The sequence below is a fragment of the Crocuta crocuta genome, unplaced genomic scaffold (genome assembly GCF_008692635.1).
Source record: "Crocuta crocuta isolate KB4526 unplaced genomic scaffold, BGI_CrCroc_1.0 scaffold179, whole genome shotgun sequence".
Classification (NCBI taxonomy): Eukaryota; Metazoa; Chordata; class Mammalia; order Carnivora; family Hyaenidae; genus Crocuta; species Crocuta crocuta.
The window spans coordinates 10166863-10238951 of NW_027551568.1; the positions used below are offsets into that span (position 1 = coordinate 10166863).

A 72089-nucleotide genomic window follows, 5' to 3' on the forward strand; every position below is an offset into this window, starting at 1 on the left:
TATGATTGAAGACTTTAGAAAGGAAGTATGAAGGACATACAGAAGGACGGAAGGAAGGGAAGGAGCGAGGAATGGGGGAAGAAAAGATGGTACGTAAAAAGGAAGGAACGTCTTGGGGGGTGGGGAGTCAAGTACTAGAATTAAGTAAGGTGATAAGATGCCTGGATTCAATATAAATATACAAAATTAATGTTTTCCTTTTATGCTAGTAATATCCAGGTAGTGAAGGAAATGAAAAAAATCCAATAAACATAACCTACAAACACCAAAGGATAAATTTAAAAGAGAAAACAACAAAATCTATATGAAAACAACCAAAATCTTTTTTGTTGGACATAAAGTAAGACTGATCTGATGGAAAGAAACTATTTGTTCCTGGATAAGGATAACTAATATCACATAAATATCAATCATTCTAAAAATTAATATGCATACATAATTTTGATTAGAATGTTTTAACTTGACTAAACCAAATTTGAAATTAATATAGCAATAAATATCTTGAATAACAACAACATAAAGACAAGATTAGTGAAGAAGGAAATATATTTTCTCAGATATTAGAAATTTGTATAAAGCCATATAATTAAAACCGTATAGATACCAACCAATAATAACCAAATCAATCACAGAAAAAGAATATATAAATCCAAGAGATCAATGACACCCTATTTTAAATGTATGTAAAAATGGCATTTTAATTCCATAAAATGTAATATTTTATTAATAAAGTCTGCAAACATAATAATTATTCATCTGGGAGGAAACAGTAAGAGTACAAAAACCACTTAATGATTAAAAAATCTAAAATATTAGAAGAAAAGTTAGTGTATGTTTTAAGTGTTTTTAAACTTTTTAAAAACGTTTATTTGTTTTTGAGAGAGATAGTGAGACAGAGCATGAACAAGGGAGGGTCAGAGAAAGGGAGACATAGAATCCGAAGCAGGCTCCAGGTTCTGAGCTGTCAGCACAGAGCCAGATGTGGGACTCGAAATCTGGAAGCTTGAGATCATGACCTGAGCTGAAGTCGCACACTTAACTGACTGAGTCACCCAAGTGCCACAGAGTGTAGTTATAAGTCTTTCAGTAACAAAAATGTCCTAAGAAATTAAAGAAATTCAGAAAACTTAAAAAAAACTGACTATAGTGTATTTGTATTTTTTAAAGGCTAAAGCTATCATAATATGTGAAGAATATTTGAAATATTCATAACAGACAAATATTTGTTACTCTTAATCTGTAAATAGTACCTTGAAACCAATAGGAAGTATACAAATCATCTAAAAGAAAGATGAGTAAGATATTTTAAAAGGCAATTCCCAAAAGATGAAAAGCAAATTTACTAATAAACATAAAAGGCTAGTCAACCTCTTCTTCAAGTCACAATAAGAAACTACTTAGCCTATGGGCTTTGCAATTTTTAAATGATGTAATTCAGAATTGTTGAGGATGTGAAGAAAGAGGCCTTTCTAAACATTGGCTAGACTGAGAGTTGATTATGTCAGAATGGAAGCTTCCCATAAATTTGAAAAGAGGCTCCTTTTAGAATTAATCCTTTCATACCAGACGAGTTTCTTATTCTGTTGAATTGTATAAAAGCCCTAATCAATAGTACATATATTTGTTCCTTATTTTTTTAAAAAAAAAGCAATCAAAGAAATATAGGTTTCAGATAAGCCTGAGGTACTGGTTTCCAATGCCTTGCAAGAATTATATCAACACCTGCTCTCAGTGGTTGCCATGATTAATACAAAAACTAACCTTAAGACTCCTCCTCAGAGGGCTGGGGTTGGGGGATGGGGGACCATGTCAGACTTGTCATGTGAAATTCAGCTTTGAACTTGTAGATGTATCTAAGATGAGCACATTGTTGCAGTCAGAAGAGACTAAATTTTAGACCCAGTTAGGCCTTCTCTATGGGAAATATAATAATTTCTATTTCACAGCAATATTTGAAGTTTGAGACAACAATATACAGAAATAAGATATGCACATTTATATACATTTAGATATAAATAGTCTTATGAATAATAAACATTTAACACATTATCTGAACACACAGTTTTGAGGGGTTCATGTATATTAACTTGTTTAATTCCTCACAATTGCCCTGTGTAGTAGTTACTTTTGTTATCTTTATAAATGAGGAAACTGAGGTGAAGGGTTACAAAGTAGCTTCCCTAAGGCCACAGAGGTACCAAGGTCCAAAGTTGGGATATGGTGCCAGACTTAGTGCCCTTCAACTCTAGGCTATCTGGACATGAATCTATATTTGTTTGCAGAAATTACAATCTGAAAAAAATTTGTGATTATATTGTATCATCTCCTTCCTGTCTACTAATTGAGATTTATTTTTTTTTCTATGATCTATCCCAGCTTTCATATTGAGAGTGGATTTNCATATACATATATATATATATATCTACACGCACACAATGGAACACACACACATACACACATATTCCTTATCCTTTCATAGTCAATGGACACTTAGGCTTTTTCCATAATTTGGCTATTGTTGATAGTGCTGCAATAAACACTGGGGTGCATGTGCTCCTTCAAATCAACATTTTTGTATCCTTTGGATAAATATCTAGTAGTACAATTATGCAGTTGCTTGGTCATGGGGTAGTTCTATTTTGTTTTTTGAGGAACTTCCATACTGTTTTAAAGAGGGGCTGTACAGTTTGAATTCCCGCCAACAGTGCAATAGGGTTCCCCTTTCTCCACATGGAAATTCCATACATTTTAAAATCTATCTTTTCCCAGACTATCTAGGCACACCTTGTTTTATTGAGTTTTGCTTTATTATGCTTCACCGATACTGCAGATTTTTTTTAACAAATTGAAGATTTGTGACCAACTGGCATCAAACAAGTCTATTTCCAACAATTTTTTTCTCACTTTGACTCTCTGTCACATTTAGGTAATTCTTATAAAATTTAAAACTCTTCCATTATTTTAATACTTGTTAGGGTCATCTATGATCAGTGATCATGAATCACTGAAAGCTCAGGTGATGCTTAGCATTTTTTGGCAATAAACCATTTTTTAATTAAGGTATGTACTTTTTTTAAAAAATGTAATGCTATCACACTTAATAGACTACAGTGTAGCGTTAACATAACTTTTATATATGCTGAGAAACCAGAAAGTTCCTTTCACTTGCTTTGTTGTGATATTCACTTTCTTATGGGGGTCTAGAACTGAACCCATAATATCTCTGAGGTGTGCCTCTACAAATTGCAAACTCTACCATCAAAGTTAAAGGCATCAAACTTTGAGCCATTCTGAGTGTTTCCACTTGTGTACATTTATTCTCTCTCTACTCTTTTCTCCAAGAGAAAGACATCCAGCTTTTTTTCCATTTAATGGAAAAGGAAAGTGATCTTCATGAGTGACTTCATAAAACAAGAGACAGAGTAGAGGGAGGCAGGCAAACATTCAATACAAGATTATTTTGTCATTATTTGTGGTTTGTTTTTGTTTTGTTTTGTTTTGATTTGATCTACCTCAACAATTCGCCATTGCATAGCACATATGATTTAGTTTACAGAAATTTGGTTTAGAGTCCTGCAGGAACATACCTTTGATAGCATGAGGCAAAGTTGTGGAGACACTTTCAGTACCTGAAGAAACAAATAACCAACTTACAGATCATGGATGCCTTTGCTTTTGTGTCTCCCTCCTCCATTTGGCAATTTTTCTGTTCATTAGTCCTTTCTTCCTGAGGATGAATTAGATCAGAAGGAAGATCAAGCCCAAATCAGTCAATTACATCTACTTGTCAGCAACCGAAAGAAAGGATGAAGGCCTGGTGTGCGAGGATTCAGAGACAACTTGAGGGATTATCTGTGGATTTCAATTACCCAGCACTTCCTCTTTCTATGAGCATGAAAAATTGAGAATCTAGTTTTCCTGGATTCTGGAGCTGGATCACACCTTAAGAAAATCTTGCCCAATCTTCATATTATATATGAGTAGACTCAGGACCAGAGAGAATCCTGGCTTGCTAATGGCAGATATGGTGACCCCCAGATATTCATGTTCTACTTTGTAGTTGCATGAAAAAAATTCTAATCCCATATTAGTCACAGGGCAATTTCACTTAAAATAACCTATGGGTTACTTTATTATAATATTCCCAAAATAGATAAAGTCTCAAAAGAAGGAGGGTATGATGGGAAAAACCTTAGGAACCAAAGGGCCTACCTCTAATTATGGCTTAATGCTGTGTATAGTTGTTCTGTTATATTGGGCAGATGCCCTAACTTCTCTGGGCTTTTGTTTTCTCATCTATCAAAAAGGGATAATTATCCCTGCCTTGTCTATCCTCACAGGGTTTTGGAGAGGTTCAAAGGATATAAAAATACTAATAATGGGAGTAGCTGGGGAGCTATCTATATGTTGGATAGAGTGCTACGTGCTCAACATGCACCATCTCTTAATCCTCATGACAGCTTTATGACTCAGGCAATGTTGAGGAATTGGAAACTAAAGTTCAGCAAGGTTAAATAATGTGTTCAAGGTCACATGGATAATCACATGGGAAACATTTTGTTAATTCCAAAGTAGATTATAATGTGTGTATGTGTGTGTGTTGGGGGGCTCCCTCAATTGGTGCAGAGACAGGTGATGTTCGCTCTTGTGATCCTGACATCTGCCCTGGATTCTAAATTCTAGTTCACCTGAAGTGGAGGCAGCACTTTGAGAAGCAGTTGAGGATATGTCTTCTCAAAATAAATGAGTCAGAGAAGAGTATGGAAGATCTGTGTGGGTAGGTGATCCTTTTAGACGTTAGCCTGGGAAAATAGCTAACCATGGACCAATTTAGGAAAGAAGGATGTTATCCAAAGTACCATTTATGAAATATCAATCAGAGATATGAACCTACATGTGTGTGTGTGTGCTGGGGGGAAGTATTTAAGTAAGGTAATGTATTTGAAAGCTTTGAACATCATGAGGATGCTTTGTATGATTCTTTGGTTGCTTTGAGTATATTTCAGGGTGAGTCACTAGAGAATAAAGGAAAGGGAACTGGGATGGGATTCTTCTCTTTGTTCAAATGCATATTTGTTAACAGCATTTTTCTAGATGATTCACCTGTGCTAGGTTGTCAGATTTGGAAAGACTTCAGAAAATAAAGCTCCATCATCCATCTTAATTGTGAGATAGAGTTTTACAATGGCTCTTCCCTCCTTTGCCCAGCCTTCTTCTTAAACCCCGAGCCATGAAGCATTTTCTGATAAGAACCCAGGCTTCTGTGAGGATTTAGACATTGCTCATATTGCCAACCTTATGTTCATTCACCGATGTGTTCTCCCAACAAATATTCATTGAGTACCAGTGGCATCAGCCACTGTGCTGGGCATGCAGCTACTAAGCTGATAACACAGATTCTCTGCCTTCAGGGAAGTTCCCACTAGTGTGGAGGTAGACATGTATATATACAATCAATCACTATCTAGTGTGGAAAATGCCCACCTGAAAGCTACATCTGGAATGCTGCCTGTTTTGCAAATAAATTTCACTGGAACACACCATGGCTATTTGTTTACATATTGTCTATGGCTGCTTTTAAACTATGATGTCAACGTTGAGTCGTTGTGACTGGGCATGACCTGCAGAGCCCCCTACAGAAAGTGTTTCCAGACCCCTGCTCTAGAGGACAGAATGCCTGTCACAGAATTGGGAAGAGGGGCAGTGGGGTCTGTATGTACTAGTAGCTCTTAAGCCCAGCTGCACAGTAGAATCATCTAAAAAGCTTTTCAAACATTGATTCTTGTCTCTTCAAAAAGATTTGAATTCAGTGGTATGACAAGGAATGGTATTTTTGTAAACATTCCTCTGGTGATACAATCTTAGGATGTCAGTATGCAATCAGAGTAGAGAAAAGCTCTTCTAGAGAAAGTGACATTTTGACCAATGGAGACCTAAAATATGAATAGTATGTACCAGGCCAGAGAAAAGGGGTGAGTGTTTTCTGGAGAGACAGAAGAACATGTTCAGAGTCCTTGGGCATAGAGTGTATAGCCCATCTGGGAAACCTCAATTAGATCTATAGAGGGGGAGCTGGCCCTGAGTAGGGGAGCTGGAGGAGACAGCAGGAAACAAATCATGAATGTTTTTATATATCCAGTTAAAGATGTTTGGAGTTCATCTTAAAGCAAAAAGCATGGAAAGTATATAACTAAAAAGTCAGGGAGGGAAATGTGGTTGAATTTGTATTAGAATAATGTCAGCAGCTGCAGGGGGTTGAGATGGCCTGTGTCAGGGAGGGCCACAGGTGTAGCGATGCTGTAAGGAATTGGAGGTGGGGAGGAAGTGGGAGGCCCATCTCAGATCCCATTGAGACCCTCCACCAATTGCCTGAGCCAGGATTGAGACGCAGTGTCCTGCCTGCAGGTGTGCTGTGTGCAGCAGTGATGGGAACCTGCTGTCACTCAGCAACTTCTGGCCTCAGCTCTCCTTTGCCCCTAATAGCAATCTGATCAAGTCTTATTCCCACACTCCACACTATGCTGCTTGAGGAGCAGACCATGTTCAGGCCACCTTGTACCTTCCTTTTTCTCCTTCTGTGCCCATAAGAGCCCTTTTGTACATAGGAAGTGCTGAAAAATAATCTATCACACAGCAAATCTCTCTTTTTTTGAGTAAGGAAAGTGATGGAACAAGACCACAAGGCCACCAGCCATAGAGCCAGGAGCAGCATCAGTGTGACCTGACATTTCCCAGCAAATAGTATCCTGGGAAGCTGTCTACCTTAGTTAACATGCAGGTCAGGATACCTGGCTTCTGCTGCCTACACACTGTACCACCAGAACTTACCTTGCCAGAGGTACCATGATAAAGTGCAATCAAACTGGACGGTGTCAATGCCTGTGCACTGTCAAGCAGACTGGTCCTCCGTGACGCTTGGCTTGCACTGGGAACAGTTTAGCAATAGGTCCCAGCAAATGCCTTCCATTCCTTCATTTTTTCTTCTTTATTTGCTAGTTCTTATTTTCCAATATTATTGTTTACTTTTGTGTCTCAACCCAAGATCCAAAGTGAACTCCTTGTCCTATCGAGAATTTCACACCCCTCCTTCTATTGGGGATAGATCTTACAGGGTAGTGTTTTAACAAGTAATTTTACTTACATCTTATGAGCTCTGCTCTCCTGGTACTGAAGCCTGCATGAAGGAAACAAAATAATTTATGCTATTTTTAAAGAAGATTTCCTGTCTTCTTTTTTTGTTGTTGGGGATATCTTAAGACACCATAAACTTTGGCTAGCTGGGTTGGGCCAAAGCATTCTCTCCTCCTGCTGGTACACACAGCCACTGCTTAATTTAGAGTGATTCCTAAGGCAGGGGGCATCATAATGCAGAATTCATGCTGTTAGGAACCATCACTCTGCTTGGAGACATATGTAGAAGAAGGCTGAACAGGTCACAGTAGCTTACGGTGCTGGAAGATAAAAGGGCTGGTTTTGCTGATAGGGACCCTAGAGAAGTCTCACCACCTGCACACACACCTGGAAGCTTTTAGTGCTCCCCCTTCCTTCCTCCCTCCCCCGCCCCTCCCTTTTCCCCTTTCTTTCCCCCTTTGATTTCCTCAGTAAAACTCACATGAATCAGGGACAGGAGAAGGAGATGGTGGATGAGAGAATGTATCAATCAGACCTCAATGTAGTTATCATTTCATATACCCATACATAAGGCTTGAAGTGAACGCATCCTATTCTTCTCCCTTCTTTCAGCATGGAAAATCCTAAAAACAAAATGCCTATGTGAAAGTGAGATGCTTTGTGGTTTAGGGTAAAGAACCAAGACCCTGAATCTACAGACAGACCTCGGTATAAAGACAGATTCCAACCCCTCTGTAGATCTGGATGTTGGATTAAGCTTTCTGCAGCCTTTAAGTAGTAATCTCTAACTTTGGGGATCCTTAAAAGATTAAATAGCATCAGAAAGATTTAATGCCAAGTGCCATTATTGGTACAAATGGAGGCTCACAAATCCTGCTGGCTTCTGGTTTTCATTTATAGTTGTGTGGTTTCAGGAAAGTCACTTGAGTACGTAGAGCCTCACTTTTAAAGGGGGGGTTAATGATGTGCACCTGACAAGACCTTAAAAACATTAAGTAAGGTATCATATTAACTCCTCTGTAATTTGTAATGTGCGGTATAAATGTGAGGCATATAATTATTAAGCACTGTGTTAGTATATATATAATTTACGTCAGCAGGCGGCAAACAAACACCCTCTGGGCAGAGAAGAATATGGCAGTCACTGTACTAGGAACTTTTAAAATACACACTCTCTAATTATTACAACCACTCTCTGCAGAACGTAGGATCATTTTTATTGGATGGATAGCAAAACTGGGTCATCAGCAAACGACTGCTAGCATTTATTCCGTACATATTCTGTCCTTGCCCCTGTTCTATGGGCTTTAGATACATTACTTCATTAATAGTAATGGTCTCATCAACTGCATAGTGTAAGAACAGTCATCCTCATTTTACAGATGAGAAAACGGGTACAGAGAAACAAAGTCACTTGTGAAATGTAGCTGGTATGTGATAAAATAAGATTTGAAGGCGAGCAGTCTGACTCTATAGCCTGAAGTCTTACCTATAATATTATATTGCAAGGTAACAACTTCGTTACAGGAGTTTATTTCCCTAGCTTATAATTGCTGTACTCACTTGAAATTAACTCATGAGACTATTTCAGGAGACACAATGACATTTACATTTATTGCGTTGTTTCGAGAGACAAGGAATATATTATTTACTTGAATAAATTCTTTTGAAATAAAGAGTACCATTAGCCCAGAGATCACTTACTTAACCACCTTTAATAAATATTATTCTTAAATTGGGTCTGTAACCTGGGTTTGTATGCTTATGCATCTATTTATTAATATATATGTACTCCCATAAAGCTGGGCTGTTGCTTGATGAATCCTCTGTGCAGGAGGCAACAGTTAGAAGACATATCAGTCTGCTATCTAGAAATAATTTTAAAATGATGTGAAATCATTATTGCCATAGGCTTGCATTCACAATCTCCAAAAGTCTCTAAAACTCTGAGAACCCAGATGACTAGAGCTTTCCTCTCCCCTCTTTATATTTTCTAAGACATTTTCTGCCTCTTCAGTGAGTATCCCCCAGATTTTAATAGAACAAATTACTATCAGATCCTTGTTTTTCTAGCCAGCATCCGATCGACAGGGCAACTGTTAAAGAATCAATATGGTAGAAACAAAGCATGAGCAAGAATAGTAAAAAGTTGTGAACACATAAGGAAATACTTAGCCCTGTGGTGTGTGTTTGTGTGGATGTGTGAACACAGACTATATATGTGTGCAACTTATATGCATATATATGAACACTCATTTACATACATGATGTAGAGTTACTGTCACTTGTAAGAGAGAAAAAGGCAATTAATACTTCTTTTCTAAAATACATCTAGGATATAGGATTTGTCACAAATATTAGCTTTTTAGTAAGTTTTTACACGATATTTTATACTATACAACCACAATGACCTGCCCGTTTGTTGAAATAACAATCAGTTTTACCAATTTTCTCCATCACATCTGGGTTGGAAGGCTCGAGGATCATTTCTGCGCATTCACTGACAGGCAGAGCTAACAGAAGGAAATAAGCCTTTCCCCCCGTTTGATGGCAGCCTCTGTCCTTCACCAGCAGTAAACCGGGAGGCCAGGGATGTCTGATTGAGAAATTGTGTGTCAGCAAAGGATTATATAAAGTCAGGGGGACATATTTCATTGCGCTTTTCACTTTTAGCTACCTCTCTCCCTTTTCCTAGAGCAGATTTTCCTCTGGCTTTGAAAGATGCTAATGGAGCGTTATTAGTCCAGGAAGAAAATTGCCCTGGAGAATCATAATGACTTTCACTGCTGTGGCGACATCAAACCAGACCATTTAAGAATAATGGGGTTTTAGTTCCTGTAGAGGGAGTTGGGTTGGGGAGATAAATAGCAAGTGAAAGTCCCATGACATATGAGACAGAAAAGGAGGACAGCTTTGGAGCGTCTTTGGTTGCTGAACTTAGGTGTGTGGTAGCCCCAAAGCTCTCCAGACATCTGAGATTTGAAGAAGGATATTAAATATTCAAGGCTGACTTTAGCTCTTTCCTACTCTTTTCCCGGCTTTAGGAGGTAAAAGACTCCATAGAGAAAACACAACACAACAAAACCAAAAACCTCCGCATCCTCTATAAATTTAAACACTTAAATCTCATATTTATAACCAGTTTTTCTAGAAATCTTTAAGAACCAATAGTTACATAGCTGGCTGGGCTTTGTAATTTGATAAAACACAAACAAAAATAGGAAGGTTAGAGATGGGTTGATTGGTGTCCAAAATGTGATTATTTTTATACCATTGGGAGACCCATTCTTGGAATTCTTAGCACTTTCTTTTTTTATATTTATTTTTAATTTTTAGTTTTGGAATTCTTAGGACTCTCTTAATCTGACCTACCAATCCACTAGAGAACCGACGTGTGCAGCTTTCAGGGCATAATAATGAAATGGGCACTGACACACATTTAAGGGTGTTTTGCTCACATGAATTCTAAGATGAAATTGATGCTGAGCCAATGTCTTAGCTCAGAGCAGGAGCAAGATAAAGATCTTCAGATCAACTGTTCAGGCCCTAGAGAAAAAGAGAGAGCCGTAGTGAGAGAGCCAGAGAGCCAGAGCCAGAGACATAGACAGAGATAAGAGAAACAAATGATAGTGACACAGTCACTGGGGTGACACAGACCCGGGTTTCTAAGACACTATCTCTTGTCCACATTTGACTGTGGATGAAAGGCTATTATCCACGTTGTGAGCTTTAGAGTTCCACAGACCAGCAAACTTGGAGTTTTTGGCTGGTGATGTATAAGCTGTAGGATTTTGGTCAAGTTACAGGACATTTCTGTGGTACCATTTTTTTAAAAAATTTTTTCAATGTTTTTATTTATTTCTAGGAGAGAGAGAGAGACAGCATGAGCAGGGGAGGGTCAGAGAGAGAGGGAATCACAGACTCTGAAACAGGCTCCAGGCTCTGAGCTGGCAGTCAGCACAGAGCCCGACGCGGGGCTCGAACCCATGAACCGCGAGATCATGACCCAAGCAAAAGTCGGACGCTTAACCGACTAAGCCACCCAGGCAACCCTGTGGTACCATTTTTTAATCTGTCAATCTCAGAAAATTCGTGAGTGAATTCAAAAGGATAATGTTTAATGCAGCACTTGGCACATAATCACAAGTAGTGATATCTGGCATAGGGACTCACTTTTTTATTGAAAAAAAAAAAGAAATTAAACCTTTTGATCTCCTTCCACACCTCCCATCCCCCGACAAGTGAAAGTTCATGAGGTCAAAATTCAATCTTAAGTCTGTTTGAATCAAAAGTTCAAGTTCTCACCACCTGTAGATGCTGTTTGGGTTCAGACCCACAATTTTCACTGTCTGACCTTTACAAGTATCTCAATTTTGTTGACTCAATTTATCTATAAATAAGAATAGTAAGAGGAAAATGTCTATCTTCATTGGGGAGTGCTTAATAAATCTGTCAGATTTTATTTTCTAACATCCTTCTGTTTTGCTAAGCTTCCATGTTGACCATCTCCCCTTTGGCAATACAGTTCACCTTAATGACCACAACAACAAAAAAATATATATAACATATAGAAAAGAAGAAGAAAATGCAGCAGACCTCTACATTATCAACATGCATATTTCACATATTAATTGACTCAACAAATATTAACATGCTTGAGCTGGGGTCCTGGGACATGGCTGCAACCAGACCAACCAATATCTCTGCTCTTGTAGAGTTTGTATTTGACTGACAAATCATGTGGTTGTATCTGTGTCAGGGAGTTTTAAAGAACTGATCAGTTACAGATATAGCTAGAGTCACCTACCCATCCCACATTCTCCCCCTGAGCCTCCTGAGGGAGATGAGCATCCCCAACCGACTGATTTTGAGTGAGAGTGTGGGTCAAGCCTCATCCTCTTTCACTAGACTTGGTAGGCATTCTTCCATTTATGATGACTTTCAGAGACATGTAACAACCAGGGGCGTTTCATATGAAGCTCTAGGAGTCCAGGAAGTGCAGAGTGGCCATCCTGAGGTGCCCCTCTGGATTAGTCCACCGGAAGTTGTAAAGATCAAAAGAGAAAACATGAAAAATTAACCTACTGTAAAATATCCCACAAATACTTTATATTGTTATTGCATTGGCCATCTGGTAGGTACAACCCCATGTTATCTGCACCGTATCAGTCTCCAGAGCCTCACTACTTTCTATACCACAGGGGCCATCTTGCCCAACCCTGGAAAGGCTCATGGAGACTTGTCCCACTGGTGCCCATGGCCAGAAGTCTTTGACTCCTCATATTGTATCTGGCCTCAAGTGGAGCATGTATCTCAGGGCAAGGTAGAGCATCTGACTTTCCAGAAGGTGCACAAAGGTGTCAGATGATGCAAGTCAGAGGTGTTAATGTGAGTCAGGGCTGGATTCTCTGAGAGGCAGATTTTATCACATGCGGCAGGAAACAGAAGGGTATCGGCAGGTCGATTCCTGTGTGATCCCTGTAGCTGGCATGTCAGTGCAGGGGCTCCTGCCTGCCTGTGTGAAAGTGCCCCTTCTTGCTGAGCACTGGCTGTGTGTCCTGGAGGGGGGCCAGCTGGCACTTGCTCCCCCTTTCACTCTGCCCCTCTTTCCTTTTCCTCTCATTCTGGGCACCCTGCCCTTACAGCTCCTAGGGAAATGTCAGCGAGCTAGGCTCACCTCAGGCTGAACCTCGGAAGTCTGGGCTAGTCATGCTTCTTCCTCTACCTCCTCTTTTTCATCTCCTTGATCCCAAATGTCCCCACAGTGGAAAAGAGTCAAGAAATGTCACCAAGCTGCCATAACAAGAGATTCAAATATTCTAAAATGCCCTCTCGTGCTTGGTGGTCTCAGCATGCCTGGTGGTCTCCATGGGCTGGTGTGTTCAAAAGTGCAATCAGTACACCTCCATCTGAAAGATAAGTAAACTGAGGCAGATAAGCGAAGGGAGAAGGAAGGATGACAGAGAGGAACTAAAACACCCTCACCTTTTTTTGCTCAGATTTTATTCAGAGGAAAGACAGTGTGACATGGGTTTAATAGATTGAAGGGCTGAAAGCCTTTTGGTTTGGGTCTGTAATAACATTTATCTTCCTCATTAATACACTGATGGATGTTTATAACTGTCCTTAGTGAACACCACTAAGGATTGTCCCTTTCACATTATCCCTGGTTTACAACTGCGATTGCCCTAATTCTGTCCATCAACATTTTTCTCCTGCAGCAATGTCCGTGTTGGCTTCCTCACTTCTCATCCTCATCCCTCAGTCTCGCTCCAGAGTGTGCAGCCAGAGTGTGTCAGTCCGCTCAGGCGGCCATACCAAAACACCATGGGCTGGGCTCAGACAACAGGTATACATTTCTCACATCTCTGGAGGTTGGAAGTCCAACATCAATGTGATGACTGTTTGGGTTCCTGGTGACAGCTCTCTTCCCAGCTTGTGGACAGCCGCCTTCTTGCTGTGTGCTCACATGGCCTTTCTTTGTGCACATTCAGAGGGAGAGGGAGTTTGTTAGTTTCTCTTGTTATAAGGACAGAAATCCTATTGATTCTTGCCCCACTGTTATGACATAATTTAATCTTTTTTTTTTTACAAAATGTTGATTTATTTTGAGAGAGAGAGAGTGAGGGAGACACAGAATCTGAAGCAGGGCTAAGGCCCTGAGTTGTCAGCACAGACCCAGATGTGTGTCTTAAACTCACAAACTGCAAGATGAAGACCCAAGCTGAAGTCGGATGCTTAATGAACTGAGCGACCCAGATGCTCCATTACCTAATTTAATCTTAAAGACTACTTTAGTTGCTTATCCCCAAAAGTCACATTGGGAGTTAAGGCTTCAACACATGAATTTCAGGGGGACACAGACACTCAGTCTATAACATTCTACCCTTTGCTCCTCAAAATTCATGCCCTTCTTATGTGCAAAATGCATGCATTCCATCTCAGCAGCCCTCAAGGTGTTAACTCATTTCCTTACCAGCTCTAAAGTCTAAAGGCCAAAGTTACATCTAAGGATCATTTAAATCAGATGTGGGTGAAATGCAGGATACAATTCATCCTGGGACAAAATTCCTTACCACCTGCGAACCTGTGAAATCAGACAAGTTACGTCCTTCCAAATTACAATGGTGACACAGGCATAGCATAGACATGATTTTTCCACAATGGAGAAATCAGAAGGAAAAAGGGGGTGATGGGTCCCAAGCAAGCAGACATCTAGCTATGCAAAGTCCATTAGATCTTAAGGCAGGAGAATAACCCTCTTTGTTTCAATGCTCTGCCATCCAGGCTCACTGGGGTGGCAGTGTCACCTCCCTTCCATAGCTCAGTGGGGTGGCTCCTACCACTATTGGCTTGGCAAGACAGTCCAGCCCATGTGGCGCTGGGCTTTGGCCTTGCCTTTTAGGCACTGGGTGGTGGCATTCTAGCCCCTGAAACTGAAGAGGAACTACACTTGTAAACCAAGAAGAAATCAGCCCTACTCACTAGGCCTTTGGTGGGGTGGTGGCCTTATAGGTCTTTGGATCACCCTCAGGGTCCTTCTTTCCTTTTCTGGAAGGATTATTCTCAGCTGAATAGCTATGTTGTCTGGTCCTGCAGAATCCCTGAAGTCAGACAGCTTTCTTTCATTTCATCCCCATATGTTGTGTTCCCTTTAGTTCCTGCTGGCAGTGTATCTGCTACTATAATCCTCTGTATCCTGTCTGTTCCTGTTTTGTGCTGAGATGGTTCATTAGTTGATTAAATGTGTGTTCCATATCCACATTAATCTCCCTATAAAACCGTTGTGCAGCCACACCCTTAATGTTCTCTTCAGAATAAGCTTTTCACTTTCTTTTTCTCTCTGTCTCTCTCCCTCTTTCTCACTCTCTCTTTCTCTCTCTCTTCTTTCTTTCTTTCCTTTTTTCTTTCCTCCTTCCTTTTCTTTCTTTCCTCCTTCCTTCCTTCTTTTCTTTCTTTCCTCCTTCCTTCCTTCCTTCCTTCCTTCCTTCCCTCCTTCCTTTCCTTTCTTTTTTGCACTAAGATAGGCTGAGAGTTTCCCAAATCTTTAAGTTCTAGTTCATTTTGCTTACCAGTTTTTAAAATTTATTTCTCTCATCTCACATTATGATAGGAAAATATAGGATTCAGTAGGGAGATAGGAAAAGACGGGACCTGAGGTCCGTGGGTGGGGGAAAACACATATTTTGGAACAATGCTAGTGTCTGAGTGTCTAACCACAGAAAGCCCCCTCAAGTGTAAGATTCTTCTTAAGAATGTAACAAACACCACCTACTCCCCCTCAGGTTTCCCTCAAGAATTTGATTAAAGACCTAACTAAAAATAAGTAAAATATAAGACTCACAAGAAACAATACAGCCATAGACCACCTCTCATACAATGGAAACAAGCCAATCAGGACAGGACAACCCAGCACAAAGAGCTATCAAGCCAATGAGGGTAGGACCTGAGAAGGAACAAGGGGAACGTTAAGGGAGGGCTGACCAAAACCTTATAAAACAAGGACCCTTTCCCATTGTCAGCAGGCATTCACTCTTGAACACCTCCTCTCTGTGAAGAGAGCTTTCATACTATTCTTCCTTTCTCATCTTATACTCTAATAAAGTTTCACCTGTTGCTCGTTTCGTATCCACCTCTTTATTCTTTAAAGTGGAGAGACAATGAACCCTGGTTATTGAGGTAAGAAATCCTGCAACATTTTACTATAATAACCAAAAGGAACCTCACCAATCCTTCAACACTTTGCTTACAAGTGTCCTTTGCTAAATTCCCAATTGCATGGCTGACAGGTTCTACCTTCCACAAAATGCTAGAGCACAATTCAGCCAAGGTTTTGCCACGTTGTAATAGGGATGGGCTTTTTTTTCATTTTCCAATAAGCTGTTCCATCTGAGACCTTACTAGAAGGGCTTTTAACGTTCATATTTCTACCAACAGTCTCTTAGCAGAAATCTAGGCTCTTTCTAGCATGCACTTCAGAACTCCTTCAGCCTCTGTTCATCACCCAGATCCAAAGCCACTTCCACATTTGTCACAGCAGCACTCCACTTCACTGTACCAAAATCTGTGTAAACTGGGGTTTGCTGGAGAAAAAAAACAGAATCAGTAGGAGACATACATACACATATGCACACAAACATACACACATATATAGTGATCCTTGAACAATGAGGGAGTTAGAGGTATAAACCCTACACATAGTCAAAATTCATGCACAACTTTTGACTCTTCAGAATTTAGCTATTGATAGCCTACTGTTGACCAGAACTCTTACTGATAGCATACATAGTCTATTAATACATATTTTGTAGGCTAAATGTATTACATAAAATATTCTTACAATAAAGTAAGCTAGATAAAAAATGGTATTAGAAATCATCAGGAAAAGAAAATTCATTTACAGTACCGTGCTGTCCTTATTTTAAAAATCTGTATGCAAGTGGACCCATGTAGCTCAAAACTGTGTTGTTCAAGGGTCAACTGATAAGTGTCATTTTTCTATAAAGAAAGAACTGGAGAATTGTCTCATGCAATATTATATAATATATTATGTTATTATAATATATTAGACTTATTATTTCATAATATATTAACATTATAAATATACAGTGTGTATAAATATAAATTACATAAGTATAAATTTGAAATACCATTATAATAATATATTACATACAGTATAATAAATAATTAGAGAACTGACTCATGTCATTATGGAAGCGGACAATTGACAATCTGATGACTTGCAATTGGTAATCTGGAGAAATGATAGTGTAGTTCCAGGCTGAGGGCTGGCAGTCTTGAGACTGAGAAAGGGCCAGTGTTTCAGTTCAAGGGCAAAGCAATAGAAGGCACAAACAAAAACAAAGACAAAACAATGTCCCAGCTGAAAGCATTAATTAACCATTAACTGAGTGACTTCTCAAACACAAATCCATGGTGTTATAGACTAAATTGTGTCCCTCACAAAAGACATGCTGGGGGTAGCTGGGTGGCTCAGTTGATTAAGCATCTGACTCATGGTTTCAGCTCAGGTCATGATCTCACAGTTTCATGAGTTCAAGCCCTGCATCAGGATTTGCATTGGCAGCCAGGAGTCTGCTTCAGATTCTCTCTCTCCCTCTCTCTCTGCCCCTCCCCTACTTATACTGTCTCTGTCTCTCTCAAAATAAATAAATAAACTTAAAAAAATGCATGCTGAAGTCTAGCCCCCAATACTTCAGAATGTGACTTTGTTTGGACTAGAGTAACTTCAGATGAAAATAACCAACAGGAAGTCATACTGTGGACAGTGGGCCCCAAACGAAGTGTGGTTTATTTCCTTATTAAAAACATAATAATACAATGCTATGCAAAGAGACAAAGGCACCAGAAAAGGCCATTTGAAGTTGGAAGATTGAAGGGTTCTAGATTGCATCTAGAAACCAAAGAACACCAGTGATTGTCAGTGCACCACCAGGAGCTAGGAAGAGGCAAAGAAGGATTCCTCTCCACTTTCAGAGGGAGCAGAGCCCTACTGACCCCTTCATGTCAGACTTCCAGCCTCTGAAACTGTGCAACAACACATTTCTGTTGTTTTAAGACACCCACCTGGTTTGTGGCACTTTGGTACAATAGCTCTGGGAAACTATTATACTCGCTTATAAACATTGAATGACCTTCCATGTTGAACAGTCAGGTCCACCCAATAGAACCTTCAAGGTCTCCTCACCATTGAGCGCTATCTTCCATGGGCAGTTTTCTCTCCTTACAACCAGTCAGCAGAGGCCACCTCATTGTTGCTGAAGTCGGCCCTGAATTGTCCCTGCTTCAGTCTTGATACCACCCTTCAGCTGGTGGGCAGTCTATTTTACCCCTCCTCCCACTGTCTTGACAGCTCACCATTCAGAATCTTATTCATTCTCCACAGCTGAGATTAAATAATCTCACCTCTAGGAAAAGTTCCCTGCTGCCTCTAATTTAGTAAGAATTAAATGCTCCATCCATTGGTAGTGCTATAGAAAATTTCCATTGCCTTTAATTAGTACTCATCTCTTCCTACTTTATTTGATTCTAGTATGTAGTTACTAGGGCGTCTAGCACAGAATCTAGTGCATAGTAAGTGCCCATGCATTTATTCAACAGATAATACCGAACACAATGTTCCAGGCATTGTTCCAAGACAGCAAAGTCTATGTTCTCATGGAACTTACTAGTGGAGGGTGGGGTTCAGGCAGTAAATAAGCAGATACATGAATACATTAAGTTTTGACATTGACAAGAATTACAAAAATATGAAAGAGACGTTTGTGACAGAAAGTGGATGATGTGTGGCTTGGGGACAGCGCTAGATCAGAAGTTCAAGGACTTCCACACTCAGGATGTGTTTCCAGGGGGAGACCCATGACAAGGAGAACCAGCATTTGGAACCAGAAGTGCATGGTGGGGACTGGGAGAGGAGCCCAGGAGGCCCGGGTGGTGGGGCTCAGAGGCAGAAGAGAACAGTGATGCAGAACTAACTTTTAGTGGGTGATGGTTGCTCAGAGATCTTAGAGGGTTTCTTTGCCAAGTGGAACAGCATAGAGAAAACTGAACTCAGGTCTGGAGAAAATATACAACTGGGAGGTATCAGAAATTGCTTGCCAGTGTTTTATCTGTGTTTCTCTCAAAAGCCACTGCAAAGGGGGCATCTTGGTGGCTCAGGTGGTTAAGCCTCTGACTCTTGATTTTGGCTCAGGTCATGATCTCATGGTTTGTGAGTTCGAGCCCCACGTCGGGCTCTGTGATGACCTCGTGGAGCCTACTTGGAATTCTCTGTCTCCGACTCTCTCTGCCTGTCCCTCTCAAGGGGAAAAAAAAGTCACTGCAACGTGTTTGCAGTATGACTAATTTCCTCTCCATTAGACCCTGTCATTCAGATTCAACCAGTATTGACTGAGCTTCTATTATTGGCCTCACATGGTCTTGTTTAGCCCTCTGGCTGCTGTGTGTTTTCTCCTGCTGTTTTGGTCTGGTAGGTTTGTTACCCTGTAGCAACCCAAACACTCTGTGCCTTCATTTAACAAAGTTTTGGGTTTTTTTTTTTTGGTTTTGTTTATTTTGTTTCATTTTGTTTTTTTCCCCTGCTCATGGTTTTTGGCATCAGAGTGGGAAGGGCTCTGTTCTACGCATGCACCAGGCAGGGGAGTCTCCTGTCTTAGTGCATACCCGTCTGCCACCTCAGTCCCCACAGGAGGGAAGGAGAAGCACTGGGGAATTGCACTTGCTTGTCACAGTGTCACTGTGGAAACAGTCACATAGGCGAGGCCTTCCCTAAAGGCAAGGGAGCCAAGAGATGTCAGGGAGCAAATGCATTGTGGGGGAGTATTGCCATTTCTGCCCCATGCACTCACTTTCCAAACAAGTCGATGAGAGTCCCTGGAGGTTAAATGTCTTGTTCGGAGTCACAACCCGTAAGCATCCCACCCTCTCCTGTCTCTCTCTCTCTCTCTCTCCCTCTATCTATGTATGAACACATTCATATATATGTGTCTCTCTCAGGTGCTGTACATATACACTTACATACACATACACACATTTGTATCTGTATTTGTATGTATGTTTGTGATGGATGTATTATGTGTATGTATTTTATGCAGTGTATATATTTACAGGCATTTAAGAGTTTTGGTTGAGTGCCAACATTTCTCCTGTTAACAAGGGAATTGATATGCATTAAGGCTTTTCTTTAAGCAGCAAGTTCACTAAAACAAACAGAAACACAGACTAAAACATGTTAACAATCGCTATATCTGAATGTTGACATTTATGGCAATTTTTAGTTTTTCTTTATTTTTTTACTTTTTCATAATTTGCTGCATTGTTTTGAGTTTTCTTCATATATAATACTTAGAGCAAAAACAGTAAAGTTGTTTTCATTAAAAATTAAAAATTAAGAGCTCTCTGAAGTTTGCTGGCCATGACTCACTGTGTTTTGTGCTGCAGGCAGCTGAGAAATCATCAATAATTACACAATAGCTTCATGGCCACATTGCCATTTTCCTCCCAGAACAAGAGCAGAGAGTATGTAGATGAATACCATCTCCCACTCTTACCTTTCCTTACACCATCGTGAGTCTTTCACTTCCCTCCTCCACTTCATTTCAAAGTGCATGTCCTTGTTATTATATTATATTCCTATTTTAGTGTCTGTTCTTTCATCGGAAAGTAAGTTTCATGTGAATTGGATTCCACCTCTGTTTCTGACTGTGGTCTCCTTTATAGCTAGAAGAGCTCTTGGCACAGAGGAGATATTCAGTAAATATTTGGGAATGAATGGATGGAAGAAAGGAAATAAGAACCTTGTTTTCCAGCTAATGATACTTCATGTGTTAGGTGGTGTGAATGTGTCATACGTTTAATCCTTCCTATTACCCTATGACAGAGTTACGATGGTCCACAGTTTACAGATGAGGGAACTGAGGATCAGAGGGAGGGGTGTGGTGTGGCAGCTCTGCTGACCTGTGAGGTCCACAGTATTTCTGTATGTGTAGAGCTACTTAGTTTGTTCTGTCCCTGAGCCTTGCTGCCATTATCCAGCCCATCTCCCCAGATCCTTAGGGCTAAGCCATGGTTTTCTGTAACCAGTCTTCCAACTCACATGGGCTAAAGTCCAAGCCCCAGATCTACCCTCGAGAGACTTTGATCCTGCTTCCTGGTGACAGCCCTCCCTTCTACAGACTATCCACATGTTCCTCACCTCCATCCACCCTCCTACGCCATGTGATCCCTCTTTAGTCCTTCTGACATCCCCTAATCCATCCAGAATGACTTCATACATACTCCCAGCAAAGCTAAAGACATCTGATCCCTTCTAGTCCAGACCTGAGATTGACAAACTAATAAAAAATATGGCTAAGGAGGGAAGTAAAAAAAATGACACACACATGCATATACGCATGCTGTAAGCATTTTAATTACACATGTCTTTGCCAATTTTTTCATTTAATATCATGATCTTTTCTTTGAACATGAGCATTGTGATTGGCATTTCGTTTATTCTGTCTTGAAAAAAACAGACTCATAATGAGTCCTTTCCAACTTCTAATTCACGTTTCTTTCACATGGAGTGATATCTTGCGCATACTTGCAAATCTTGAGTGTGGAGTTTGGTGTTTGTGATTTCCCTGCAGCCTTCAGGTCAGCTTCCTCACACCACGTTCGCGTTCGCTCCAAATGTTTTTGGTGAGTCATCTTTAATAAGTTTTTCAACTGAATTTACAAAGAAAAAACAGCTTCCTTTTTACATTCATGTATACTAGTTTCGGTAGCATTTTATCGATTTATGTAATTAACACAGAAGTGCGATCGTTATGAATATTTTAGAGAGCAAGCACTTATAACCCTTAAGAAGCACATGACTTAGGAGGCACCTGGGTGGCTCAGTTGGTTGAGCGTCCAACTTCAGCTTAGATGATGATCTCATGGTTCGTGGGTTCGAGCCCCACGCATCAGGCTCTGTGCTGACAGCCCAGAGCCTGGAGCCTGTTTCAGACTCTGTGTCTCTCTCTTTCTCTGCCCCTCCCCTGCTCATCCTCTGTTTCCCAAAAATAAATAAACATTTAAAAAATTTAAAAAAAAGAAGCAAATGACTCAGGGGTTGAAGTAAAATAATATGATGTACTAGATAGTTGTCTAATTGCTCCAAGAAATTAGTGTGCTATAGCTGTTAGATACTGTGTTTTATAAAAGGACTCAGGACCTGGTGTCTACTGTACTGGGTTTTGCCTGCCTAACTGTATCCCTACGCACCCCCCCCCCAAGTCCTGTTGCTGGGTTTTCTCCCCAGTCCTCTGTTCCTGCTCCTCTACTAGCATGTTAACTGTCTTGAGGCATTTCTGTGAGGAACCCCAAATCCTTGCAGATACCAATATATCATATCACTCTAGTCTTGTTGGACTCCTCGCTGACTCTGACTTTCCAGAAATTTCTGAGCCATATATATATGTATTTTTTTTTTACAAAATCCTATCTGAAATGCTCAAAGGGTATTGCACACTAATTCTCATCCTAGTTGAGCATGCTGAACCTTGAAGCGAGAAAGCACATTTAATTCAGATAAATGCATAGCTCATTCTCTCGCCCCCATCCAATCAGGCAATTATAGCGCTGGGCCAGAATTTTCTTCCACATTTTGTACATAAAACATAATTCTGCCACCAGCTGCTCACCAACATTTTGTTGTCTCCTCAACAGACAACAAAATGACAAAACAGATCAGCGGAGGGTGATCTGCCAGCATAACCAATGAGATGCAACCCCCCTCCAGCCAGCGTGTCATTAGGAGGCTGTTTTCTGTTTCTAAAATAAACCCTCTGAAATCATTGCCTTTCTGCATCTGTGCTCCCACCTAGGAAGGAGAGATCTTCTCCCAACTCACAGGTGCTGGGGTGTGTGGAGGGAGGTGGAGGGAGGGTTCTATATCAGTAAGAAGAGCATGGGGCCATTATTCAGGCTTAGAGAGTTAAGAGCTATGCTTTCATACACGGAATTAAGAACATTTTGGTATTAGATATCAGGAGTGTTTAGTAACAGGATCTCCTAGCCTGGGAACCTATTTTCTGTCACATCAATTCTATGCTCCCCCCGCCAATGTTATTGATTTTCTTTCTGCCCTGACCATATCCTCCATCCAGAGTGTCCCATCTTCCCCCTTCCACCCCTCTTCCAAACTCATTTAGGATCTAACTCAGTGTAAGATGCTTTACATGTGAAAAAGGAAGAACTAGGAAGGACAGGATATTTCAAACCCAAAGTGATGGTGGTTGCTTCTGACCTGCAGGGAGATGGCATAATAATGGGGACACAGATATCACTATCTCCTTCCTTGGAAGAGACAAGGGAGCAGAGAAAAGGGAAGGAAATGTGGAATTTTCACTAAGTCTCTGAGGTGCAACCCTAAGGCAAGGTGGTCCACTGTATCCTGGAGCATATTAAAGAAAGGAAAAAATAAGCTTTCGGAGGCTACAGGCAGTGGTGGGGATGGTATTGAAAATATGAGGCTAAATGCCTTTAACAGACAGTAGACAGTTCTGGGCAATCCTTCTGGCCTGCTACAAAACTCAATAAAATCAGAATATACCTTGCTGAGTTAGAATTTGTTGGGGGGGCTCAAAGGAACAGGACTGGGTTTTACTGGGTGGGATGTTTCAACATGTCAACATAAGATCATGGGTTGGTAGAAATCATTAAATTTAACAGTTTTAGGAATGAAGGAAAGTATTGGTCTGCCTTACCTCACTGCATCTTGTGGAAATCACAGAAAGTCTGAATCACATGTGCAGGGATGTATCATAGCATCTGACATGGGATTCAAGCAAATTTCACCTGAATATTTAAGGATTGAACACTTCACCTGACATCTCTACATATCCATGAATGCCCACAGTGGTTTTCTTATCCTTATTTGACAGAGAAGGAGGCCAAGACTTAAGGAAACTTATGTGATGTGCTTAAGATCACAGAATTAAAAGCAAAGCTGTAGGGAAGCCAGGCATTCCTTTTTCTGTAGTGCCAAGATTCTTTTTTTTTAAATAGTTTATTGTCAAGTTGGTTTCCATATAACATCCAGTGCTCATCCCCACAAGTGCTCTCCTCCATGCCCATCACCCCTCTTCCCCTCCCCCCCACCCCCATCAGCCCTCAGTTTGTTCTCAGCATTCAAGAGTCTCTCATGGTTTCTTGAAGAATATCTACATGTCGGGTGCCTGGGTGGTTCAGTCAGGCAAGTGTCTGACTCTTGGTTTCGGTTCAGGTCATGATCTCATGGTTCATGAGTTTGAGTCCCACATTAGGCTCTGTGCTGACAGCATGGAGTATACTTGGGATTCTCTCTATCCCTCTCTCTCTCTGTCCCTCCCAGGTGGTTCTATCTCTTCTCTCTCTCTCTCTCTCAAATAAATAAACTTTAAAACAAAGGATTTATGAAAAAAAGACTGTCAAAATATTGCAGAATCCTTAATTTATATATTACTATGCCATAAGACTAGCCTCATTTTACATATTAAAAAAAGATAATTAAGTGTGGTTAAACACTTTGCTAAATGCCATGTTTTTCCCCATGATTTTAATCTATTTCCTTCTCATCTCCAAACCCTACATTCTTCAAGATGAGGGATAGCTATTGCTCTGGCCCAGTTGTCTGGGGTCCATGTTCTAGAAAGAGGACCCTTTTGAAGGAGGCTCTAAGGTTTAGAAATGAAGGAGACAGGTAAAATGAACTCTACTCTGAGAGAAAGAAGAGGAAAATAAGAATCCAAACAGGTGTCACTGCCCATCTCAGAAGGAAGTCAGGGACATCAGAGAGAAAGACATGAAAGAGAGGACATGGTGAATTTTTGAACCATCGTTCTCTCTCTCCTATGATTATAAAGTCTACATGCCTACTCACATGATTAGAAATAATCATATAAAAGTGAAAATGGTCCAGTGAGGAATGTTAAAGTCTTTATGACCTTATTCCATTATCTAGCAAGACCCAGATGGAAAAAGAATTCATACAGATAACACAGGTGGAGACAGCTTCAAAGAACGAAGAAAAACAAGATGAATATTGGCAATTAGACAGCAGGAAAATGATGGTATGGGCCTGAAAGATGGTCCTGGGGATTAAGGAAGGGATGTATGTGGTTTCCTGATATGAATATCTATTACTTCTCTCAGTTTACCATTAGGACAATACATGTAAGCAAACACTTACGATGATAAGTCATCTTAATAAATGATATCAGAGTTCCTCTTGGAAGGACATACCTTTGTTTAGAAAATGAGTAGACGGTTGACGATCTACATGTGCATGCTTAATTTTAGAGTAGAATATAATGAGCCTTCAGAACAAGGGGGATAAAATTGTTATGTGTAAGAAAATGGACAGGATTTGAAATATTGTTAGATTCCCCTAGGACAGGTGGCTGGAGGAACCAGGAAGAGCATAGGGGAATGGAGCACAGCACCAGATGGCATAGCTATGGCGGTTCCTTGATTGTGGACATCCAGGGATCTCTGCTGGGCTATCTAGGAAGAGGCAGGCCCACCACCCAATGTCCATTGTGACTCTAGCTTTTGAATCCCTATCTCCCCAAATCCTCAGGAGAGCTGGCTCTATATGCAAAGGTCTTCCGAAAGTCATTTGAGTGGCTTCATAGTTACTAAAATCCAGAATCAGATTTGCAGTCCTTACCTAGAATCTTTAATATAGAACAAGGAAAGCACATTCACCATGGCAAGAGGACACACACAAAAGCCTTCAGGAGGAGTGTAAACACAGAGTTGTATGAACTTGAGGAGTTAGACACCCTAAGAATTTGCAGACTTCCATTTGAGGGTGAGGGGTGCTGGACTTTCCACATGCCATGAAATAAAGAGTTAAATGCCAATCTTTTTTTTTTTTTTTAATTTTTATTTTTGTTTATTTATTTATTTATTTAATTTATTTATTTTTAAACTATTTTTTTAAATGTTTATTTATTTTGAGAGAGAGAGAGCAGGGAAAGAGAAGAGAGAGAAAGAAACAAAGAATCCCAAGCAAGCTCTGCACTGCCAGCATGGACCCTGATGCAGGGCTCAAAGTCACAAACTGTGAGATCATGACTTGAGTGGAAACTAAGAATTTTGGATGCTTAACCAACTGAGCCACCTATGCACCCCAGGACAATCATTTTTTAGATCCTAAGAGGCTGGTCATTTTAGCTGACACTAGGATTAATATATATTTGAAACATCCCAATTCATTTCACAGAAGATTTTCAAATGGAAATGCATGTGGCATTTTAAAAAAGTAGGTAAAATGAATAAAATATATGATTAAAATAATTTATGACATATTTATAGGATGGAGTGCCATTAAAATATGTGAAGGATGTTGTAGAGATCTTCCCCCAATTTGCCTTAGCTCATGGCCAAGCAGAAGCAGCACCCAGCAGGGTCAGGGATCATGCTCAGTCCCGGTTTGACTGTCCCATGTGGACTCCCTGCCTCATTCCAACAGAACATCTGTCCATTCACCCAGAGCCCTGTGCCTGGGGGTGGTGAGCAAGCTCCCATGGTTGTCCCTGAACATTCCAACCAGGTGGAGAAGGCCTTGAACTGAGCTAACTCGTTGACAGTGTGCTAGAACAGGGTTTATGGAGCTCCTAAGATAATTTATCATCTTACTGAAAACAATTCATTTCGGTAGTAGACTTTAGAAGGATTTTTATTTTATCTTTTGGCTACTCTATGTCCTGTAGTCATTTTCGTTAAGCATTTAATTTTGCATTTTAAGATGCGTCAACATATGTTATTTTTGGTGTAGTTTTGGGGCTCTGATGTGTTACTGGGTGGCTGTTGGCCTCTGGGGGAAACAAAGGACATGGTGGGTGTGGTAGAGCAACATCAGTGCTTGCCTGTCACTAGTGCCATTTGTCAAACAGAGCCATGTATCCACACATTTCTTAAAACAGTTATTCCAAGACATAAATCTGCTGCCAGAAAATCACAGTTGCATTTCCATTTCTGAAAGAGAAAAGGAATTTTATGCCTAAATGTTCAGGCCGGGCACACCAAAGGAAGCCCAGCACGTGAATTATGAGCCATTCCCCATGATACAATACAGCATGAATCTCCTAGAATATACAGACTTCAGGATTACGTGTGAGTTATATGGTCACTTGCAACTCACAGAAATAAATAGTTTCATTCTAATATCTATAGTGTCACCCTCTCTCCTTCATAAAGCTGGGCAGTCTGGCTATAAATTTGACAGTCAATACATTTCTAAAGATTATATGGACTTCCAAGATTTGTTTTGAACATACCTTTAACATTTTTTCCCTTCTCAGGTAGAGTCAAGAAAATGTCACATTCCAGGAAATGGGGACCCAAATTAAATAACTTAATTTGAGAACCAATCAACCCAACTACGCATCCATCCATTCATTCATCCATCCATCTATTGAAGAATACTTCTGAATGTGACTGCCACTTCTTCAATTTGCTTGTGATATGACCTAAGGCACTTTAGGTAGACCATCTAGAAAAGTGACTTATGTATCTATATAATAAGGAAGTGGTAACCCGTATGTCACGTAATGCTGGAAAGATTAAATAAAGTTAAATATGCCAAGTGCTTCTGCTTATTCTCTTTTTTGTATCCAATTTGGGGAAAGAATATAGATGCTATGGTTTGGATGCCAAAATATTGAAATGTCTAGAGTGTTATAATCTTGTGTAGGTTACCTGAGAGGAATTGTGATTGTCTGGGCAAGTCCAAAGTGAAATGTTCCTGAAGCTTCAGGAACATTCAGGTAGGTTCAATGCCATGTTCCTATAGATTGCTCAGTTGTATTAAAGTTGAGCTAATTTTTTCAACTCTCTGTAGCCTTTGTTATCCTACAGAGAGGTGAGTAAGATTTTTTGTCTTTTTGCTTCTCAGTGACGAACACATCCAATAGTTCATTCAGCTCCTGAGTATACAGCTGCAAATAGCAGCCCTCACAGAATCTCTTCTGAATGCACACATCCTAACACATATCTTGATTATAGGAGATTTTTTTCAAAAAGGGCTTCTATCTTTAACATGCTCCCAGGGGGGAAAAATTTTGTCCCCTGTTACTCAAAGGAATTTAAACCCTTACAGTTTTTTTTAAGCACTTTGTGTCCTCCTTTTCCCATTACCTGGGTTCTGCTGTTCATGTTGTTGATTGAACAATCCCTAACCAATCTGGCCAAAGTAAATGACTGTAAAGGCCATGCATTAATACTTGAAGTCAATAGTATCTCTTTGAATGCTTGGTGACTGATAGTAAATTTCCATGGAGACTATTAGAGAATTTGTGCAATGGTTATACTGGGCCTTGAATTTGCCAGTGGCGCTGGCTACAAACCCTGGAGGCTGCATTCTGCGTGCCTGGACCACCTGTAGACCAACCACAGGTGGACCTTGTCCCTTTCCTGATCTGAGCTGGGCCCAGATACTGCCCTTGCCCTGGCAGCCCCGCTGATTCCATAACAACCANTGTGCCTGGACCACCTGTGGTGCCAACCACAGGTAGACCTTGTCCCTTTCCTGATCTGAGCTGGGCCCAGATACTGCCCTTGCCCTGGCAGCCCCGCTGATTCCATAACAACCAGAGAGATGAGACCCTCTGCTGCCTCTCATCCACACCTGCCACTGCTTTTTCTTTTTTTAAACAAAAAGCACCATATCTGTTAAGGTTATAAATGGGTTTATGTGTGCACTGAATTATGATTTTCTATGCTGTTATTTTTTCTGTTCAATATATTCTTTTTTCTTTTTTCTTCAGTGTTCAATGCAGTGACAGGAGAAAGCAATTAGGACATGTATTCACCATCCATTTCACCATTTCTATTTTTTCTTCTAAAATAACTTATTTTTCCTATTTTTAATCTGTGATTGGTATTTGTTTTCACTTCTGTTTTGTTAGTGAGTGGGATGGTAATTTTATTATTCAACTTGGTTGGGCCATGGTGCCAGATATACGGTCAAACATTATTTTAATGTTTCTAGGAAGTTTTTTTTTTCTTCTTCTTTATTGCTTTTGGATGTGATTAACATTTAAATCAGTAGACTTTGCAAAGATAAGATTACCCTCCATAAAATAGATGGGCCTCATCCCCACTCAGTTGAAGGCTTGATCGAATAAAAAGTCTGACTTCCCATGAGCAAGAGGGAATTCAATCAGCAAATGGCCCTCAGACTTGAACTGTAACGTTGACTCTTCCTGGGTTTCTACCCTTCTGGTTCACTGCAGATTTTGGACTTGTCAGCCTCCGTAACTGCATAAGCCAGTTCTTATGAGATGCCTTGTTCTCTGTATATGTACATTCTACATTTCACTGTGGATCCCTGACTAATACAGTGGGTTGGCTCAATCACAAGATGAATACCAAATAAATTGTATGGAATCAGCATGCTGAAATGATAGTGCATGTGGACCATTCTATAGTTTTCAAAGAATCCTGAGCGTAAGTAAATTTTGGAAACAGAGACAGAGTTTGAATTTTGAACCTGTGCCTTAGCCACATGGTCTTGCCACAAATTGTGATCTTGAGCAGGCTAGTCTCTCTGAGTCTCAGTCTTAACATCTATAAGATGGGGATGACAGCAGTGCTCACCACATAGGTTTTTATGAAGATTAATGAGTTAGTAAATTTAACACCGTGTGACAAACCTAGCATTTAATAAGCACTCAGTAAATGTGAGCTGTGTGAATTAAGATTTTTGTAAGGAATAGAATCTCTCATCCTCAGGATGCTTGCTGGATACTTGATCTCATGCTATGTGCTATATGTATATTCATATAATCAACCTTGATAGCCATTTCCTCTTTTACTGTTGACACAGAGATGATGTCACCTGCCCTTGATTATATAGTTAATAAGGGACAGAACCCAATGCAAAACTAGTTCTATCTTTTTCCAGAGACTGTATCCATTTATGCCACACTACCTAAGCTACTGTGTGTAAAATGCTTAGTTCAAAGTATAGTACACAGTAGATATTCTATAAATGTTCATTAGAATTGCCATTATAATTACTGGCCTGGGATTTCTTTTCATGTTTCCTGAGACAAAGAGTTATTAAATTATGGGAAAGTATATATTTGTGAATCTAAGTGGAGCCACGCTTTCTTAAGACCAAATAAGGACATACTGTTGGATCAAGACATTATTATTATTATTATTGTTATTGTTATTATTATTGGTGTTGTGGTTAAACATATATGTTTATATAGTAAAAAATTACCAAGTTGTAAAAAAAGTAAAATTGCATGATACTTATGGGATAACAACAAAGAGAAGTATAAAATTCAGCAAAAATGGATCATTTTAATATAATATGTATAATTAGCATTATCATAATGAAAATCTGGAACACAGCTAAGAAATAATAAAGGAATTGTGCTCAGTGTAAATCAGAAAGCATTCAATTATTTCAACTCTGCAAGGACCCTGGCCTGAGTAGAATAAAGAAGAGAGATGTAATGAAAACAAGGTCTTTCACCTTCAGAAACTGTTTATAAACCAAGTGAACCTTTGAGCAAGAGAAGGTCTCTGATTTCACTGGTTCCATAAGCAGTTCCCTGATACTCAGGGCTAAAATTTTCGTCATAGTTTTAAGCACGCAGTTGATATTCTTTCTATTGAGAGAGGACTAGGACTATGTGTTCTTCCTTTTACATCTGGACTGCCTTGAGACCTTGAGGTAGACAGAATGCGGCAGAGGGGGCGTCATGTAACTTACAAGGTTGAGTCATAAATGTAATCCAGCTTCCGGCTTGTTCACAGCTCGTTTGCTTCTGGCTCCTAGTCCCCCACATAAGGGGACTCGCTCCTCTGAGTCCACCATGCTGTGAGGCCACATGGAGAGGCTGAGTATAGGTGCTCTGACTGCAGACTTAAGATCTCAGCCAATGCCAGACATGTGGGTAAAATGACCTCTCGAGGACTTCAACCCCAGTGACGGAGTCAACCCCCAAAACCGAACGTTCCAGCCCAGGCTCAGGATGTTACTGAGTAGAGTCCGGCCATTCCTGCTGTGCCTTTCCAACATTCCTGACCCATGAAATCAAAAGACTGCAATTGTGCCTAACTGCTAGGTTTTGGGGTGATTTATAATACAGCAGTAAGTAACCTGAACAACACTCTTATTATCACATGGTCTAAAAGACTTCTCTGGAGGAATAGTATAGAGAAGTGAAACACTGCCTCGGATCAAAACAGTCAAAGATCATTAGTTTGATCTTCAGTTTCTGATGTGAAATTTCTGTGTCACCTGGAACGTTTCAAAGACATTTTCAAATAAACATGTCAATTCGAATAGTTTTTAAGTATTCTTATTTTTTAAGATTATATGTTTTTCTTAATTCCAAACCTGCTCTCTACCAGGCACTGTGCTCGGCTCTCAGACATTTGGCCTCTGCCCATACAAAAAGCTTGTGAGGTGGGTATGATTATTCAGATTAACAGATGGGGAAACTGGACACTCACCAGTCAATAGTGTCTATGGAGGGCTCACTATGTGTCAAATAGTTTCTAGATGCTTTGCATGCAATTTCTTGTTTTATCTTCACAACAACTCTGTTAGACAGCTGCCATTACCTTCTTCATTTTATAGTTGAGGAAATAAAAGCACAGAAAAGTTATAGAACTTGCCCAAGCTTATCTAGTTAGTAGGTGGTCCATCAGGCAGTCTGTGTATTACCCAGCTTGGTCTGCTATAACAAAATACTGCAGACTATGTGCTATAAACAGACATTTATTTCTCAAGGTTCTTGAGGCTGGAAGTCCAAGATCAACAAGTCATTCAATTCCGTTCCTGGTGAGAGACATCTTCCTGGTTTGTGCATAGTGGTTTTCTTGCTGTGTGCACATAGTCCAGAAAGAGAGACACAGCTCTGGTCTCTCTTCCTCTTTGGGGTGAGTCCTACCCTCATGGCCTCATTCAAAGCTACCTCTCAAAGGCTTCATTGCATTAGGGGTCAGGGATTCAACCTACGAATTTTGGGGAAGCAAATCTTCAGTCCATGAAATCTGACTTTGAAAACACACTCTTAACAACTGTTAACATTCATGGAAAACATGCCACAGCACTCATGGAAAATGGTTTTTAAAAGTGTGTTAAAAAAATCCCAGTGTTATATAGCCTCTCTGATTTAATAAGCTGGTTGAAAGCATGCATAGGAAAAAGGAGAAAGGAGACATCAAAAAGAAACAAGTGAGATTATTGGTATGTTCCGTTTCTTCTCCTTTATCCCCCTTTGGTCTGTATTTAAGGGTTTCATTAATTATATTACCTCTAAAACATAAAAATTAAAATTAAAACATGAGGAGCCTGAGTAGCTCTTTAGGTTGAGTCTCCAATTCTTGACTTCAGCTCAGGTCATGATCTCACAGTTTGTGAGATTGAGACCCACATTAGGCTCTGTGCTGATAGTGCAGAGCATGCTTGGAATTCTCTCTCCCTCTCTTTCTGCCTCTACCCTACTTATGCTCTCTCTCTCTCTCAATAAAGAAACATTAAGAAAAAGACAAATCACTGCTTTTTGAGTAAGTGATATACTGTACTCCTGAGTCACCTTTTATGTTTAGATCACATGCTGTTTTCGTGAAAGGTAAGGAGGGCACACTCCACCCACATGCAGTAAAGCAGATGACTGCCACAGCCAGTAGTTATTTGATACAGGAGAGGAAGGTCACATTCTTGACAGTGATGAGGACAAAGCACGGACCCTGGGTTTCTCATGATTTAATGTGTCCATGATTTTCTCTGATTCTTTTCACTTTCAGGAACCAAGAAAAGAGAGAAAAGAGAAGCAAGAGGAAATTGTGTAAACATTGAAAGGTGTATCCAGACTCATGGCAGTATTTGGCACCCAGGCACTTGTAAAGTTGGAGAATTCACAGGCAGGGGACGCAGGACGATGCTAAGGGACAGGTGAGATGGGAATGAACAAAGGTACCCAGAAGGGACCTCCCACACCACCCTTCCTTCACCAACTTCTCCCAGTTTGAGCATCTATGCATTTTGAGATGTGGGAGCTGGGGGTGAAAGCTGTCTCTCTGGAGGAAGAGAGGAAGAGCCTGTATTTGAACCAGAGTCTATGTAACACTTTTTGCTCTGTCCAGTGCTGCACAGAAATGCTCTGTGACACAGTCACAACATCTGAATTCCAGGGTCAACCATAACACAAATTAGAGATATGAGGTGGTGGGAGAGGGACTTTACTTTTTGCTGCCAAAGGACATCAGGCAGTCACTAGAAAGAATGAGTTCTCCACTAGAGAATGCGTTTGAGAATTAAACAAGATTATGTCTTGGGGTGAAAATGGAAACTTTGAAAGAAACACATACTTTTCTTAATTTATTTTTTAGCTTCTCTGACCTGGCCTGACCCTAAAGGGAGTTACTTTATAGCCTTTGGGTATTACATGAAGTGTGAATTTTTGTGGGTTTCACTGCAGAAATATTAATGTGTTTGTTTATGTAGTATTGCCCCAGTGCTCGCTGGGAGAGCTGCATAATGTTTGAGATCATAAAATCCAGAAGCCTGAATGCATATTTGGCTCCTCTGGCTTCAGAGAAGGGATTGTAGGCATCTATTGCATTCATTGATACACCATTTCTTTCTCTCTCCTGGCCATGCACACACGTAGCACTTTTATTTACTTAAACTGTTTCTTGACTGTGGCACTTAATAGAGGTTTTTCAGGGAATTCTTTGCGCTCCATATCCAAAGAACAGCTTTCTCCCTCTCGAGGAGATGGAAGGGACCGATTTGCAACTTTCCCCTTAGTTGGTGGTTTGAAAAGTGTTTCTCATTGCCATTCCACATCGTCGCCAGCATCTACATGGATGGACCTTGAGGGTGTTATGCTGAACGAAATAAGTCAGGCAGAGAAGGACAAATATCATATGTTTGCACGTATAGGAGGATTAGGAGGAACCTAACGGAGGACCGTGGGGGAGAAGAAGGGGGGAAATAGTGGGAGGAGGGAGAGAAGCAAACCATGAGAGACTCTTGAATGCTGAGAACAAACTGAGGACTGATGGGTATGGGGGCGGAGGGGGGAGATGGGTATGGAGGAGGGCACTTGTGGGGATGAGCGCTGGATGTTATATGGAAACCAACTTGACAAATAAACTATTTGTAAAAAAAAAAAAGAAAGAAAGAAAAGAAAAAAAATGTTTCTCAACAGCGATATGCGACTACAACTATTTTCAGGAGAACTGAACATGAGAAGGAAAAGACAGACTCTAGAATTAAAACGAGACAAAACCAAACTCCTTGTTTGGCATTGAGAGAACCTGTAAGAGTGTGTGAAGAACACAGACTTTGTCATCAGACAGATTTGGGTTCAAAACCTCCCTCTGCTTTTTTTTCTCAGGCAAGAGTGTTCAGCACCTTTCAATTTTGTTTCCTCGGCTGTTAAATGGAAGCAGCAATACATTTCCTGTAAGGATTAAATAGAATAAATGAGTCTTAGCATAGTAGTGTCTAGCATTTTAACTACCTGCAAAAATAGACAACGTTTTAATCAAATGCACATGTTGATGCTATGTTTACCGTGAAGTTTTGCAGCTGTTTGTGGCAATCACGACCCTTACCAATGAGTCAATTTCCATCTCTTGCTCATTTACTCACTCGCGGCGGCTGGAAATTTGGCAGCCATGATTTTCAAACTTCTCAGCCTGTGGGTTCAGAGCTGTTGGTTTATTTTCCGATATTTTGTCAAACATCAAGCATCACTGAAGAATCTTCCCCAAAGATGTATGATGAGAGGGGAGTGGTCTGCTTTTGGTATCTTTTGGTATCATGATTTATGGCTATAGGTTCTGGGTGGGATGACAGGAAGGTGAGATTATGGCTGCTCTTCAAGGAAATGTCATCTGTAATGTGACTCCTGAGCCAGGAAAGCATTTAATACCTCAGAGCCCACAGCAGCTGAGCTGGAGAACCAGGATGTGTTTAGACGTTCCTCTCCTCCTTTTGTCTATCGTCTCCCTCCTTTTTCTAATGGGTCCTTATTACAGAAGCAGAAGGCCTATTAACCCAGGACCCAGAGCCTGCCACTGTAAATTCACCGTAAAATCCCATCGACAGTGGTTGACTGTTAGGGACATAAAACTGTCAGTTGCCACATTTTCAATTATAAAGGACAATTACCCTGTGCATGTCAGTACATGCACACCACAGCTCACGTGTGGGAATCATCCCATTTTCAAACATGAGGGGATCAGTGGTTGTATCTTTACACGGTAAATTGAGAGTTTGAAGTAGTCCATGCAATGGTCCAACCCCCGCCCCCAACCTTGGATGTTGATACCAGGAAAGGAGAAAATGTGCTGTGGTCTGTTTCAAGAGTGTTCTGGGCTCTCTCCCATATGTTAATTTTTCAGTTCTACCTGACATAATTTTCCCATTGTCTGTTTCTATCCAAATCCTAGCCTCCTTCAACACAAGTTAGGACATACAAGTATGTCGTTTGCAGAGAGATTTGGGTATACATGATGTCATTTGATCCATACTCACCCCGTGGAGCAAATGACTGAGGCATTGGCTACTCCTCACACAAGAAGAAAACGAGTAAGTTGAGCCCAGGAAAGATAAGGGAGTTTGTGGAACGACACATCCACAAGCTTCAGCACTAAACACAAAATCATGGATTTATAAATCAAAACTTTCATTTCTCAAGGCTCAGCTTCTTAGAGCAAGGATCACTTTTAGACAAACTCACTTGCACAACCCTAGGATTTAAATATTTTGAAAATATATACCATATATATACATATATGTATGTATATATAAATTGCATGTATGCGCTAAAACACTAATATATTTTGTGTGTTATAAGAGTGGGCAATAGGGGCGTGTGGGTGGCTCAGTTGGTTAAGCATCCGACTTCGGCTCAGGTCATGATCTTGCGGTCTGTGGGTTGGAGCCCCGCATCAGGCTCTGTGCTGACAACTAGCCCAGAGCCTGGAGCCTGCTTCGGATCCTGTGTCTCCCTCTCTCTCTGACCCTCCCCTGCTCACGCTGTCTCTCTCTCACTCTCAGAAATAAATAAAACATTAAAAAAAATGTAAAAAGTGGGAAATAAAAGGAGGTGGTAAAAATGACAAACAAATATTAAACCTATTTCCAATTGTGACGCCATGATAGCACCATGTAAAACTTGGACTTCTCATAAAACTTTCCTGTTCCTCGTTATTAAAATGGGATTATAGAGGCACCTGGGTGGCTCAGTCAGTTAAGCATCTGGCTTTGGCTCAGGTCATGATCTCATGGTTTGTGAGTTCGAGCCACACGTTGGGCTCTGTGCTGACAGCTCAGAACCTGGAGCTGCTTCGGATTCTGTGTCTCCTCTCTCTTTGCTCCTCCTCTGCTCATACTCTGTCTCTCTCAAATAATAAACATTAAAAAATATGGGAAAATGGGGTTATAATGTGTAGTAATTATTTGTATTCATTCACTTTTTTACTGATTTTTTAAAAGTCAGGTTTATTTATTTATTTTGAGAGAGAGAAAAGAGAGTGCAAGTAGGGGAGGGGGAGAGAGAGAAAGGGAGAGAGAGAGAATCCCAAGCAGTTTTGAAGCACGGCTCAAATCCACAAACAGTAAGATCATGACCTGAACCAAAATCGAGAGTTGGATGCTTAAGTGACTGAGCCACCCAGGTGTCCAGATGTATTCATTCACTTTAGAGAATCTGTATATAATTTATGGGCTATGTATAACCTATATATAACCTACAGGGTTTCTATAATCTATAAGTGTATGGAATTTTATAAGTATAATACAATGCATAGAACAGATATATGTATGATAATATGTGCATTCCACTTTATTAACTTTGCATTTTACCTTAAATGTGTTTTATAGTGCAAGACATTAGATGATATTATATGATAGTGGATATAAATCTATGTTCTCAGTGCTTGTCCAGAGAATTTCAGGATTGGTTTGTTTGTTTCAGCATTGCTGTGTGTCAGAACTGCTTAATTTTTTTTAATAGTTTATTGTCAAGTTGGTTTCCATATAACACCCCATGCTCATCCCTACAAGTGCCCTCCTCCATGCCCATCACTCCCTATCTCCTCCTCCCCACCCTCATCAGCCCTCAGTTTGTTCTTGGCATTCAAGGGTCTCTCATGGTTTGCCTCCCTCCCTCTCCCCCACTATTTTTCCCCTTCTTAAATTTTTTAAAATTATATTTTAGAGGAGAGAGACAGAGAGTACGAGCAGGGGAGAAGGGCAGAGGGAGAGAGAGAATCCCATGCAGGCTCCACACCCAGTGCAGAGCCTGATACAGGGCTCAGTCCCACAAATAGTGAGATCATGACCTGAGCCAAAATCAAGAGTTGGACTCTCAACTGACTGAACCACCCAGGCGCTCCTGTGTGTCGTGTCAGAACCATGTAGATTGGCATTGTTTTAATTCATTATTGTGGCTAGCAGAGACCTTGGAAGAGAAGAACCATCAGTTCTTTTTCATATGTGCTTATGTTCCTGACATTATCTTCAATCAGCCATTTCTTCAGAGAACCCCCACCCAACCACTTGTTCACTCTCAGTGTCAGTGTAGTTGACATGAGATCACAGGACTGTAAATATAATTAAACAAGAACATTGAAACCATAGTGCATTACACTGCATGTTACAGAGACTGCTCACTGCACCCTCAATACCTGTGCTCACTCACCAAAAATAGAAGCCTTAGCTAGGTGGGAAGATTACATATCGTGGTCTCCCTTGCGGCTAGTTGGATCTTTCGAGTAGGGTCTGCGTAATGGTTGTAAACAAACTGATGAGTGCAACCTAATGAGAAAAGGAGCCTGCCCTCACTGTCATTTTCCCCACTTTGTGCAACAGCTAAAGCTTTGCTCCCTGTTCACAATAAGGAGGCCTCAGGCAAGCTCATGGCACTGCCGAGCCACTATTCAGCCTGGACAGCTCATGATCATGCAGTTAGAATAGTTAGAAATAAACTTTTTTTTCCAAGTTATTGAAACTCACATCACATAAATTTATTAGTTACTAATAAAATACACACCCCATAGGATACCTTGTTGACGCTATCAGCACTATTCAGACAGTGTAATTTCTGTCTTATCTTTTAGATTAAAAGTATAACTGGGATTCTATTTGTTTTTCTTTCTGTGCCCCAGTGCCATACTTCATTAGGGTGTTGGCATCCCAGCAGACCTCAGATTATTTGCCCTGATAATCAGACAATTGTGTTTTAATTTTTTCTTTTACTTTTTCTTTTTTTAAAAATTTTTTAACATTTATTTACTTTTGAGAGAAAGAGACAGAGTGTGAGCAGGAGAGGGCCAGAGAGAGAGGGAGACATAGAATTGGAAGTAGACTCCAGGATCTGAGCTGTCAGCATAGAGCCCAGTGTGTGGCTTAAACTCGCAAGCCATGAGATCATGACCTGTTCTACTTCCCATGTTTAATCAACTGAGCCACCCAGACACCCCTACTTTTTCTTATTATTTGTATTGGTCTTGTCAACCTAAGGTAACTGCAACCCTATATATCCGTGGTTTCTATATATTGGTGGTTCTCAAAATATGATCTGTATAATTAGCATAACCCAAGTATTTGTTAGAAATGCAAATTCTTGGTCTCCACTGCAGACTTGTTGAATCAGAAACTCTAGGGTGGGCTCCAGCAATCGGTGTTTTTGTTTTTGTTTTTGTCTTTAATGTTTGTTTATTTATTTTGAGAGAAACAGAGAGATGGGGGTGGGGGAGAGAGAGAGAGAGAGAGGCAGAAGATACCAAACAGGCTCCGTACTGTCACCACAAAGCCCGACATGAGGCTTGATCTCATGAACTGTGACATCATGACCTGTGCCAAAATAAAGAGCTGGATGTTTATCTGACCAAGACACCCAGGTGCACCCAAGGAATTGGTGTTTTAATAGGCCTTCTAGGGGATTCTGAAGACAGCATTCATGTGAGAATCATGAAGACTGTGACAATCACTTTTGAACTTCAAGAGCTGCGGGAAGAGCTGATTTCTAAGCAATTGTTAGAGGTAGGACATATAGGGCAGGGGAATTTAAAGTCATGCTGGCAGGAAATGTTATGTGAGTCCCCAAAAGAAGGGCTTCCAAATGCCCCTCTCCACAGTGAAGGACAGAATGTTTCTAGCAAAGGATTTAAGAGCACTATTTTGTCATAGAGAGACAATTGATCATGGAAGGTTGATAGTGCAAAGTCCTCTGGAAAAGAGTGTGATGATTGGGATGGCAGAGGTGGCAGACTTAGGCTTCCTGCATGGTCTGGGGTACTGATAGACTCCACAAGGAAGAAGTGGGGCAGGATTTTGTCCCAAAAGACCATATAGGGATGTAAGCCTGATCAGAACTGACAAAGCTAATGACCCTCAAAGTATTAAATAGGTTTCATGAAAAAAGGAGATCCTTTGAGCAAATACATTTGGAAATTGCTGGGTTTAACACATTTAAATACTTTCTCTACTGTAATATTGCTAGCAAACTTTGAATCTCAAAAAAGGTTATAACAGGCAGCATTGCCCACAACTATTTGACCACCTCACCCCAGGGAAATTGATGAATCAAATATTCTTTGAAACACATATTGTGAACAGTGTGTTAGGACCAAAATTCGTATAAACTCCAATTCATGAGTTTTGAATAGAAGGAAGGAATTAGAAGGAGCTCAAAGAAGAGGCTTCTGTATAATTTCTGTGTTTATAACTCCCCTCTATGACTTGGTAAGCGTATGGTGTGGTTCATTCTCAAACTATACAAAGTGAGAGACAATGGATTTTCATAATCTGTATTGTATGAGATGAATTCAATTGACTCTTTACTTTTCTGATGTAATTCCATTGATTACCAGAGCCTCATAAAGTAGGCTAGTTGTCATGGATGAAATGTGACATCAAGAATATCTTTAAAACCAATAAGGCTTGAAAGAGACACTGTGGAAATAAGGGTTCTGGATGGTTTGTTGAATCTGGTTGAGATTCAGTCCATTGGTAAGGCTGTTGAGAGAGTCATGGTCAAAATCAGCCATCAAATCAGTGGAATAGCCAAAGTGAACTTGGTCCAAGATGGAACTCAGCCCAGTAAAGATAATTGGGTATAGATGGGAGCCAAAGCAGATACCTAGGGAGGTTAAATGGCAGATATATGACTCTCATGGTAAAATGACTGTAGCCTGCTGGGGATTTATGTTCTACCAAAGGACCTTGAGACTAGCTCCACAAAGACAGCTTGAAAAAGAGCCCTGAGGTCCAATGAGTTCACTATGTGTTGTAAGAGTAAGTAGTCAGTATAGCTGGATAGTGACAGAAAAGGGACTGGGAGATGTGGCTAGAGAGATAATGCGGAGACAAGATCAGCATCCTGTAGTTTCACATAGCAAAGAGAAATAATCAAATTTACATTTGATAGCTAGGGAGGAAGTACTTGAGAGAGATAAGCCTCCAAACAGAGACTGGAGACACTGAAACAACATGGACTTATTGTTGAGCATTACCATTAGATGGACCCAGTTGAACCCCACTACCATCAGATGGCCCCTTCATTGGGTTGATCTTGGATCTCTTGCTAACCCTCTATAACTAGCAATTTCACATTTACAAATAGGAACATAATAGTGCATGCCTTGTAGGGTTATTGCGAGAAAAGAAAGAATAACATAAGGTGTATATGTGGCAGACTCACAAAAATAGTTCCTATTACAACTCAGATATGCAGAGAAAATGGAAATGAGAAAAAAATTGTCTGGGTTTCCTCATGAGCCCTCAAACACCAGGTAGTAAGGAGAAAACAGTGACAACAATAACAAAAATACTTTTAGCTCATTCAAATTTAGAGAGCTTGTATTAGTTTTCTATTGCTGCCATTACAAATTATCAGGGGCTTAGAGGCTCATAACAAGCTATATTTGTTATCTTGCAGTCCTAGGGGTTAGACATCCAGTGCAGGTCTCGCTAGACTAAAGTCAAGGATTTGGCAGGACTGCATTCATTTCTGGAGGCTCTGGGGGAGCATCTGTTTCCTGCTCACTAAGGTGTTTGGCAGAATTCACTTTCTTGTAGTTGTGCAGACTGAGATCCCCATTTTCTTGCTGGCTGTTAGCTGAGGGGGCATTGCTGCCTTCTAGAGAGCACTGCATTGTCTGGTGTAAGGACTCTTCCATCCATTTTCAAATCACACCAACCATTTCATACCATGTCTCTCTGACTTCTATGGTCAGTCTCTATTTCTGACCAGTCTGATAAGGTTCTCTCCCCTTTGATTCATGATTAGATTGACTTCACCTAGATTATCAGGTTAATCTTTCAATCTTATTTTTTTAATGTTTATTTTTGAGACAGAGAGAGAGAAACAGAGGCAGAGCATGAACATGAAAGGGGCAGAAAGAGAGGGAGACACAGAATCTGAAGCAGGCTACAGGCTCTGAGCTGTCAGCACAGAACCCGATGCGGGGCTCTAACCCATGAGCTGTGAGATCATGAACTAAGCTGAAGTTGGACACTCAACTGACTGAACCACCCAGTTAAGATCTCCCAATCTTAAAATCTGGGCCCTTAAACACATCTTTTGAAGTCTTCCTTGACATGTAAGGTGACATATTCATGAATTCTGGGTATTAGGACATGAACACCTTTATGGGGGACATTTTTCCACCTACCACAGAATTTTTCCAAGTGATGTCTGGTCTTATTTGAGTAAAAATAATGATTCTTTGGGATCTTGTAACTAATGTACTTTTCTTTTCTTGGAAAAAGCACCCTAGTGTATATGGAGTAGGTGGAGACAGAGTTGGGGGGGGGGAGCCTGAGGTCTACAGCTTTCAAACATGTGGTCTTCTCTACCTCACCCCCAATGGATCTCATTTATGCTCTGTGACTGATTGGCACATACATTAATTTCAATGAAAGTTGGAATCATTGTTGTGGCTTCCATCTGTCCCCTGGCTCAGGGAAGTCCTTCCTGTAGTCCTTGTTTGGACGTTCACTCTATTCCTACTGCAGACTCTCTCTGGCAAGTTCACTAGCCAGAAATCTCAGAGACTCACACCCTTCCTTTCTTGGTTTTTAGGAACTTCCAGATCCTCTCACACTATCTAAGAATGTGGAGAGCTAACCTCAGACCCTCTCTTGTGCCCGGCTACCTCTTACCAAAACATGTACCCTGTGTGACAGACCGTCTTCCCACCCAATGCGGGAAGTGAAGGCAGAGAGGACAGTTTGCCAGGCAGCCTCCTCATGAGGGCTCAAAGGAGCAGAGGGGCATTTTTTCCTCCTAAAGTATTTACCTAAAAATAGTACAACACAGCAAGTATCTTTTTAGGGATTTGGACCTCGGGAGTAGAGAAATCAAAGCAGCTTGCAAGTTCTGCCTTTCCACTAGTGCTTTCCCTTATTTAATCTGATTCTCCTTCCTAGGCATATGCGAGACGATTATTCCAAACACTTTTCATTTAGGTAGGGCCTTGTTACTATTTTGGGGACACTGAAACAGAAGCAAAGTGACCTCAGCCACTTCTACACTGTGGTAAGGAAATATTCTTGCAGGATTATTCAGTATATTTCTCCCTTATCATGAGTGATCATGGAAACCTCATGAGGATGGTAGAACCATGAGAAAAAAGAATCCTGGCTCACTGAGTCACAGAGACACAGTTGTCTGATGAGCCACCAGACCTTAGGGGACTGTCTATAACTCAGAATTAAATGGAGACATTTGAAACTCGTTGTTAGTGCGGCATATCATAACACAGCCTGACTATCATCCCCTCTTTCTCTTTGTACTTGTCCCAGAGCCAGAATGGGCTTGTTTCTTCTCTCTTAGTATTCGGGTCTGTAGTATAGAGATTAAGTGGGTAGAGTGTTAACAAACTTTTGACTTTGGGGAAGTCACTAACCTCTCACACCCCAGTTTCCTATCTGAAAATTGATACTAAATTTTTTATCTCACAATATTTTTAAAGGTGTATGTGGATTTTATATGAAAAGTGCCTAGAACAGTACTTGGTAGGTGGGCTGTGTTAACTGTAACTATTCCCATATTTTTTCTATGGACACCATTCATCTGGTCTTCTAGATCTTGCTTTCAATCTTATCGTCCTGCTAAGGAGGCCAAGTCTCTGCCATCTATCTGGGGAAAATAAAACTTCAGGATTGGAGAAAAAATGAAGTTAAAATGCAACAGTTTGATTGTTTTCAAATACTATCATTATTATCTGTATAAAGGTATCTGACATAAAAGCATGGCAGGTAAATACCAGCTATTATTGGTGTTATTTTAAATCCTATCCAACTGCTGGTATCAGCCTGTAGCTCCCAGGTTGATGACAGTCCACTCAGACACTGGCTGAGGCTGCATCTGTACATGATAGACCCCTATAAATGCTGAAGAGAGGAAACTTAAGGTAACTCAGATATTTTGTGATTTTTCCCAAAATCACATGGATGACTCCGGGATCATTTTGTCTCCTAACTTACTTCTCTTTCCATTAAGCAGATCCAGGTCCAGGCAAAGATGAGGCTAAAATTCAAATGAAACAAAAATAATTCTGTAGTCAAGATAAATAATATGATATGTAATATTTTAAAAAGCACAAACTTCCACAGTGAGCCAGATATCAAAAATTTAAATGAAGGCTTGATGTACTGAGCAATACTGTAGCCTGAAGCAAAAGGAAAAATCAGTAATGCTAATCTTGTCTTTATATAAAATGTTTACATTTTGCTCATCATGGAGGCTTGGGCTGAATTTTGAATATTTTTTTCAAATACTGCATTAAAATATTATTTGTCTTGATTACTGAGGTTTGGGGCATTTCCTTACATTTCGCATTCAGATCTGTGCCTTACCTCCCCCTAATCTCAGCCGTTCCATTAAATCCTCTTTCAGTATGAATATATAGATTCTTGCCTCTAAGTACTCATGTTGGGTTTAAACCAAGTTTCATAAAAAAAAATCTGTTTCAGTCCTCAACACATGCAGTTGGAGCGAAAGTAGAAAAGAAAGAAAAGAATGAGTCCTCCCTTGTGCTATTATTTTAGAACACTGCAGGTAAGTTTTCAGGACAATAGATTATATCATTTCTTGAGCTCCCAAACCGCTCAGATAGCTGGGTGCCCATTCTCTATCAAAAGAAGAAAGAAAACATAGCTCTCCTTGCATTTGGAGAAGCACAGTGAAAACATAACGGTCATGATTGATCTCTCCCTACATTCACTATTGTGAACTGACTTATGCAGCCTCATAAGCTGTAACCAAGCTATAAATTAACTCCTGAAGCCAGAGGGAGATTCATTTAAGGTCTATAATCTTTGTTTTGCTATAGGAAGAGTCTGGGGCTGGAGGATGGGGTTCTGCTTTTCAGCTCTAATGTGAGGGCCTGGAAAATGGGGAGAAAGTGTGAATATAATAAGGTAATTTCAGGTCCTCTTGTAATTGAAATCACAAGGATTTTTAGCTCTTAAACACCACCTAACGCTGGAGTTCCTGCACACTGGCCATACTAATTATCTCTGCCCTGGCAGTGACTCAGATTGGGCATGGGGGGCGCTGAAACCTGGTTCACTGTGAGCATGACTCAAAGCACAGACTGGAATCAGTTACCCTCCTGGATCCAGACAGAGACACAGGGAATGAAAGGAATTTAAAAGAGACCACAGAGAATTTGAGAAACTTAACAGAAGTCCATGGGGGAAGAGAAGGGGGAAAATCGTTTCAAACACAGAGGGAGGCAATCCATAAGAGACTCTTAAATACAGAGAACAAACTGAGAGTTGATTGGGGACTGGGCAGGGAAGAGGGGAAAATGGGTGATGGGCATTGAGGAGGGCACTTGCTGGGATGAGCACCGGGTGTTGTATGTAAGCGATGAATCATGTGAATTTACTCCCAAAGCCAAGAGCACACTGTATACACTGTATGTTAGCTGACTTGACAATAAATTGTATTTAAAAGATAAAAAATAAATTAAAAAAATAAAAGAGACCACAGAGGAATGACTTCTAGGTTGCTATTACAATCATTCTTTCATATTTTCACATATGTCTATGTGTTTGTTCAATACACATTTGCTCAGAGCTTGCTCTCGTTAGGTACTGTGCTGAGTACTGAGGGTATCTTTTTCAACAGGCCCACAAAAGCCCCTGCTTTCACAAAGTTTACAGTCTACCTGGGAGACAGATGATAATAAAATAATCACAGAAAGTGGAAGGAAAATTACAAAAAGTAGAAAGTGCTATAAAGAAAGGCATACCACACCATTACTTATCCAGAGTAGGTAATGCACTGGACCTAGGCTGAGGGGTCAGGAAAAGTTTCTTTTTCTTTCTTTTCTTTTTTTCTTAGTTTTTAAAATGTTTTATTTATTTTTATTTATTTATTTATTTTTTTTTGAGAGAGAGACAGTGAGAGCAGGAGAGGGACAGAAAGAGAGGGAGAGACAGAATCCAAAGACAGTCTCCAGGATCTGAGCAAGCTATAAGCACAGAGCCCGACGCGGGGCTCAAACCCACGAACCATGAGATCATGACCTGAGCTGAAATTGGATGCTCAACCAACTGAGCCACTCAGGCGTCCCAGGAAAGGTTTCTTGAAAGAAGTGGCAAGTGAGTAACATAAAGAATAAGAAAGGAGAGAATGGGGTCTTTTGGGGGCAAAACGACTAGCATGCACCTAGCATGGTGGTTAAGGCCAGGGACTCTTAAAGCAAGCCACTTGGTACTATTATATCATTCAGAAAGAAGGGAAGTAAAATTCAAATTGAAATACTCCTATGTTTGGTTAGTAAGGGGTACAGAACTGTTGAGACAGGTCTATTTGTTTCATTCAAAAGCCAGTGATTTAAAAAAATTTATTTAAATTCTAGTTACTAACATACAGTGTAGTATTGGTTTCAGTAGAACCCAATGATTCATCACTTTCATATAACACCTAGTGCTCATCCCAACAAGTGCCCTCCTTAATGCTCATCACCCACTTAGCCCCTCGCCCCCACCCCCTTCCAGTGATCCTCAGTTTGTTCCCTATGGTCAAGAGTCTCTGTGATTTTCCTCCCTCTCTGTTTTTATTGTATTTTATTTTTCATTCCATTCTCCTATGTTCATCTGTTTTGTTTTGTAAATTCCACATATGACTGAAATCGTATGGTATTTGTCTTTCTCTGACCAATTTATTTTGCTTATCATAATACACTCTAGTTGCATCCATGTCATTGCAAGTGGTAAGTTTTCATTCTTTTTGACTGTTGAGTAAAATTCCATTCCATATATACATACACCACATATTCTCTATCCATTCATCAGTCAATGGACATTTGGGCTCTTTCCATAATTTGCCTATTGTTGATAAGACAGCTATAAACATTGGGATGAATGTGCACCTTTGAATCAGCAATTTTGTATCCTTTAGATAAATACCAGTAGTGCAATTATTTGCTCTTAGGGTAAAAATTTTTAAAAAAATTAAAAACCAGTGATTTTTCTATACTTTCAATGATCATTCTGAAGAATGGTCATTAGGGAAACATTCTGAGTATAGAAGTTGGTATCAGTATTAGCTGTTAAGGATGAGGAAATTCACCTCAAATTCTTATTATTTTTGACTGGGCTTCTATGAAAATCCACAGAGAAAGTCCTATCCCCCCAGCTGATTCTGCAAAAATCCCAATATCCAATGAGGTTGGCATTCCGAACCTCTCCCTCCTACATAAGCCAACAAAGGTGAAATAAGATAATGTTCTTCCATGTTGACACCAACAGTTCTTGGCATCAAAATGGGAAATCTGTTTTGTAACTCAAAATGATCTCTACCTATATTATACCCTGGCTTCTCATGCATGTTGGGTCTGTGGCTCTGCTTTCTACACTGCTCTGGGTTTTTCTGGACTCATATCCTGGGATACATTTCTGGAGAGAACGCTCACTTCTGTGTCTGGATCACAAATATCATCTTGAATCTGTTTTTTAGAACCTTTTTGGGAACTGCTGCACTCCTACATACTGAGTAATGAACACTTTCACACTAAAATATTTTGTTAATTCAGTTCACATCAGATATTAAATCCCATGCTGGAGAAAATGGCTCTTTTCTAAATAGAAACGAGGCAGGTGAGCATAGAATGGGGAGACAGAAATGTTGGCTTTGGAGCCAGGCCTACATTGCCTAAAATTCTAATTTTTCCATTCTTTATGTATGTATTTATTTATTTGTTCAAGAAAGACTTATGAAAACCCTGTTACATACCAGATGTTGTCAACGGCACTGAAAATATAGCAGTAAACAAAAGAAATGAAATCCCTACTTTCATGAAGCTTATGTTCTTATACAGAGACAGAAAACATCAAATAAGTAAGTAAGTAAATAAATAAATAAGTAAGTTTTGTGGCATAATACATGTCATTTAGATGGTGATACGGACACACATCATGATCATGACATAGTCTTAAAACTCTGTAACTGGTATATCATTTTCCTCAATGTACAGATGAGGGAGAAATAAAGTCCCCCAAAGATTATGCCCTAGATGAGGCAGCTTTTGCCTCAGAACGCTGAGGTGGTGGGAGAGCATCTTGGTGAGAACGTGATTTTTTGTCAAGGTTCTGAAGAATGGTGGAGAGACATCCAGGTAGTTCTTGGTGGGAAGGGCTCAAAAGCTTTTTTGAGGAAGAGGAAATGGTAGCAGGAAATCAGCTGACAGGATTCCAGAAAAAGCAAAATGGTCACTGTGGTTAATAAGGGAAAGAGTTGCAGAATACAGCTTGAGCAGTCATGGGGGGAGGGGCAATCCATTAGAAAAATACTCATTAATGGGGCGCCTGGGTGGCTTAGTCGGTTAAAGTGTCCGACTTTCGCTTAGGTCATGATCTCGCGGTTCGTGGGTTCGAGCCCCGCGTCGGGCTCTGTGCTGACTGCCGGCTCAGAGCCTGGAGCCTGTTTCGATCTGTGACTCCCTCTCTCTCTGACCCTCCCCTGCTCATGCTGTCTCTGTCTCTCTCTCTTAGAAATAAATAAAACATTAAAAAAAGAAAAAAAGAAAAAAAAGAAAAATACTCATTAAGCATAATTTCTCTCTCTTTTTTTAAATAAAATAAAAAGAAATAAAAAACAAAGAAAACCAACCAACTACCAAAAAAACCACAACGGTTTTAGTGTACTGGTCTCTGGTCTCAAATTTAATGTTCTTTCCTTTACACTGAATTGTCCCCCAACCCCTAAACGTTTGAGCATAATCCAGCAATAAGGAAGTCTCGTTGACTTGTCCTTAATACCTACTCCTTCCATACTAATCACCAAGGAAAATATTATAGTCTTAAGAAACATGTTTGTAATTCAAAGTGCTCATGTATCAAAGTGAGTTTCAAGAACCATTGGCTCAGTTGTAATCACGTGACATTTAGCATTAAGTACTACTGGTATTGCAAGACATCGCTCGTTTATCAAGTTAAAATTTATTAGAAATGTTTTCTCCTCTTGTGGAACACTCACAGAACAAGTTACTCACAATCCAAGGTTTTAACGTATACATTTATTTTATTTTTTTAAATATTTTTTTATTTATTTCTAGGAGAGATAGAGAGAGACAGCGTGAGCAGGGGAGGGTCAGAGAGAGAGGGAGACACAGACTCTGAAATAGGCTCCAGGCTCTGAGCTGGCAGTCAGCACAGAGCCCGACGCGGGGCTCGAACCCATGAACCGCGAGATCATGACCTAAGCGAAAGTCGGACACTTAACCGACTAAGCCACCCAGGTGCCCCACATTTAAATTTTAGCTTCACTAAGTTATAGTTGACATATAAAACTGTAAGGTATATAAAGTGTGCATTGTGGTGATTTGATATATGCATACACTCACTATCCAATCAATTAGCACATCCATCATCTCATATATTTATCTTTTTTGGGAGGGTGCATACAATTTGTTCTCTTTTAGCAAATTTCAAATAAACAATAAAGTGTTATAGCTATAGTCAACTGTTTTACATGAGATCAGACCTTATTTATCTCATAGCTGAGAGTTTACACCCTTTTACCAAACATTTCCTATCTCCCCCACCCTCCTAGCCTCTGGCAGCCACTTTTCTACTGTTTCTGAGTTTGACTTCTTCTTTTTAAGATTCCACCTATGAGTGCACTGCATGAATTTCATACTTATTTCTTATGTAATTTATGATCATTCAGAGTGTTAAAAAATTCACTGGGATAACAAGTACAGCATAAGGAATATAGTCAATGGCATTGTAATCGTGTTGTGTGGTGACAGATGGCGGCTTTACTTGGGGTGAACAGAGCATAACATACAGTCAAACCACTATGTTGTACACAGGAAACTAATGGAATACTGTGTGTCAACTGTGCTTCAATTAAGAAAAAAAAACTGAACTGAACAAATTACAAAGATCTTACTGGCTTTATTCAGTGATTCATGCATCAGGCAATCCAATCTAGTAGATAGAAAAGAGCTCCAAGAAGATGTACAAATTGAAAGACTTTTACAGGCAGAAGGAATGGGAACAAGGAAAATAACAGTAGGCAAAAAGCAGGTTGACTACTGGAAGGTTCCTTTCCTGTAGGGGATGGCAGGGGTCTATGAGACAGATTACACTTAAATTGCAAGTAACTTGTTCTGTGAGTGTTCTGCAAGACAAGAAAACATTTCTAGTAAATTTTAACTCGACAAAGGAGTGACATCTTGCAATATGAGTAATACGTGATGCCAAATGGCATATGATCACAACTGAGCCAATGATTCTTATCTCTCTCTCTCTCTCTCTCTGCGGGATTGTGGGTGATTGTCTCCCATGCTCGGATGTTCGGTCTCAGGCCACGGTGTTTGGCAAAAATCAGTGATTTTTCAGAAAGTTGGAAGTTGCCCAAAACTGGAATATGTGTATTTTTTTGTCACTCCAAAGCACCTCTGGACAATTCTTTGCTTTTCCATATAAGAGTAAGCTTAGGAATAGTTTGCTTCATTCTAGGCCAGGCTTCCTGCAGATATAGACCTTTTCCTCTGCTGCCTTATTGCCAGTTATATTACATATGGTATATGATGAGAGTTTATTAATAGTATACCGTAGTCAACATCTGTGCAAGTGTATACTATGTTCCCCATGCAAAAATGGGAATAGATAACAGTGATTCCATTAATGGTAGTGAAAGTTGTCCTACACAATAACCCTCCTTTCTCTTGTCTCCCTCATACCAGCCAGGAAAGTTTTTGAAGGTAAGTGTGGGTTAATTTGTTTATTTTTCTTTATATTTTTTATTTTATTTATTATTTTCTATTATGTTACAGTATTATAATTATGTTATATGAATATTTTTGTGTTGTGGAAAAAATCATCTGAATTTCCACTATCTTATGAGGAAATTCGCTTTGATATGCAAGAATTTTGCATTACAAGCATATTTCAGAATGAATTATGCTTACAAAAACAAGGCTTTACTGTACCTAACTGGTGCTGGTCAGGTGATTTCTTTTTTAAAAGTTGATTTATTTATTTTGATAGAGAGAGAGAGAGAGCACGCATGAGTTGGGCAGGGGCAGTGAGAGAGGGAGAGAGAGAATCCCAAGCAGACTCCATGCTGTCAGCACAGACCCCCTCATCCAGGGCTCCAACTCACAAACCATGATATGATGACATGAGTCAAAATCAAGAATCAGACACTTAACTGACTGAACCACCAAGGGGCTCCTATGGAGATTTCTGATTGACTGGCTTAAGATTCCATTTTTGGGAAAGATAAAATTGTAATTAAGTCTCAGTTTGCTGATATGGGGTTTAGCATAAACAACTCCATTTAGGGCTTGTCTTAATTTTAACAAGAGAAATCTGAAAATCAGTGAATAACTAAAAAAATTCTCTCATATTCTGATGGCACCCATTATTTATTGATGAAGTTGAAATTATGAATCCATTGGAAAATAATCAGAAAAAATGTGATCAGAATACTATCATTTCTAGGTTGTTTGTGTTGGATGTGACTTGATCTGTGGATGAAATTACATTTTCTCATCCTTTGCCCCAAATTTATTTGGGAGGTCCCAGCTAAGCATGTGAGTGGCCAGCTGTAAGAACTGCAGCCTCACACCAGTTGATCTCAGGTTGGAGATAAGAGTAGGAAACACAAGTCCTGGCTCTCATTTTCGCACACTGCTACCGTGGTGCAAAACCAGAGGCATTTCCATCAAGCCCAAGGGCATCCCGTTTTCTCAATTTCATCAACCAGATAGTTTAGATGGGGATGGAAAGATGAGTAGTTATTTTACCAATACTTTCAAAAGAGTAGGTATTTCTATTTTATGACCAAGTAATAAAATAGAATAAAACAAATGGTAAAAAACGATTTTTTGTAAAGTGATATTTGGGGACCTAATTTTTCAGAAGTGTGTGTTGTGTGTGTGCGCTCAAGTGCACTAATTTAATGGGATCTTAGGCATTTTCAGTTTCAGTAAATACATTCTGATATAATATATGTATATCCATGCATATGTAAACATAAAGGATATATAATGGGCATAAGCTTAACTTTTAAGGTATAAAAAGCCTTAAAAGTCAGCTAGTCTAATATTATTTGAGCAATAATTGAATTTTCCTAGGCACATCTCTATCCTGGGATGCATAAACTCCGTTTCTCCTTTTTATTCCTGTGTAAAAACTGTTGAAGTCTTTTATTTTGTCATTTAAACAGATTGGCCTTGATGTTACTTCTGTAGCCTCCACAGAACAAATGACTTTTTATATGATAATCCACCAGTTCTTAAAAAAAAGAAAAAATATACACTATATATAGTGTATAAGGATGTGTATGTATGTGTACATATTACACAAACACACACACACACACACACGTCTTCTACAATCTTCTCTTATCTAGGCTCTAAAAACTCCTAGTTTCTTCAATATAATTCTTGCCAATAATGACCAATTAATACCCATTCTTTTTTGATCTCTGTAAGGTAAAAGGGAGAATATAATAGAGACCTCTTCAATTAAGAAATAACTCCATGTTTTCTCTCTCTCAGAGAAAAGAGTTATCTTAGAAAGTGACTTCTTATTGTCCCTTCACAAACCAATCTCCTTACTAATGAGGTCTCATTAATGGTATAAAAATATCTTTTTTGCACAATTTCTTTCATTAAGTGTAGAAATTAAATTAAATGCACTCATTAATGTCATTGGGAGTATGAGGATATTTCTCATACTAAATTTGTATGGACCTGGGACATAATGTGCATGAGTTTAGGATAAATGGGTATAAGGGGAAACATCAATCCCCAAACCCCAAAATTAATGATAATTTATCTTGTAAATGACATGATATCCAATTATTAAGGCAAATTAATTTAGATCAGTCTTCAGTTGTATGGCTTTATGTGGGACAAAGTCAAACTTGAGCCTACCGTTCAGAAAAAATCAAGTGGGGTTTCAAAGAGATTTGAATTTGGGGGCTTGGTCTGGTTTAGTATCATGTTCTTAGTGTCTAGCACATTGTCCAAGACATAGCAGGTACTCAATAGATTAAAAAAAAAAAACATCAAATGAAAGGCACTTGAAGTCCTTTCATGTGGGAGGAATCAAATGAGTTGAGAAAATCGTCTTTTGGTCAGAGAAGATTTAAAGCCAATGTGGTAAGGGCGTTTAAGTAACTAAAGTGCTGTTCTTTGGGAAAGAGATTATTTATCTCAGCCAAAATATACTCAGGAAATGTTTTAACAAGAACTTTCAAGTGATAAACACTGTGGTTGGTGAAATATGTATGACACTACATTTATACATATATACATGTATAGCATACATATTTACATACATACACACATATATACAATCATTTATATGTATTTGAAATATAAATATATGTGTATGTACATTTCATATGTATACATGTTTATTTACAGTGTTATACATATTTCACCAACTGCAGTATTTGTGATGTGAAATTCAAATTCCGTTTGAAAATCTAAATTCCATTCAGATATGTATATTTACACACACATACACACTTATGTTTATTTGAATGAAGACTGTTCTTTGCTCTCTAAAGACAGTAGAGAAAGTATTAGACTTTGGTTGATTTCAACTTGTGAAACCATGACTAAAGAGTAGAAGCTACAGAAAATGAGTGGAGACTTTGTGAAAATAAGCTTTGTCATTTCTCCATAACTATCTTCTGTTTGTCCAGAAGGCTCTTCACCTTCATCTTCTTTCCTCAAACCAAATCCCTTTCATCAATCTGTCTGGCAAAATGCTTCTTTTCCTTCAAGACTCCATTCAATGGACACCTCTTCTGCAAAGCCTTCCCTGACTTTCTAAGAAGATTGCCAAGATCCTGGTTGTCTTACACACTTCCTTCCTAATCCACCATCATGGTTTGCACGTCTGTTTCTCCTACCAGTCAGAGCTTGTGGGACCTGACCATACTGCCTGAGCCTGTCAAGACACTGGTTAAAAACGATGCTCAATAATATATCTGCTACCTGAATAAAAACTGAATGGACAGCTGGTTGAAATGGATAGTGTTGGACAGTTGAAAGGAAAGTGTGTGTGTGGGGGGAGGGGGAAGGCAATGGGGCACTGGCTGCAAGGCTTCCTAAGACCTGGCCTCAGCAGTCAGGCATGGCCATGCTGACCTGTGGTCTGCATTCTATTGCTCATAAGCTGGTCACAAGACTGACTGTATTCTAGGCAAGAGGGTCACAGGAGGGTATGACTGCTAGAGGCATGAGTCTTTGGAGGCAAGTTACCACATTTTCATCATCTGTAATTGAAAGAATTGTACCAAATGGTCTGAGAGCATTTTTTTTCTGCTCCAAAAACTGTCTTGTTTAACTCATCTAGTGGATTATGAAAACTTTTATTTTTACTTTTATCTATATCTCTACCTTGATCTTACATAGATGATCTGCACTTCCCACATATTAATCAAAGAAAATATCTAGTTCAGTAGTTAGCAAACTGTTTTTTTAAAGGCCAGACAGTAAATATTTTATACTTTGGAGTCACGGGGTTTCTCTTTTGCAGTTTCTCAACTCTACACCAGTAGCACAAAAGCAGTATAGACAATGTATACATGAATGGGTATGGCTGTATTCCAATAAAGCTTTATAAACAAGACCGTGCAAGGCTGGATTTGGTCCACAGGCTGCGGTTTTCCAATCTCTGAAATAGCCTAGCATGGAGTAGCTTCCCTTCAAATGCCAAGAGACATATTTTTCCACCTGTCACAACAATGACAAAATCCTAACAGGAGAAAACAAAACCAGCAAACCTTTTCCCAATGCCAGTTGGTAATAATTCACCCTTTTAAAATATGACTTTTATATACAAAATCTAAGCTGTTATAAGCACACAGTCAAAGGCACTGGTGATAATGGATATTTTGTGCTGAGCAGCACTATAAATAATAGGATAATGATGACATTATTTCATATCCACTATTCCTCCAGTATTTTCTGTTTCTAATTTATCTTCCATAAGATTTGAAGATAGAGTCAAAGTACTATCTGAAACTGACATGATCCTAAGAGTGTTGCCAGCTCCCATGGAAAGCTGACAGTGCCTTTTGAGCAACTTGGAGCCCCAGGTTTTGAGGGGCTATACAAAAGTAATTTTTTATGAAATAGAAACTCTACTCCCTATAGATCAATTTTAATGAAATATACATTTGTTTTCTTCAGGTTCTAATCTTGAAATAGGTTGAGATTCTGGGCCAGGAGGAAGATAGATTAAATGCACTAACAACACAAAGTGAGTGTGAAATCTTTTCCACTTGAGCTCCTTCTGGAGCTTGATGTCCTGAAAGATTTTTGTATTTTTTTCTCTCTGTCATATTACCTGACTTAGGCTTGGCAGAGTCAGGTTTACACAATGTACAGTGCAGGCCTGAGGCCTGTGATTTTCCTTTTTTTTTTTTTTAAATAAATGTTTATTTATTTTGAGAGAGAGTGCGTGATCAGGGGAGGAGCACAGAGAGGTGGGGGCCAGAAGATCTGAAGCAGGATCTGTGCTGACAGCAGTGAGCCCGATGCAGGGCTTGAACTCATAAACCATAAGATCATGGCCTGAGCTGAAGTTGGATACTGCACCGACAGAGCCACCCAGGCATCCCAGGCCTGTGATTTTCTGAAGACATTTGAAAAAGTAGTATTTTGTGACATAGGGTGTCTCGTGGCATGTAAAGAAATTGATACTCTTTCCTGAAAAATGGTTCTATAACCCGATATACCTAATTCTTAGGATGATAATCTGAGTGTTCCAAATCTCTTCAATGCAGAGTTAAAGAAACAGATTATTGGATTTTGGAAAGGCTACATTAGTTATCTTCATTTATTCATTGTTATGCCCCATGTCTAATGCTGTCTCTGTATTTACAGGGTTTGTTTTTTTTTTCTTTCTGTAGATTCTTGTCTATCTCCTCAAGTAGATCCTACAGAGAGAGACTCTTAGATGCCTACTGATAGCTGCACAGGCAAAAAACAGAACAAAACAAAACAATGATATAAGTATACAATAATAAAAATAAATAGCATTAGTCTCTGCATTTGTGGAGAACATGGGCAGTGATGGGAATGGTGGGTCTGGAAAGCCCATGCCCCATTCTAGAAAGACAAGAACAGCCACTACTTGGTGGAGCCAATCTACCCATAAGCCAGGTGCAGACCCAAGGATTCCATTTCTTCTGTGAAAAAAGAAGTTGTAGGGGCGCCTGGGTGGCTTAGTCGGTTAAGCGTCCGACTTTCGCTTAGGTCATGATCTCNACCAAATACTACAATTTTTCAGATCGGACTTACATCTTGAGCCATCAGTTTGGGACTCTGTTGAAGCTCCACGAGGAAAAGTGTCTCCTCTGGTATCTTGCTTGTTTTTGTTTATTTGTTTGTTTATTTGTCTTACTGTTGCATCATTGTAATTATCATAGTGAGTAGAACATGGAATATGCTCAATAAATATTTATTGAATGAATAAACAGACAAGTAACTTGTGATTATGAAGACACACCTGAATAAAGCTTGATCTTAAGTGGTCAGGATATTAATTTCTGTATCAGTTACTATCTGCTGCATAACAAATATTCCAAAACTAACTTCTTTAATTCCTTAAAGAAGGAATTATTTGTTCACAGTTCTGTGAGATGGTAAATCAGTCATGGCTTAGCTGGGACATTTTGTTTCAGCTCCATGTGATATAAGATGGGATCATTCATGCCTTTGTCATCAGGTGGCAGGTTGCCTGAGAGCCAGCCACTCCAGGATGCCTTCACTCACATGGTTGGGCTATTAGCTTCTGGGCATCCATGTGGACTCACCCACATATCTCAACTTCTTTATGGTATCTGTGTTTCAAAACTGCAAACCCCAATGTGTGAAGATTTATCTAGCTTCTATTAGTTTTATAAGTGTTGCTCTCCCCATGGGCCAAAGCAAATCATGTGGCTAAACACAGAGCCAGTGTGGGAGGGGATTGTTCAAGATATAAATACAAAATGTATTCAGTTGGGGATAATTAATATATCAATCTACTATAATATGTATGGATTTTTAAAAAATATTACTGTGTGTACAATAAGTATATATTTTTTAAGGACTCAGGAGCACAACTTCTCTCTAGGCTAAAAAGAAACACAACGTAAATATCATCTTCCCCTCTCTCAACTCTGAGGTAACCCAACTCTGAAGGCCAGAAAACAATATTTGGTATGTCTGCTTTTGTCCTCCAAACAGGGCATGAGCACTATCTTCCCATTCAAGTTGCCACATGACACTAAGCTTTGTTGTGATGTTGGTGTTAATGTTGTTTTTCATTTAATCTAAGGCATTGTGTATTATGAACAGAAATAAGACCTCCAATTTACTTTACATAGGTCACTGAACAGCCATACAATAGTAATGACTTATTACTGACCTCATCAGAGAAGACTTGAACCAGTGAACTACAGGTGAAGGGTTCTTTATCCCATTAGCGTGGGGACATTTCATTCCTCTTGGAGAAGACTTCAGTTCTAAGGAGTATTTGTCACCTCACATCAGCCACATTAAATACATGTATTTTTTTAAATAAAGGCAAAAGAAGGCTCTAAGTGTTCCCTTTTCCCAGCATGCTGAAAAATCCAGTGTTGAGCTGACTATGGGGTAAATTAATCCTGTAAGAGAGGGTCATGAGAAGTAAGGACAATGGCCATTGTATATTTATGTATGTCAGTTACTTAATACACATTAATTGATTGTATTGCATGTTAACAATACATAAATGGGAATGCATGGCTCACATCCTCAGTTGTACAGAATTATATGAAGAGGTAGGCTATAGAGAACAGCATAGGTGCTCTGGGGTTGGGAATCAGGGCATCTGGGTTCTATTACTGACTTTTCAGTAAATCACTGTTTGACTCTGATTAATTAGTTTCACTTTTTATGAACAATAGTGGTTCCTTTATCTGAAAAAGGGCATTTATTGACTACCTACCATATTTTACATGTGTTCTAAGTCAATTTCACAATACTCTTATAAGAAGGACAGTTTTATTTCTGTCTCATAGATGAATAAATTGAGGCTGAGAAATATTTAAAATGTGATAGGATAGGACTCAGCTATTAGGTAGCAAAGCTAGTATTTGAAATTATACTTGATCTTGATCTGATGTCTACTGTTCATTACACCACCATGTCCCTTCACCTTCATTGAAGATCATTCTAAGATACTACTGTGTTTTACTTGGTCTCAACAACTCTCTAACTTGTTCCATGGTCAGCACAAATAGCCATGTCTGATCTAGGTCTGCCCTCGAAACATTGCTCCTCTACAAAGGTGATGGGATGAGAGATTTCTCATTTCATACTAGTACCACAATATTAGCCAGTATAGGGTAGCTAATGCTGCAGAAACACTAATCTCTCCCTCATCATCTCAGTGTCTTAACACTATAAAATTTGAGTTTTTGCTCAGAACACATGATTCAGATAGGTTGATAATGGCTCTTGATTCAAAGAACTACAAAAGCTCTATTATCTTGAAACTGTGCCATGTAGAATCTATGTTTTTTTCAGTCAGAGAAAGATACTAGAGAAGTATGCAAATGCTTTTCTAGGTCTCTGCTCAGAAGTGATGCTTGTCACTTATGATCATATTTTATTAACTGAAACTATTCTCATGTTCTAACCAGCTGCAAGGTAGCTGAGAAATACTATCTTCTGTGTGCCTAGAAGGGGAAACAAAATAAATGCTGGTGAATAATCCTATTTGAGAATTCTAGTCCATCAGCTCCTTTGAGACTCGGACTTTAAGTCCTAGTTTCTTTTTCTTCCCAAGGCAGGAGCCCTGTAAACAGAACCTTGCTCTGTATGCCAATCTAGCTATCTAACTTTCTTACACATTAGATCCATTTAGGTTTACCTTGTCTTATTTTCAAGATTAAATCATTGGAGTGATTATCCTATCCCTGGACTTAACATTATCTTTACTCTGTATTATAATTGGTGATCGGAAGAACTGAGGCCTCTTCTTTTAACATTATGAGAAGCATACCAGTGAAGATTTTTTTTTTTTTTGGTTGAAGGTGGCAAGTAGCAAGGCTGAGTTTTTTTTAATCGCCTTCATTAACTTACAAATAGTAGAATAGATGTGACCCCGAGTGTGTGAGAAAAAGGGACTTGAATAATGTGATTCTGGATTGTTACTTTCTCTCAATTTCTTAGCTTTGCTTCCTTTTGAGATTGCAATATGGCTGCCAGAAGGACTTAAGGCCACGTGCTTCTAAGTTCAAACCCAGTGAGAAATGGTAAAACTTTTCTCAGTTGGCTCCTGTGAAGGTCCTGAAAGTAATTCTTTGGATGACATTTATCATGTTATAAGAAAGACACTATACTTGTCATATCAGCCAACATTCTCATCCTCTAATCTCTCCATTCTTGCAGAATAGAGACAGGAAAACAAAATTTGTTATTTTGTCATAAGTTGGATACATAAAACTATAAAACTGGCACTCAGCATCCATTCTCACCTCCTTCTATTGTGTATTTTTAAAAATCTGATAGTCTGAAAAGATTAAAACCAACATTTCCAAGATTCCCTCACAGCTAGGATTCTCATGCAAGTTAGAGCTTGCATGTATATGCCTACTATTTGGAAAGCAAAAGTCAGTAAGAGACTATTTTTTTCTACGGCTCTCGGCTGTTTTCAGGAGGTATCTTTTTCCTCTCTTGCTCTTTGTTTTCAATGTCCTGCTTTGGAGCTATCAAGAAAAATTTGCAAGAGGCAGTGGCCAGATTCCACGATCTGACGATGCCCCATGACAAGCTTTCTGGATGTCAGAAGGCAATTGTAATGACGGTCATGTTTGTGACTGATCCTGGTTTTCTGACCATTCTTTGTCACTGGGATGATTTGTGCTTTAATTTATGGCTCCAGTGGACACATGTAAATTCTACGTGGGCCAGTATATAACCTGTACAGTCACAGGTAACAGCAAACAAATAAATTTTAAAAATGATTGTACAGAGGAAGCACAGCATTTCCTCATGTAACACAGTGACTAAGTACACAGGCTTAGTGATACAGATTCATGTTCAAGTGCCAGCTCCACCATTAAGTTGTATACATGTGTATACAAGTTACTGAAAAAATTATCAATTTTGGTTTCCTTCTCTGAAAAAAATGAGCATAGTGCATATCAATGTTGGAAATATGTAGAAAAGATGAAAGAAAACAATGTATGTGATACACTGTCTTCTGTGTCAACTGAGAAAACAACAACTCACTTATATCTTCTTGCCCAGCTGCCTTCATGCTTTCTACTTACCTACTCACCTGTGGCCAGGTAACTCCAGGAGCTGATCTCAACTGCAAGGAAGGGTTTTCCCTTGCTTTACTGGCTCCCTGCCCTACTCAGGGGTTGTTCCCTTTTCTCTTTAGTGCAATATTGCTGCTTTCCCAAGTTGAGTCTCATTTGGACAGTGTTTTTCACACAAACTTTCATGGAATTGAAATACCTTTCTTTTAAGTGACATTTTCAGGAACACCATCACTGAGTGGTATTTAGCCCATAATTTGGATGCTCCTATAATTTGGAGCTATCACCCACCCTTCAGGGAATGGTGTGCTGTTTTCAGAACAGGTTATTATCTATCTGAAGGAGAAACCTGCTTATCCTATGATTTCCGAGCATTCTGACTCGCTGGCTCTGAGGATAATTCTTTCCTGGTCAGTTCATCCCAGACCTTAGCTTTGAGCAAGGCAATCACATTTTGTTACCTTTATCCATTTGGAAGTTTCTTGCTATTTCAATTTATTTGAGCCTATTTAAACAACAGTAAAAAGGAAAACTCTTCCATATAAATTTAATTCCAATTACTCTGACTCCTTTGCCATCTTCTGGTTATAATTTAAAGCTTTTTCCAAATCGCGTGTTTAAAAGGTGATAATTCACTTGACAGCTGGAGACACTGGGATCATTAAAAGCAGACATAATTAACATTATTTTTAATGCACCCTGGCTATTCTCTGTGTTTCCAGAAGGCTAGCAGTGCTCTTTGATGCCTTGCAGTGCCCCTTTCTTACTGCATGGCTGAAGATTTATTTATTCATTTATTCAGTAAATAGTCACTGGGCATATGCTATCTTCCAGGCCCTGTGCTAAGTACTGAGGACAAAAATATGAATAAGACATGGTGTCACCTCTCTTCTCTTTTCTTGTAACCAGGTTAGATGTAAGGACAGAGAAGGAATAGAATGACAGGAGGGAAAAGAGAGGTTATGCAATTGGAAAGAGAGGGAATTAAATAGGAAGATGGTGAAAGAGTAAAACAGAATCAAAGGGGTTTGGAGCGGCAGAACAGGAGAAACACTGAGGAGAGAGGAGAAAAAAGTCAAGTAAAAGAGGTGGCAGCAGAAAGAAAATATAAAACTCTTTAAGTGTGGGAACATGGAAATTTATAGACTGCTATTCTCATACGTGTGCCTGTAATTTTCTGTAACTTAAGCAACTTGGTAATAAGCCCTCTGGTTCCACTGATGTCAGCAAAAAATTGCAATCTTATCATTTTAAGGTTATCTGTCTCTTCTTGTTTAAATCATAGACTCTCTTCAGGTTAATTCTGTCTGTTCACAACTTTTTCTACCTCCCTCATTCTTCTCCTTCTCCCAGCATAGGAAGCTTATAGGACATGGATGCATATCTCTTATCTGAATCCTGTTTCTAGGTACCTGCTGGCTCTGCTGGTGATACAAGTAGTGCCTTGTGTGTAAGTAACCGCCTCAGTCCCCTGAGGTAGACAGAGAAGATGGCTCTTCCAAAGATGTCCACCTCCTAGACATCAGAGCCTGTGACCATGCTACTTCACAAGGCAGAAGGAGTTAAAATTGCATATGGAATAAAGGCTGCTAATCAGTTGACCTTGAGATGTTGGAGGAGATTATCCTGAATTACTTGGGGGGGGCGGGGCTTCATATAATCAGGAGAGTCTTTAAAATGGAAGAAGAGGCAGAAGCGGAGTCTGCAATAGATGCAGTCTTGGAAGATGATCTTAGAAATCAGAAGAGGAACCTCTGGCTTCTTTCTGTCAAAACAAGCCACTGCACCATTCTAACTTAACTGAGGCCATCCCATGTCAGCTCAGGACTTCTTGGGCTTACCACAGGTGTTTCCCTGTTCCCTGAGCATTTCAAAAGAGATGAGGGCAGACTCTCTCTCTCCTTCCAGACTCTTTCTCAAAGCAAGACTTTCTGACATCTTGGACAAGGCTCAGAATTTATGGGGAGTGGGTCCACCTCAGGGAGCAGGCAGTAACTTCCCTCTAGCTGTGGACCTTCTGACTCTGCAAACATGCCTACCATGCCCAGAAGGAGTGTTACTCTTTTGTGTAAAAAGAACTTGCCTTGGTGCAAATCCTCCTTCTGTCCTATTGTATGATAAGAAGACTCTGTTCTTCATTAGCCAGCCTGAGAAATTTAAAAGAAAGCTTTTGAGGTTGAGAAAACTCTGATATCTTTCAAAAGAGTCTTACTCTTCTAAGCAAAAAGCATTGTTGTTTGCACAGTGTTGGTCCTTGAATGCATTTCAAGAGCTTATTTTTAAAAGTGAAAGACTAAATAAGCCTCCCTTTAAAAAAATGTTTATTTTTTTGAGAGAGAGGGTGCTGTATGCATGCCAGGGAGGGGCGGGGGGGAGACAGAGGATCTAAGGCGAACTCTGTGCTGATAGCAGATAGCCCAATGTGGGGTGAAAACTCATGAAACATGAGATAATGACCTTTGCCGAAGTCAGATGCTTAACTCACTGGGCCACCCAAGTGCCCCTAAATAAGACACTTTTTCTCATCTAGATTTGCTGCTTCCCCTGATCAACAATACCCTCTGTTTCGATAGATGGGGCTGAGGAACAGTAAGACTTTCAAAGACTAAAAAATCACACTTAATAATACTTTAAATATTACCATGTTATAAAAGAATAAGAGAAGGAATTCGCTAGAGAAAGAAAGAACAATGGGGAGAAGCAAAAAGAAGCACAAAAGTGAAGGGAATGGAGGCTCAAGGGGAAGGGTGGGGAGCTGAGGCAACCATGTGGGAAATATGAACAAACAAAATTGATCTTCCTTAAGTTTCTTTGCAGGTAATGTTTCAACCATTCTCTGGAGGTGATAGGCGCTCACTCACACCTCAGACGGTCCCTGAAAGGGGTTCTCCTGCACCTTGAGAATTTTGTACTCCCTTGCCCCCTCTCCTTCTCCACAGAGCTTCCTGTCTCTGGAGACTCAGGACTGTTCCCTTCTGCTAGCAGCTAATTTACTTGCCTTCTCTGTGACTCAGGTTTTCCATCTGCAAAATGGGATTATGTGAGAGATAAAATTCGCGGTTTACAAACAGGTCTGCAGTAATGGATGATACCACGTTTATCTTCTCTACTCATTTCAGAACAGAGACTGGATAACCATTCCGTGTGTAAGAGCAAGCTTCACACCACCTCTTCCTGGCCTCATAGCTCGGATTCTACACTCCTGATTACACTCTTGTCCTCTCATCACTATCACTCTAGGGACAAGTTTTTAAAAATCAAAGAATAAAATATTAAATAAAATAAACAGCCGTCAAGCTGATGCAGGTTAATAGCGCTCCAGAGTTAATAGGCCAAAGTGATTAACTGAGCCTTCCAGTGTCTTCTGACTGAGGGACCCGCCTTTCTCCCTCCCTTTACTCATTCTGTAGTTCAACAGAAGTGATTTCACACCACTTTTCACCAAGTATGCAAGCGGGTACGCACACATATTCTCCCTCTCTCTCCCCTCCCCACCCTGCACTGCTCCTTTCTGCACCTGTAGGAACACACTCGGACGTAGTGTCACACATGCCTCTCCTCACCCACTTTCTAAAACCCCGCTGAGGTCTCTTCTCCCTTCTCTGCATCTTCTGTCTGCACTTCCTTCTCTTCTGCCCTCTCCTCAGGACCGAGACCCTCTGTGGACAGTCACATACATGGGTTACGAGCCCTGCATATGTGAATGACCCGAGGCAGACATTTTGAGACCTCAGCTATGAAGTCTGGATTTTATCCTGGGAGTGGAGGGCGTTCTGTAAATAGAATGTAAACAGAGGAAAAAACGGATCCGATTTGTGCTTTATAAAATCATTTTGTCAGCTGACAGGCTCATGGACTGAAGCAGGGATGTTATTGGAGTCAGAGAGACCTAATAACAACAGAATGAAGACCCATCTCAAGTCTGGATGTTAGCTGTGGAGAGGTAGGGCTAGTCTGGGGACTGAGTTAGGGGATAGAATAGAGATAATCATCTCTACTCCATCCTGGTGACAAAAGCAGACAAAACAGAGGTGTGTGCACAGACGGTATATAGCTGTAAGTATGAGAAACTCGCTGTAAGTGTTAAGCGTTCCTGGGACTTATGTAGGTCGACTTCCTAGGATAAGGTCTGTAAGCTGAAAATGGGTGTGTGTCTCTGATAAAGCTGCAAATGGGAAGGGACAATGATGGATTGTGACCTCAGATTTTCAATCTGGCTGCAAAGAGTTTTACTTTTTCCCCCTACATCTGACAAAACTATTTATTATTCTCAAGATGAAAAGCATCTATCAGTATGTTGAGAATGATCTCTGGGAGAATTTGGGAACATTCTTAGATGAAGTTTCTCAGGATCAACTTAAGGGTGTGAGGGGTGAGGGGGGAGATGGGCATGGAGGAGGGCACTTGTGGGGATGAGCACCGGGTGTTATATGGAAACCAACTTGACAATAAACTATTTGTAAAAAAAATATGTACTGTAACTTAATGACATAGAAGAGCATAGATACAGGAAAAGTGAAAGTCATATTATAAAAAACATAGAAATAGAGGCACTTGGGTGGTTAAGTCAGCTAAGTGTCTGACTCTAAATTTTGGCTCAGGTTATGATCTCACAGTTCGTGAGTCTGAGCACTGTATTGGCCTTGGTGCTTAGTGGAGGCTGCTTGGGATTCTCTCTCTCCCTCATTCTCTGCCCCACCTCTGCATACACCCTCTCTCTCAAAATAAATAAATAAACATTAAAAAAAAATAGACATAATGGGTAACATGAGAATTCTCACCAAGCTAATAGGTAAAAACTTTATAACTTCAGGTGCTGGGCTAAAGAGGTATTTAGAAAAACAGAAAACAGCTATTTTACCTCCTAAATAAAAAAGTAGAGTTTCCCAGCAGCATTTTGCCTGAATGATCACATTAGTCTACACATGACAAGAAAGCACTTCAGTGTCACCCTCATCATCAGAATAGCAAGCTTTCAGAGACTAGATTAGGAACTCCCAGTAGTTCAAACATTCCTATTTTGTACAAGTTTCTGTAACAACAATAAGAAATACAAATAGAACAATAGATATTGAGTTATGTTTGTGCACGAAAATTAGTCTCTGCATGCTTCAAAGAGCAATCTGTAAGAGGTAGACAGGGACACCAAGAGCTCTGCTCACAGCATGACCTAGACCCTGTCTAAGGAAGGAAGAGAAGATCTCAGAAAAGGTGGCTACTCCCTCAGACCCCTGGCTAATGTTTACAGTGTCCAGGTAGGTGAGGAGGAGCTGGGAATTAACCAGACTTCTCAGCTGCAGTCATGCATGTTCAGAAGTAATATGCTACCTGAGATATGTGGATTTAAGAGGATTGTGATTTTCATACTTACACATCATCAATATTGACTTAAGTGTATTTGGGTTTATGGGCAATGACAGAACATACATTTTAGCGGTAGTGGTCTATCGTGTGCTTGCTCTAACAGCCCATTGTGTATATGTCTTCCCAACTTCATGTTAGATGAAGTCAGATTGGTAGCTCATAATTAGCCCTAGTGGAAGCATTTTACCATTGAAATTTGCAAGTTATACAAATCAGGGCTTTTTTCCCCTTTTTTTCTTTGAGTGCCAGTTGTTATAAACATTTATCAGCACACCAATGCATGTTAGTGTTTCTCGACATAACAATCGCTCTAGAACATAACCTAGTCTCCTGCATGTATATTGAATGAATGGACAGGGAAGAGGAGGAGAGGAGACTTATAAGAGCAGAGAGGCTCTTCAAGTTAATATTTTAAGGAGAGAAGCTTGAGTTTTGAGGAATGCACAGGAGAAAGATACAGTTGAAAATGGAAGGGGTGAGAGATATCTTCTAGGGAGAAAGAAGTTTGGTTCAGACCAACGAAGAACTTAAGTAATGAGAGGTATCATAAATGAGTTGAAAATGACTTGAAAACAGAATGCATGTGGACAGTATCAGTAGATGAAGGCAGAGTGTTTGATGACAGATCTGAAGAAGCTATCTCCAGCTCTCCTCAGGACCTTAGCCCAGCAAGAATGGACAGACTGGAAGTTGGGTAAGAAGTCCCCTTGCTCCCAATGCTTCTCTCAGGCACAAGTCTGTTTCTGGGCCATCACCCTGCAGATTAACTTTTCAGTTTTATTAAGGTATAGTTGATAAAAGTTGCACGCATTTAAATTAAATACTTTAAAGTATATGTCTGGAGGAGTTTGGACCTGTACATGTACCCATGAACCACCTCCACAATCAAGGTTCTAAACATATCCATCACCTCCAAAAATTTCCCTGTGTTCTTTTCTCTTTTGCATGTATGTGTGTGGTAAGAACACTTATAATGAGAGCTATCCTTCTAACATATTTTAAAGTACACAGCATTGTATTGTTAACTTTAAGTACCAGATTGGAGAACAGATTTCGAGAACTTACTCACTTTGCGTATCTGAAACTTTATACACATTAAACAACAATTGGGGCACCTCAATGGCTCAGTCTAAGGTTAAACATCTGAGTCTCGATTTTGGCTCAGCTCATGATCTCAAGTATCCTGTGTTTGAGATTCCCCTGGTTCAGGTTCTCTCTCTCTCCCTCCTTCTCTGCCCCTCACTGCTCATGCCTGTGCATGCTCTCTTCCTCTTTTCTCTCTCAAAAACAAATAAACATTTAAAAAATCATTTCCTCTTCCCCATCATTTCTGCAATCATCATTCTATTGTCTACTTCTATAAGTTTGAGTATTTTAAATCTTTTTTTAAATGTTTATTTATTTTTGAGAGAGAGACAAACATTGCAAGCAAGGGCGGGGCAGAGAAAGAGGAAGACACAGAATCTGAAAAAGGCTCCAGGCTCCAAGCTGCCAGCACAGAGCTTGATGTAGGGCTCGAACTCGTGAACAGAGAGATCATGAATTGAGCTGTAGTCAGACGCTTAACTGACTGAGCCACTCAGGTGTCCCAAGTTTGAATATTTTAGATAGTTCCTATAAATGGAATCATGAAGTACTTGTCCTTTTGTGACTGCCTCAGTCACTTAGCCTAATGTCCTCTAGATGTTGTCTAGCATTAATACTGCTGCAATGAACATGGAGTCCAGATATCTCTACTAGATCCTGATTCTATTTCTTTTGAAGAAACATTTTCATTTTTGAGAAAAGAAACACAAAGACCAATTTTAGAAGACATCTTGTCCAGATGTAGTAGTCAAAGTAACTTGATGCTGTTCAGAGTATGGTGAACTATATACCCAGGGAACAATTCTTTTCTAGGTTTTCAAGTGAGCTACTCAGGGCCACACCCAGAGACCAAGATCTGATTTGCAGCCACCCAGACATGTGAGTAGATGGAAACATGCCCTTGCTATTCCAGTGTTTCAGTCAAGAACTATGTATGGATGACATGCTGGCCTCTGTCCAACTGTTTAGAAAATGGTGCATAAAGCATATTTGCCCAAAGCATTGTGGATAGTGGAAACTATAGGGGTGAGGAGAAAAAGAAAAAACTTTGGTCCAATCCAGAATTGGAACACTAGACATCTTTTCATTCAACCCATCACTTTATACGATGGAGGGAAACAGAGATCAAGAAGGCAATTTCATTGGAGGCATTTCCTAAATTGAGATCTGTGCCACTCATACACACACACACACACACACACACACACACACACACACACACACCACTTTGATTCTATACTATACACCTGGAATGAAGTGCAGTGAAATCAATTGAATAGTCATTAATAATGGCCATTGAAGTCATAACTACCTGAATTTGAACATCCACTTGACGTCCTAGCTAGGCAACACCACAGAAATTGTATGACCTTGCTGAATATTAGTTTCCTCACTAAGAAAAAACAAAATGAGGGATAACAGCATTTACTTAACAATGTTGATATAAAAATTAAATGAGATCAATGGGCAGAATTCTTAGCATAGTCTAGAGCACATGATAGAATCTTGGTGGGTGTTAACTATTATTTTTGATGCTATGTTATAAAATAATGATGATAGCAATGATTTGATTTTAACTTAATCTTTGGATAATGATATTTTAACAGTTGAAATGTTTTGGCAATTGGCAAGTATTTTATTTTATTTTTTAATGTTTATTTTTTGAGACAGAGAGAGAAAAAGAATGAGTGGGGGAGGGGCAGAGAGAGAGGGAGACACAGAATCCAAAGCAGGACCCAGGCTCTGAGCTGTCAGCACAGTGCCTGACGTGGGGCTTGAACTCACGAACTGTGTGGTCATGACCTGAGCCGAAGGTGGAAGCTCAACTGACTAAGCCACCCAGGCACCCTGATAAGTATGTTTAAAAACTATTTTGCAATATATATATATAATTTATAGGATCACAGGAGATAATGTGCTTTCAATTTATTTCAACTGATATTTGAGAGTCTCGACATTAAGCCATTAGCTTCCCTTTGAAGAAGTACTACAATTTGATGAAGAGCTTCTGGGCTTTAACCAGGTCCTCTCTGTCATTGGACTCAGGTGAAGTTTTATGGGAGGGGATGACACAGAGGGTTGCTATAAAACCTAACCAGAGTTACCTGATAATTAAACAGATTAATCACTTTGACCACGAAGGCAGTTGACCACCGTGACTACAAAGCATTAAGACTTGGCAATTTGCGATTAAAAGTCAAGAAGGTCATAAAAATCAGTGTCTGTGAATGTCCCAAAGAAGATTCACTGAGGTGTGTAGTATGGACCTCCCTAAGGTTGCTAGAGTACAGTCGTCCAACCCTTGCTGCTTACATGCACTGCAGGAGTCACAGGAAAGGAAATGCAAATCTCACGAGGTTCCAAAGAAATCATATGAATGACAAATGTCTTCTGATGTCAACCTCCAGATCCTGGGGCTGCACTTCATGCCCATTAATTGGACTCTGCTTCCACTTTTGGCCATCCCCCATCCATTCTCCACACAGGGGACAGAGGAGTATTTTAAAAATGTGATTAGGTCTTGCTCTTCCCTGCTTACACCCATCTAATGAACTTCCATCATGCTTTAAAGTAAATCCAAACCCTTTACATTAGCCCTTCCATGCCCAACAGGATCTGTTTCTGCTCACCTCTCCAGCTTAATCTCAGATCTCCCCACCAATAGCCTCAGACCCAGCTCTCCCTCTCTACCTTCAAAACTCACAACCTTTGTACTAGATTCTTCTGTACTGTCCTTTTGTATGACTGGCTCCTGCTCATCCTTCAAATTTCAGCTTAAATGTCATCTTCTCAGTAAGCTTTAGGTGACTGTTCCCTGGGTATTCTTCATCCCTGTTTCTTTGCTTCATGACAACTCACATTTTTAAAGGACTTTTAAATGATATGTTTGTTTGTTTGTTACCTGCTTGCAACAGGTCTGTGAGGAAGGAACTCAGTCGGTTTTGCTCATCAATGTACACCAAAGGCATCTCAATGCTTGGGGTTATTAAAAAAAAATCCAAATTCCAGAAAGTAATAACCCATAGTCTTAATGCTATCCATAACATGCATTGGACATATCCAAATGGGCCAGGTATTGAACTAAGCAGGGTGTGTGTATGTTCTCATTTATTCTTCAACTTAAGCCTTGGAAGACTATTAATATCATGCCCATTTATTGATGAGGGCACTGAGACATAGAGTGTTTATGTATTTAATCTGGGATCACAGAACTAGTGCTAGAAGGGGATTCAGGCTCAGGTAGAATTTAGAACAGTAATCTTTGCCTTGGTTTTGAAGGAGTGGCTGCAAGTTTCTTGGCCACACCTGATTGGCTGACTCCCTCTAGGTGTCATGTAGTGGGATCTCTCCACTCAGTCTGAAATGGTACCTCTGCCATGATCTTTGTCATCCTGAATTCATTTCAAACTGGGCATTTCTCACAGTATTTTGATATTGAATGGTTATCTATCTCCCACAAAGCATCTAGGATTCATTCTCGGTGGAGACTGCCCCTTTTGTTTTCTTTTTCCTCTATCCTCGCTACAATAAATAAATATTTACATACTCTATCTAAAATTTTATTTTAGAGTATGGGAATATGACAATGGACAAGACAGATAAATTCCATACCTTATGGAACTTATATTTGGAGGGAGGCAGATACTAATCATAAAACTATTTAACAAAATAATTTCATTTTATTTTATTCTGTTACTTTTTATTTTTTCACTTGTATGTATTTTTGAGGGAAATAGAGACAGACAGACAGTGTACGAGCAGGGAGGGGCAGAGAGAAAGGGAGACACAGAATCCGGAGCAGGCTCCAGGCTCTGAGCTGTCACCCACAAACCGTGAGATCGTGACCTGAGCCACCAAGGCACCCCAGCAAAATAATTTTAGGTAGTGACAAATTTTATGAAAATTAAAATAAAAAGAAAACAATGGAATAGGATACAGAGAGGCCTGGAGAGAAGATGCTAATGTAGTGGAGTGGACAGGGAGGGCCTGTCTGAGGAAGTGACTGAGACCCAAGGGTGAGATGATCCAGGGGAACAGTCTTCCCACAAGAGGGCACAGCTAGTGTCCTATACGTAGGACCCTGTGTAGAAATCCTGAGTTGAGAATGAGCGAGGCATGTGCCAAGAACAGAGAGCAGATACACTGCACCCAGCCTGTGAGTTGCCCCAGATCTGTTCGGCTTCCCTTGTCCGTGGGTGTGATGGTTAATTTTTAGTGTCAATTTGACTGGGCCACAGGATGATCGGGTATATGGTTTAATATTAGCTCTGGGTTTATCTGTAAGGATGTTTCCCCAAGTGATAAGTCATTGAATAGTGGACTCAATAGAGCAGATTGCCCTCCCCATGTGGGTAGGCATCACCCAATCCACTGAGGTTGAATTTGATCACTGTCTTCTGCTCGAGCTGAGATATCAATCTTCTCTTGCTCTTAGCACTCCTGGTTTCCAGGCCTGAAGACTGGGATTGGGATCTATACCAGCAGCCCTCTGGTTTTCAGGCCTGCAACAGTCACCTTCCAGCATCTTCACCTTGCAAATGGAAGCTTGGGACTTTTCATCCTCCAAAATGTTGTGGGTCAACATCTTAAAAAAATCTCCTCCTGGACCTATGGGTTCTGTTTCTCTGGAGAATTCCAAAGAATATATCAGGCCTCAGCATGATGTGGCTCTTTGGCCAGCTTTGTCATATGCCATTTTGAGTTGTTCTTCCTTCTTTCCCACTTCATGACTCATGTTTTTCTCACTCTTGCTTCCCTGGGAGAACACACTCAAATGAAGCTTTGCTGCATAAGTTTTTGCCTGACTCTGTTGTCTAAGGAGCTAGAACTAAGTCAAAAAGCCAGCCTAGTTTGAACATAGTAAAAAAGAGAAGCAGAGGTAGGATATAAAGCTGAAAATATGGCTAGATTGGATCCTATAGGGTTTCATGGGCCCAGACAAGGGATTTATACCTTATTCCAATTGTCATCTATGGGAAGGGGGTAGCATGTTTCTAGTTACATTTCTTTTTGAAGATCTTTTTACCTACTTTATGTGTATGTATAATAGTCTTTCACTAGCAGAGCTCATGCTGTGCATTAGGTACTCAATACACTTTTGCTAATTAATTGCACGAATCCATGTCCTCAATAATGGGTTTTATTGTCCTAGTTAGTCTGGGTCAAACCATTTATCTCATGCAATGACCCACCCACTAATAAATGTGGTAAAGACTCAAACAGCATATACAGATTTCTGTTTCACTTAGCAACTTTTCTTTCATCCTATAAACCTTCTTCTCCCTTATAGCCCCCATTCCATCCCCGTAGGCACCATTTTATTGAGTTATGGGCTAAGAGCCTATACTCTTAAGTTAAATTTAAGTTATTTAAGAGGTGATTTAATAAGACCTGGCATTTCTAAAATTGTTCTTTAGCCAAATTGAAAAGAGGAATATTCTATTTGTCAAAGAATTAAACTTTGAATATTTTGTGGGGTAGTTTCTTGCATTACCTCTGTTCACATGCATTGTGAGGTAGAATTGCAACCACTTCTAAAGGGAAAGCTAAGAACTTAAGCCTTTCCACATAGACCTGTAGGCCTTTTCTTTCCATTGAAGATAATTGTGCATGCTGGAAATTGTCATTCTCAGAGAAGTATACTGTAAATCTTCTATGAGAGTCAGAGTTCAGCCTTGGGTTGGTGGGGGGTGGTGAAGAATGGCCAGCAAGTAGATGACAAGAGACCAGTTGACCCTTCCCCACAAAGGCTGTAACATTTCCTCAAATTTCTGGCAAAGCCTTTATAAATATTACAGCAAAAGCAGAAAGAATGAACAATTTCATATATTTTATACTATTATGTTCCTTAGCCATTTATTTATAAGGTCCTGCCTAATTGTGGTACATTACACAATATCTTTCCTTCCACCTGCCTAAACTCCTGCCTTCTACTCCTGCCTCAATACTGAGAGATGAGGAAGACCAGACAATGGTGGGTTCACCATTAGAAACTGCAGTGCCTGCTGGCATTGTGCTTAAACCAAAGTTAATCCAAGCCATTCTTCAGTTGGAGCCACAAGTCAGTAACTGAAGGAATCAGAAGCAAATCCCAAGACCAAAGTCTTATAAGGAGAAATGTAAATTTAAGAAGTTCAGAGACAGATGTTGGGCATGAAATGAATCTAAATAAGGGCAAACAGAGACTACAAGTAGTAA

At 39.9% G+C, this 72089-nt stretch overlaps 1 long non-coding RNA gene across 1 annotated transcript; it reads left to right on the plus strand.

Annotated features, from left to right (window-relative positions):
- The first annotated feature begins 21179 nt into the window (after positions 1 to 21179).
- On the plus strand, positions 21180 to 27250 carry LOC144220363 (uncharacterized). Its single transcript, XR_013331715.1, has 2 exons — positions 21180 to 21330; positions 26964 to 27250. It is a non-coding gene; the product is annotated as an uncharacterized LOC144220363 (long non-coding RNA).
- Positions 27251 to 72089: the final 44839 nt, after the last annotated feature.